At 45.7% G+C, this 71,459-nt stretch overlaps 4 protein-coding genes across 18 annotated transcripts; 2 read left to right on the top strand and 2 right to left on the bottom strand.

Moving 5' to 3' along the window:
* The first annotated feature begins 6,422 nt into the window (after positions 1-6,422).
* On the top strand, positions 6,423-11,695 carry LOC127296681 (two-component response regulator-like PRR37). 2 transcript variants are annotated; one of them, XM_051326862.2, is made up of 7 exons: positions 6,423-6,594; positions 6,698-6,892; positions 6,994-7,152; positions 7,233-7,366; positions 7,551-7,683; positions 10,967-11,174; positions 11,265-11,695. In XM_051326862.2, the coding sequence occupies exons 2-7, from the start codon at positions 6,712-6,714 to the stop codon at positions 11,458-11,460; spliced, it is 1,011 nt and encodes a 336-aa protein (XP_051182822.1). In that variant the 5' UTR covers positions 6,423-6,594; positions 6,698-6,711; the 3' UTR covers positions 11,461-11,695. The 2 variants fall into 2 exon arrangements, with proteins under 2 accessions (XP_051182822.1, XP_051182823.1); XM_051326863.2 differs by having other exon boundaries at positions 7,557-7,683.
* Positions 11,696-19,677: 7,982 nt separating this feature from the next.
* LOC127296680 (uncharacterized) lies at positions 19,678-25,081 on the top strand. 14 transcript variants are annotated; one of them, XM_071819474.1, is made up of 6 exons: positions 19,678-20,805; positions 21,061-21,114; positions 21,220-21,258; positions 21,381-21,493; positions 22,046-22,274; positions 22,441-25,081. In XM_071819474.1, exons 1-5 carry the CDS (start codon positions 20,782-20,784, stop codon positions 22,113-22,115), a joined length of 300 nt encoding a protein of 99 aa, XP_071675575.1. In that variant the 5' UTR covers positions 19,678-20,781; the 3' UTR covers positions 22,116-22,274; positions 22,441-25,081. The 14 variants fall into 14 exon arrangements, 6 of the variants coding, with proteins under 6 accessions (XP_071675575.1, XP_071675578.1, XP_071675576.1 ...); XM_071819477.1 differs by having other exon boundaries at positions 19,679-20,805; positions 21,440-21,493; XM_071819478.1 differs by having other exon boundaries at positions 19,680-20,805; positions 21,440-21,493; positions 22,077-22,274.
* A 4,153-nt stretch (positions 25,082-29,234) lies between these two features.
* On the bottom strand, positions 29,235-30,748 carry LOC127349146 (uncharacterized). The gene is made up of 2 exons (XM_051374926.1): positions 29,697-30,748; positions 29,235-29,610 (listed from the first exon to the last, which is right to left on the bottom strand). The coding sequence occupies exons 1-2, from the start codon at positions 30,498-30,500 to the stop codon at positions 29,542-29,544; spliced, it is 873 nt and encodes a 290-aa protein (XP_051230886.1). The 5' UTR covers positions 30,501-30,748; the 3' UTR covers positions 29,235-29,541.
* A 19,489-nt stretch (positions 30,749-50,237) lies between these two features.
* LOC139830304 (uncharacterized) lies at positions 50,238-50,687 on the bottom strand. Its single transcript, XM_071818314.1, has one exon. The coding sequence runs from the start codon at positions 50,685-50,687 to the stop codon at positions 50,238-50,240; it is 450 nt and encodes a 149-aa protein (XP_071674415.1).
* Positions 50,688-71,459: the final 20,772 nt, after the last annotated feature.

Here is a 71,459-nt window from a genome sequence, read left to right on the forward strand (position 1 = left end):
AGCGAATGATCCTCTAAATATGATTTGTCTCCTGCGGCGGCTCCTGTATGGCGTCTTCTTCCGGCTTCCGGCGTCGTGGACTTGGGGTCGGCTAGCCACTTTCTGCAATTCCCGAGGAAGAGTCGGTGGCTGGGCAGGTCATGGGTCGGTGCAAGAGGGTGGCTCGCGGGGTTTGGGAAGGGAAGTCATTGGAGAAGGGTCCTTTTCCAGTGACCATTCCATTGGAGGGGTGGCATCACATTGCTGGTTGTGAGTTCTTCGTTATACTTTTCCGTGTCCACGAGGGGACGATGGAATTCCTACCTGCTGTGGCGGAAGTGTTCAGGCCGGGGAAGCCCCATGGCCGCGTCGTGATGCGGGGGGGGGGGGAGGGGGTGGTTGTTGCCGCGAGAATTGTTCGTTCAAGATCTTTGTCGACGTCGTGGGCTTGCCGTTCCTATGTCACAAGTGGGAAGGATTTGCTTCCTCCCACCACTTGGACCTTAAAGATCTAGTCCTCTTTTTGTTCGATGGACATGATGAGTTCTCCGTCAAGGTTTTCGGTTGCAGCCAGGGCCACATAGAGTTTTAATTCATGAGATACCACGACCTTTGGAGGAGCGCTCCATGCCGATGCATCTTTCGGCTGCTCTGAGGCCAACCTTCGCTTCACTAGAAGCATAAAAGCAATTCATTTTCTTGCATCATCCGAATGTACACCCAGTCTTGCTATTATCGTACTTTACACTCCAAGTCTCCCGATAAAAAGACCCGAGGGATTCCCGAGTTCGCCCACCCGATGTTCAATAGGGTAGTTTCCATGAAGAAGGTTCATCTGCGGGGAATGCCCATGCTTCCCCATGGAAGGAGCCCTTTGCTTTGGTCCGACACCATTTTAGTAGGCATGCACCTCTCGCAACCCCTCCCCCGGTGTGGACCGGAAAAAGGGGTCACATGGTGGCACCTTATCCAGACCTCCCCTCACGTGAGGATAAGTCTACCAGACCATCAAGACATACCAAACCATTCCTTTATAAATAATGGCTCATCGAGATACTTATTTCTTATTTGCAGGGATAATGTTTTCCTCATTGCTTCCCGGACAAAGTCTGCGTTAGACGAGATAGGTGTCAATCCACGGGATTTGTCCCGGATGGACGAGAACGAGAAGCACAGCGAGATCGATGATCGATACTCTCCATTAACAAAGAAGCCCCGATGGATGATAAAAAAAATGAGTGTGAGAAAGATCAGCTCATTCGTATTCATCCATGGGGATTGCTTCTACATACATTGCTTGTGCTATGGGACTCAGCTGGCGCACATGGATTTTCATTGCTTGGGGACAACCCCCGAGTAGACTGCTCGCATGAGGCTTCCGACCATAATGCGAGACCAACCGCGGGCAAGCCCGGATACACTATAGTGGGGTGGCTCGAGGACGGGGTGCTAAGAATTTCTTCAGCACATGCTTGACCATCCGCCTTCACCTTGGAGCGAGCCGAGGAGAATATATATTTTTTGGAGCTCCCGGGTATTTAAGTGACTGGGACCTACCTCGAAGGACGAATAGGAGCCTTTCCCCGGAGCCGCCTGGCTGAGGTCAGGGTAGGATACACAGGACACCCCGCAAGGAGGGTCCCACCAAGAAGTCTTCTGCAGCTGTGCCTTTTTCGATCTTGCTCGAGCTAGGTTTTCCCATAACTGGTAGAGGGGGTGAGTAAGCGCTCTGGGTGTTGCTTTTTACGGACCCTCAGTTGTCCGCAAAGAGGCCCGACGTTGTGGGTGACTTTGAATCTTCTACGAACTAGGGTGGAGATCCGGTGGTCAGACCAAACATCCCCCCTCGGAATCTCTTCGTGGGGCACCATCTCCACACGGACATAGACCAAGAATCCGCGAGAATGTGCCTGATCCGTTTTTTCGCCTTCAGGTCAAGTCAATGGCTGGTGAGAGGGACGTTGTAACTCAGGTCACTGAGGGTCGTGGCCTCCTACCGTGGCTTCCCATTTTCCCTCTGTAGTCATGGTTGCGTGTTGTCGGGGTGTCGAGGACTGGGAGGAGGCACTTTTGGGCATCTAGGACCATCTTCCTGCTCACAGAGTTAGGGAGCCATTCCTGGCTCGGGTTTCAAACTGGGGCCTTATGCAATGACCCATGGGTCATCTTCCTCCGAAGGTCTCGCCTCGTCGAGGTCGGGGAGAGGTGATATGGGGCATTCGGGTGCATTCTTTGGTTGTTATGAATACCCAAATAAGCCCCCAGATCGGTCAATTACCAGGGCCATCAGCAATGTCCCGAAGGTCATCTTCTCCCTTACCCTCAAAGAGTCTTCATCTGCTTATAGAGGTGATCCTTTTGCTGATGTAACGACACGGAAAAACAAGCAGCGAAGAAAAATCTAATATTATGCTTTTCCGGGTTGTTACAAGCACTTATGCTCATGTGAGGTCCCTCCCCGTCACTGTGGTTCCTCTGCCGTTGTTGAGTGCCAGGCGAGAATGCTCTTTTCCCTAGGCTCCGCTGCCGGCGAAGAGGGTACCCATAGGCGGAGGCCTCCCCAGGCTCCGAGGAGATGGGGACAACTCCCGGGCTGCTCTCCTAGGCTGGCCCTCTCGGCCATTTGAGGGGATACTTTTTTCTTTAATCCTTCCTATTGTTCGGACCAAGTACTCGGGCCCTTCAACTCATCCTGCCAACATCCGCCAGGCATCGCCTTTGCACTAGATGCGTCATACATGGGCGACCTGGACCGGCTTCGACTCAATTGTCTTTATGGGGACCCATTCACCCTGGAGAGGACAAATGGAAGCTCAAACAGGCTGATGCTATGATCATTAGATGTTCATATGATGTGCCAAAGAAAAAAATAGAAGGTGCATTTTCACTGATCGAAGGTGTGCCAAGAAAATAAAGAAAGTGTTACCATCTATTTTCTATCTGCGATAAATTGGATGTTCTTAGTGACCCTTTCTTAGGGTGAAAATTTTGTTGGAATATAGTCACTTTTGATGTCAAACTCCCCTTTTTTCATGACATTGAAAGTTATGTAATAGAAGCATTGCATTGTTTTCCTATGCTGCACATGGGGGTGATTTGTCATATGGTCATATCCTCAATCATGGAGATAGTTTCATGTTTTCCTCCCACTTTGATGTTGGTTCTTTCCAACATCTACCAGTTCTATTGTTCTACATGTTGTAGATCTACTAGATATTTTGGACCGTAATGTGAAATCAATTCCTTTAATTGATGGGGAGCGGAAAGTAATGCGTAATGCAAATGATGAGTTGACAAAACTACGTCACAATGAGGAGTTCAAGTGAGCTCAGTGGGCTAAAGTAAAACAGGTTCATGAGGGAGGAGATAATAATAAATATTTCCACCTAATTGCAAACGGAAAGCATAGGAGGATTATTTTTTCAGATTTCTGGATGGAACAATTACCAGACAACACAATCTAAAAACATACATATCCGAATACTACAAGAACCTCTTTGGGCGGCCACCCCTAGCACTTGTGTTATGATTGAGTCTTTTAATCATGATATAAAACAGATATCTCATGATTAAAGTGCAATATTAGTAGCCAAGTTTTTCAAAAAGGAGGTGTCCAGATGGATTTCCTACTGTTTTTACAAGAAATTTAGGGAGGTTATGAAAGGGATCTTATGGCTATGTTTCAAAGCTTTCAACAAGGAGAGCTTCCATTATTTCACTTAAACTATCTAATGAGAATTTTATTCCCCAAAAATTAAAATGCTATCCAAATACAACAATACCGTCCCATTTGTTTGCTAAATGCTAGTTTTAAAGTTTTCACCAAAGAAAGTACAAATCATATAACTATGATTGCTGAAACTGGGTGCAACCAACACAAAATCTTTATGCTTGGTAGGCATATCTTAGAGGGTGTGATAATTCTTCATGAGATTAATCATGAACTTCATAGGAAGAATTAGATGGTGTTTTCTTTAAATTTGATTTTGAACAGGCATATAATAAAGTAAACCGGTCCTTTCTACAAGAAGCGTTCATAATGAAATCCGGTATGGTGTGATTGGATTCAGAGGTTTAGTGAGAAAGGGAGTGTAGGAATTCGAGTCAATGATAACATAGGTCATTATTTCCAGACCCAAAAGGGTCTTCGTCAGGAAGACCCCCTATCTCCTATACTTTTTAATAGAGTTGAAGATATGTTAACCATCTTAATTAACAAGGCTAAATAGGAAGGCCAAGTCAGTGGTTTAATTCCACACTTGCTAGATGGTGGGGTCTCGATTCTCCAATATGCTAATGACACTATTCTCTTCACGGAGCATAGTCTACACAAAGTGTTGTATATGAAACTAATTCTTTGTCTATTTAAACAACTATCGGGGATCAAAATAAATTATCATAAAAGCGAGATTTTCTGAGTGAAAGAAGACGAGAACGACTGTATAATTATTTTTCTGTGTGATGTAGGGACACTCCCTTTTAGATATCTTGGGATACCGATCTACTTCTGCAAAATAAGAAGTGGCGAGTGGAAACTCCCTGAAAGATCGTTTTTGAGAAAAAAAATGAGTAGTTGGATTGGAAAGATGCTATCGTATGGGGACCACCTTATTCTTATTAAATCAGTGTTAAGGAGTTTACCAATGTTTATTCTTTCATTACTAGAGATACCTAAAGAGGTTTGAAAGAGATTGAATTTCTTTAGATCACGATTCTTTTGGCAAAGTGATGGCCGTAAAAATAATTATAGATTGACTAAGTGAGATATAATTTGTAGACCGAGGGACTGGGGGTTCAGGAGCGGAGGTGCTAGAGTTAAAGAATAAAATTTACTGAGCAAGTGGATATTTAAGCTTACAGATGAGGAAGGTGTTTGGCAGGAGCTCCTCTATAAAAAAAATACCTTGATTAAAAAATGGCATCCCATGTTTCAGCAAATTCAACCAAGTCCTTTCTAGAAGGGCCTAATGGATGTGGAAGCTCTTCCTAGTATTGGTAATCACAAATATGTAACGGTTGCTCATGGCATGGACTTAGTTCCCCTGAACACATAGGTTTTAGGAGAACTTTGAGTGTGCTAGCATGTGGGATATATGGAGCACATTTGCTTCGTCGGCTCATATTGGTTCAGCTGACCGATAGTAATGATGTCTTACAATAGAGTCTATCTTCCTCGGGCTTGTTTACTTTCAAGTATATGTACCTAGATATGCTTAATGGTCATACAATCTATCTTAAGAAATATATTTCGAAGTTGAAGACACCGATGATAAAGATCGGTATGTTGTTCCTTCTTAGGAAGGTGATTATTACCAAGAATAATTTATTGAAATGAAATCGGCAAGGTTGTGTGAAATGTTGGTTTTGTGATCAAGAGAGAACAATACAACATCTCTTTATTGCGTGTCCCTTTGCAAAGATATTTTGGAGAATTATCTATATGAGTAATATACAGCCCTCTTCTAATATCACAAATATATTTGAAAACTGGTTGGGGTATCCAAAAAGGATAAAGACCTCATCAGAGTTGATGTGTGCGCTTTATTATGAGCTATACGAAATATTTGTAATGATTTTATCTTTAACAGGAAAAGTTTCGCATCATTCTTGCAGGTTATCCCTTTGGCTACGCACTGAATCCATATGTGGTTATTTCTCGAGCCGAAGGAGTAGTACTAGGCTATGGATATTTGGTGCAGCAGGTTTGCAACAGAAGGACAACCGGTGCCGATGACGTACTGATCAGTGGTGACATATTGATGTAAATACGCTTCATGTTATTTTTGCTTTTTAGATGGCTCATTTTCGTGAAGAATCGGTATGACCCGTAAACTGTAATACTTTGTTGTACTATATGCCAAACTACTAAATAAACTAACAAAAGGCCGTATGCATGAATTAATGCAAATGATGGGGCTTCCTGTTTTGACAAAATGATGATCCTTATCATTTTGCAACTGATTCTGGTTTCCACTATACCCTTATTACAGCGAGCACGTTATGTTTCCATTATCGGTATCGATTTTGTTTTTCTGTCTTTTGATTTGATAGTTCATGATTTAGTGGTGCGTACTGTTCGTCTTGCTGGCACGCTCATAAACAGGGTATGTGGGCAGCTGCCTAAAAAGTTGGACGATGGGCAAGCTAGCTTAAATAAAAAAAGTTAAGCGGGCAGGAATACGACCAGAGACACGACATGGAGAGTATCGATCTTTTTGATACTAGGAAAAAAGGTAAGCTGGCACGCTCTCAAACAGGCACGGTGGGCACCGCGGCTGTGGAACCCGCATCATTTGATTTGGTCGGACGGATCCAGCTCTTGGTTTACAAAATCCACGTCCCTCCGTCGAGAGGAGTAAAAGTAAAACCATGCTTTTGGTTTACTCGGATCTCTTTCTCGCCGTTCACCGACTACTCCAGTATAAATTCACCTGTCGCCGCCCCCTTGGCTTCCCACGCTACTACTGCTCCTCCTATCACATCGATTCATCGGTGTCTCCCGCCTGCTGCGTGCTAGCTCCTCCAGACCGCCCCAAGTTGCACATCCTACTTGTCTCGACTTGTTCCTCCTATTGAGTTGTTACATAGGCCGTGTGTACTTTTGATATCTTCTTGGTATTGATATATTGTCCATTATTACCAAGAAAAAAATTGATCGGTTGTGCTCAAAGCTCGATTGATGATAGTACCAACAGATTTCTTCCTCTGCCTCTTGCAGTTGCAGCCAGGCAGATGAGCTCGTACATGGACCAGCAGCAGCCGCGTCCGCCGCCACCGTCCGGAGACCATGCCGCTCATCCGCTCACCTGGGCGCGCTTCGTCGAGAAGGAGAACGTCTGGGTCCTGCTCGTCGAAGCCGACAAGACAACCAGGCTGGCCATCACTGACCTGCTTCGTGTCTGCAACTACCAAGGTCATCGCTAGTTACCATCCTCGACTTATTACTGCATCTGTATCTATCGGTGTCTACGTACTGTTTCTGTATCTACCACCAATGATTTATTTTCTATCCAGTCCTCGCTGCCGAAGATGGGCGGCAGGCATGGGCGTTCCTTCAGGTTCAGGGTATCCACAATAACATCGACCTTGTTCTCACCGAGGCCGATCTGTCTGGGATTGAACTGCTCGATAGGGTCATGGACCACGGTGTCTGCAAGCACATCCCAATCATCGGTAAGCAGCTTAATTAAACTCATTCCCTCGACTCAGCTCAACGTGCATCGACTCATTCATTGACTACCTTCCATTTCCAGTGATGTCTAATTGCGATTCGCTGGGCACGGTCTTCAGTTGCTTGTCCAAAGGTGCCGTCCACTTCTTGAAGAAGCCGATACGTCAGCAAGAGGTTAAGAGCCTTTGGCAGCATATCTGGAAACGCTTCAACAGCGTAAGTTATTCTCTTTTTCATATCCCTCTGTTTCATGCTAGTCCTAAAACATAGTTTATTTTGTTTGCAACTCAGTCAAGTAGCAGTGGTAATGGAAGTGGGCAAAAGCAAAGAGTATTTACATATGTGAAAAAGCATCCGCATTTGAACTTTTTCCTCACCATTTTATTTTATTTTTATTAAGGCGCAGAGCTCATGGACAAAGCGTGCTGTGGTGATCGACGGTCCACAGGCCATGGCTCCAGATCACTCAACCGAACACCTTGATAGCACTTGTGCGCTTGTGATCCACCCGAACAGCACAAGATGGGTACCAGGTATGCTCAACCAATTCACCCGGCAACTCAACTAAAAAGATACTTCCACTATTTGTGTATTTAGACTAGCACCGGGAGGAGCAAAAGCTATGTCACGAAAGACAAGTATTTTTGTTGAATATATTTTCTAGACCCTGGAGAATTTCATTTCTTGATATTTTTTATGGGCTCATATCTAAATTCATCTAGAATTTGTGGAACAACAAAATATAGAAATTACTTAGGTGGGAAATTGTTGAGCACCTAGAGAAAAAATAATACTCACTCCATCTAAAAATAAGTGTCTTGGCTTTTTTTCTAGAAACGGATGTATCTACTATATACTATAAGGTTTTTCTAGATATATTCGAATCTAGACAAAACTAAGACACTTGTCCAAGTGTAGGGAAAACATTTAACAACAATTGTTACGAGGAGAAGCCGCACGATGAAGAGACTCTTCTCTTTACCTATCTTCTACCCGCTGGATTAAAATTAGTTGAATGCTTCATGCCACTGTGAAGGGAGTGGAGACGGTCATGCCACTATTCAGTGAGGACGTTGCCCTCCCACACGGTGGTGGCGCGCTAGGGAGCGACTCCCGGGCATCACGTCAACCATCGAGCCCGTAGCACCCGCAAGTAGGTGGGATAGTCAGTGATGCTTGATCTCCGAGGAAGCCCGTCCATGGGCTCGCAAGGGCGTTTTCCAAGCCAATCAATCGTTTCAAGGCTGTTTTTGATGAACAGTGCTGCAGCTGCATAGGAGATGTGTTAGTGCAGTTCAGTCGTCGCGCGGTCAGTGCAGCTGGGGTGCACGAGAGCCTCCACGTTGTTCAATTCAGGTGACACCGTGCTCGACAGCCAGGGGTGTGGCCTCCAGGAGTCCAGGGTGGTTTAGGCGGTGGAAAGGTCGCCTTGAAGGGTGCTACCTCCACGTACGCGGTCTAGTTTCCGGCGAACTCAGTTCGCCATCACGTCTCCAAGGTGCATGCCATATCATCGCAGACTGCATCATGTGCGTGCATTAGATAGACCTCCCGCACACGCGGTCTCTCATGTTCCGTCCGTGAAGGGGTGGCGGCAGCGTTGCATTGCAACTATGTCGCGTTCGATTCTCTTCGGCGTTTGGCGAGGCCAAGCAAAGAAATCTGTGGCTTTTATTGACCTGGTGCGGTGGGAGACTCAGTTTCATATATAGCTATCGGACTCCTATATTCGGGCTTTTCTTAAAATGCGAGCAATCGAGGAGGCAGAATTGAACAAAATGGTAGATGGCACGCGGGTGTATTATGTATTTCGACGGGAGGGCAAAATCATCCAAACAAAAGTTGGACTGAAAGAAACACTTTTGCTTTTATTAGTAACTAGAAAAATTACTCGTGCGTTGTTACGGATTAATATTATTAAATATAGCTATTTTGAAACTTCTATCTGAAAACCAACAATTATGGCATATGACTGACTAATAGAATTTATTTATTTTTGAGGCTGAACAGTGGATTTCCCCACTGTGTATTTTTTTCTTTTTTATTTATGATGCAAAGAAGTACAAAGATATTACAGAATTGCTTGAGAGTAGCAACTCAAAAAAGAGGGCCCAAAAGCTATGAAATCAAAATCTATGTATCTATCTGAACCGTTTCATTCATTCTCCCCATGAACCGCTGCGAGAATTTCCACAACACAACATCTCTTCCACCCGCACGTTGCCTCCCCGCCATCCACCTTCCACCAACACACGTCTCCACCCTTGTTCTTGCTCGTCGACACCTAGCTCCAACCTGTCTTCCTACTCATTGACATTGTTCTTCCCTCCCATTTCTCAAATAACCCTACGCTCCACCAGCTCGGAACCAATCGGCATGCACGGCGCAATGCTCCTTGGGCGGGGTACCCGCTACATTCGTTCACACGTCACCCTGGATCAGGGCACCGGTGTCCTTTACCCTTGGCCGTCCAATTTGTTTGGGCTAGTGGACTGCACGGCATGCTACTTAGAAGCGGCGGACATTATCATGTATTAGAAAATTTTGTCCAAAAACACATAAGTCCTCAGCTCATATAAATGTGATCGTCAGCTAAATCCGATATAGCTAAAACAAATAAACAATTCTAATAGTCTGACTGATTTATCTCAGTACATTCTGCATTTTCATTTTTTTCTTGGATTTTGAGGCTCCTTGCCGCGATATTTTGATGGTACCCCAAGCAATCTGCCCCCGCGGTAAAACACAGTTTCCTTTTACCCTTTAATCCACCGCAAGCACACAACATCTGCGCCCACACTCACCTTTCCCCATCTGCGGCGACCCAACCCACCCTCCTCAGTTGCTCCATCAGCGACCTAACCTGGCCTGCCCATCAGAGGAAGCGGCGGCGCACCAACACTCTCCAAGAAAATCCTTAACGAAGGCCGAAGGGCCAGGCCGCGGATGGCTCGCCGCAGCGGACGCCGTAGGAAGAGAAGTATGTGCCTTTTTCCTTCGATCGCTCCAATTTTCGACCGCGTGACTTGGGCCGTGTCTCAGTCCCAGTGTGGCTGATCATCCGAAAAGACCAGCTAAGCATCAGCTTCTCTAGAAAAAATCCCAATTGCTTCCTCAAATTCCCAAATCTTAAAGAGAAAATGCATGAACATATCAAAATCGCTAGACTCGGAGCCCTGGGCGGCGCTACAGACAGCGGCGGTGTCCATTTGTTGCCGATGCTTCAGGCCTTCAACTCAGCGACTTACAAATCGCTCATGGGCGACCTCATCCTTCTCATCCCTGATAGTGCTGCTTATATGTAGGAAAATTTATCGATCTGAATCCTTAACGAAGTCCTCTCTTGTTTGAATGGATGCAAATCTTCCATCTGGGCGTGGTTCTAGGCCACATGAATTTGTGTCCTTGGTGGAGCGCTCTGCCAGCCAGCGTGGGTCAACTGGATAGACCGGGATGACTCCTCAATCGTGCGTTTCGTGGGTCATTGGTGCGGACCATTTTTTCACTTTCTGGTGGCAAGTGCCGTAATTTCAATTGAAATACAGGGGCAGAAAATACGGATGACAGAACCCATTTTTACTTTATTATTAAGTATTGATAAGATTAGGTATAGATATAGATATAGATTTTAATATGATTTTTAGATGATATCAAAGGGACGGGGTTGGAAAAAAAGTGACCCTATTTATGTGAACACAGACGATGAATCTTGCCGAAATGGGAGTTTCATCAAACCAAGAGATGGGTGGGGTGAGTATCCGCGGCGGAAAATTTCGAATGCTAGATTTGATAATTTTGAGGATCCAACTTTTGCAGATACTGCGGACCTAATTGGTTTGATGGCTAAAAGCATGGACGTCCAACAGGCAGCAAGAGCCAAAGATGCTCCTAATTGCTCCTCCAAATTAGTGCCATGGCTTGAGTTGAGTTTGAAGAGGCCGAGATCAACTGGATATTATGCAAATGCAATCCAGGTGGCAACGAGGAATGTCTTAGGACGAACAAATATCTCAGCAATTACGAGGTATAAAAAGCAATATCAGTGTCATTGATGAATTCCGAAATCGTCAATATATATGTTCAATACTAACCGAACAGTTATAAAATATTTCAGGATTTTCTCAACGTACAACAATTCGTCTGCTGTTTCCAATCAAGGCGGAGCTGGATTCACGGAGAGCTTTTTGCCGCATGGTAATAGCTCCGAGGTTGCGAAAACGGACAGTCCTTACAACATGAAGTCAAGCTCTGACGCTGGTCTGATGAAGCAAGGTAAAGATATGAACCACAATATGCCATCGCTTGAGTAGAGCTCCAAAACGCCAAGGTCAACTGGAGATGCAATCCAGGAGGAACAAAGGAACCTCTTAACACAATCAGTCAATCAGATCTATCGGCACTCACGAGGTGTAAAAATAATATATCAGTGTGCTTGATGAATTCCACTACTAGAAAAGTGATTTTTAACGATGGTATATGTGGTCGTTAAATGTTCAATGTGGTCATTAAAAGTCATTAACGACCTGCAGTCGTTAGTTGTTCTTATAGGCTCCATCTTTAAAAGTACTAACTCCTTCCCATATTCAGATGCATATTAATCTTAGTCAAAGTTTAACTTTGTAAACTTCAAACAAATATACAGAAAATTTTATCAACATCTACTACATTAACTCAATATTTTTAGAACCATCACGAAATATATTTTCATATTTTATACATTTGGTATTATAAAAGTTTATATATTTATATGAAGTTTGACTTTGACTAAAACTAATATACATCCTAAATTGGGAAGGGGAGAGCATAACAACCACATTCTTTTATTCGTCATTATTTTTCTAACAACAAGATGGTTTGTAGTCCTTAAAAGTGAGAAACAACGGCCAACATTTTGGTATTAACGACCACTTTTGTCATCGGTAAAATTAGTTTTGCAGAAACTGTAGGAGCTTCATCGACCATTTTACATATTATAATAGTATTTATTTATTAAGTTGATAATCTTTAATGACCAGTTCTAATAACTACATGGACCAATTTAATGATCATAAGAATTTAACAATTTGGAAACTCGAAGAGTTGGTGGGTCATATCCACATTTTATTGACCAAATACATATATTGAACATTATATTTACATACAGCTCTGAAACTAAAACAAATTTCCCAAAAAAATGAACGAAATCTACACATGACAATTAAGGTTGCTGATCTACAATATATTTCTTCTGAGGGACACCATCATCACTGTTAGTATTTGAATGCTTGGCGTCCTCCATCGATAACTTCAATGCCTCATCATGATCCAAGTATGGTTGAGCATCTACAAAACCCACAAATGAACTGACAGAGTAAAAGAGAGTACATATCTGGTGACTAGCAGTTGCTTTTTCGTTGTCACTGTGCCTATGTCCAGGAGGAAACATCCAGCAAAGCTTTCTCATTTCTTTTATCACGCTCATGTAATTTTGCTTGCGGATACTGTGTTATCGAAACTTCAACAGCGCATGTAAAAGTTTTGTTAATTATCTGATAAAATAACCGTTAGGAGTCTCGTACATTTCATTGAACATTAATATCTTCAATCATCTAGAGAGTTCTCACATTGTCATCATACCGTTCTTTGAATAAAAATCAGACTAGAAAACGTTAGAAACGACAAACCAATATGTGGTCGGGCTGCGGATGTTAAAACCTGCTCCATTAGCACTAGCTGCTCCAGTTTCTATTCACAATAGTGTGATTAAAGCTACATACAAACTTCTCAAAAATATTTGTTCCTTAGAGAATCAAACCCACGTACCTCTTGGAATGCCTGTAATAATAATAATAATAATAATAATAATAATAATAACATGAAAGAAAACCAAAGTATTTCTTTCAAGCTCTCTACATCGAGAAAAATCAAATCAAATAGAGGATATCGTGGTGGTCCATCCAAAAAATTGAGCAATATGGAGAAACATGGCATGGAATGGGCATGGATCTTGAACACCAAGTACAAAAATAACCAACAGGTTCGACATCTTCTCCTGGCCTTCGGTTCGATATCTTCTCCTAGCTGCAGGAGAGCTCGTGGGAGCTGAATAAACACCAGGAGACAGAGGCCAGCGAGGCAGCAGCAGGGTCGGGTTGTTGGAGGCGCGATGGAGGCTTCTGGTGGTGGTGAAGTTGTGTTCAGTACGCAGGGGTCAAAAAGATTGTTGAGCACCGGACCAGGCTGCCACCATGAAGAAATAGATCTGAAACATTGATTTGCAAATAAAACCGGGTCTAAAAAATGGTCAATTAACCACGATCTCCAAAATGGTCTGGAACACAATCCCAAGTTCCCGATCACATTCCAAACGATCAACACTTTGTCCAGGATACCCAAATCATCAAAACTGGACCGCGCATCCAAAGATCACAAAAAAATCAAGAATCAAAGAGGCGAATATCACCCCCTGTGACGAGGATCTGAATAGGGATCACACATGTAAACAGTGAATCATATCGATCCAGATCGGAAAATAAAGGAGATGAAGCAAATCCAGATCAAAAATCATGGATGACAGGGGAGTACAACTGCAAAAACCATAATTCCCACACACAACTTATCATGACATGGTAGAAGAAAACTTGTAGAGAGAAGGTGTATCCAACATATATCAATGTGAATAAACTAGACAATAGTAAGTAGTTGTGACTTGTGACACAAACTTGAGGCTCCCTGGAATCAAACATGCTACTAGTAGTTCCCTGACATATCTTTTGTGCAACAAAAATTAACATGGTACTAGCAGAGAAGGTTAAGTTCAGAAATCTATAATGGCTCTGGGGAAGTCAGCTGTATCTTTTCCCTCTTGCATATCAACGGACTTGATAGGGCCTGGCTGGGTGTTGGGATAACACTGCAGGAGGTTGGGAAATCCTTTAAAATCCCTATCCGTGTGGATGAGAGGCTTTATCGTCTATGAGGGATTGCCCATAGTACATCGAGGGTAAAGCCGTATGATCGGGAGATGTCTACCGGAGATGTACGGATGGACAAAAGGGTGGGTATGCAAGGTCGCGGAGAAGGCAGTGATTGGCTTGGATCTTACACCTGGCCCCACACCAAGAAAGTGTGGACGAGAAACGCGTCTCGGTTGGTATCAAGGATAAGTTCTCTTATGGGAAAAGTAATGCACCTCGTGTATCAAATCGTGGCTGTTACTCCCTGTTCCGGGAAGGGAACTACGAACGCGGCAGGAAAGGAACTCCGTGAAGTTCTGTTCAACCTGTGAAGACTGATGGCATAGTTTTCAGAATAAATTCAACCTTTTGAACAAATGTTTTCGAAGCATGCATTGACCTGATATTTTCTAATCAATGGTCGTGGTTAGTTCATCAAACACTTTTTTTTTCTCTTTTGAACTTGCTGAGTACCTCTGTACTCACTTTCTATCGACACCCTTGCTAGACTATGAAAATGAAATAGAGACCACCGACGGAGCACCGGAAGGAGATTACGAGCTGGTCTACGAGGAACCTGATCTGTCCGGAGGAGTGGAAGGCGTGGACTATGGGATAGTCTACGGACCCGACAACAATGAGTCGGAGGAGTAGTGTCTTACCTTAGTTATCGTAGAGCCGAGCAGTGTAGTAACTTACCTAAATAAGTTGCTGAGTTCAGTTTAATCTTTATGTTGGTTTGTAATAATACTTCAGTAGTATCTTAGGGTGTTCTCATCGGACCTGTGAGAATACCAACTTATTAAGACCATGACTGTAATATAATCTCGAGTGTTATGACCTGCAATGTTTCTGTTGTACCACTCTGAGGGATGTGATATTTGTGAAGAAGTCCCTTCATGAAGATCATATCAACGACTTGTATACTACAACATGAAGTGGTATGCTGGGTCACCGCACTGCAGCTCGTTCATGGTCATCGGAGAGGTTGTTGTTGGCGTTCCAGCCATTATCGCCGACCAACGAGGCAGTGGGGCGATGTTGATGTCGAGCCCCATTGCTCGTTGTAGGTATACGATCACCGAAAAACCTTTGCAAGGCTGCATCGAGTCGTGCATCAATCCGTGCATCCATCTCAGCACGAGTCACCAGAACATCGTCTTCCATATTGTTTTCACCATGCACACTTGAGTTGGATCCTGTCATATTAGAACTCACAAAGGGGTGAAGAAATATGTGTATATATGTGGAACTCTCAACTCACATCTTGCTTACCCAGATTCTAATGTTCCTCGGCGGTGTGTGGCACTGGTTTTTTGGAAGTGAACAAGCGATTGAAAAGGAAGAGACTAGCAGTTTTATGGTGGATTTTGGTGGGGGAAACAAAGAGGGATTAGTGCTGAGACCCAATAGATGCTAACAGATATATAATAAGATAATTTTGGTAAACTTTGCACCACGTTTTTCTTTCCTACAACACTTGCCTATATGACCTCTGAATTTTTCTCACCAAACTGAAATTGATTGAAAACTTTTCATCACTTTTTTTTGCTTTTATTTTTAATTTTTTTTCGTCTCCTTTTCTCCCTCTAAACAAACACAAGCTCAGAATAAGCAGAAATTTCAAAATTATTTGGAGCAAACACAAGATACGAAGAACACAAAGAAGAAAACATAAGACTAGATCTCGGCACAAGGAAGGTCTAGGAATTTTTTTTGTGGATTTTTTCTTTGGATTTGGATCTAGAACAGGAAAGAAAATAACATCAAGTGATAGATCTAAACTATTAGAGGTCAGATCTGAAAATATGATGGACTGTGACGCCCCGGAACCGGTACCATGAGGATTCCAGCGATCCCACCGAAATCCGCATGATATCGATTCAGAGACGCCCTCCGACACGACGTGCGCGACGAATCACACACGTGATGCCAGAGGAATTAACACGAGCGGTAACATTACAACAGGATTACAATAGAGCACACAAGAAACATATATTACAATAACGACTCCAAGGAGTCAAGATACAAATAGATACATACAAAGATCCAAATCATACAGAAGATCAAATACATCCGAGTACGGACAAGATACAAATTGGACTAAGAGTCCTGAAGATAACCAATGGCGTCCATAACCCTGCCCAGGCCAAGCCGGAAGGGTAACCTTGCTAACATCGTCATCTCGTACCTGTCAAAGTCGGGCCATCGGTTGCCGACAAGAGGGAGGAAGCAAAAGAGAAAGAGGAAAGGCGAGAGTAAGTACCAAGGAACGAACTCCGGCACGTACTTAGCGAGACTAGAAATGGCTATGCTCGCCGAGCGAATATATATATCGCCTGGGGCTATATGGTAGGTTTAGCGGCAGCAAAACTATAACCAATAGAGACACGCTACAACATCCGTCTAATTAGAGAAGATAAGAGAGCGCACAAGGTAACAGATAAATACTACACAAACATAACCCAACCGATTACACATATCCCCTTCAACAAAGCGAAGAGGCAATGTAAAAGGCACTCAACGGTGGACAAGTTTTATTATGTATCGGTTGTAGTAATGCTATATTACTAATCAAGTTATTATCAGATTATTAACAACAAGTATAAGGTGTAAGTTGTTCTATGATCAAGCCATACAATTCCAAGTCGTCCATAACCGCGGACACGGCTTATCGATAAGATGTACACCCTGCAGGGGTTGCCCAAATGTAACCATACACATGCTCGAACCCACTTACTACAGGTGGAGTCTCACATCAAGACCGTTCCCAATGCAAGAGAAAGTTTAATGGGAGCCACCCAACTAAGCTACCCGTGACGAAGTTCGGCCGTACTCCGATACGGACCCAGAGGTTGCGATGGCGTCCAAGGCGGGCACTAACGACCGGCCAAGGATAAGTCGGCACACAATATGAGTACAGTACAGAAATAAACACCCGAAGGCAACATGAAGTAAATCGTGCATCGTGCATATGGGCAAATAAAACCAAGGTTGTGGCTCCCAATAAACAGACTCGAGGAAAGGTAGTGGGTGATGGGGGTCCCACTCCCCCACGTACGGGTAGAGCGCTCAATCTCGGAACAGATAACAAGAACTTGGGTCCTAGGGGACATTAGCAAGTCAAAGTTCCGATGCTTTCGCAAAGGGGCTCACAGATGCCTCTGCTTACAATTTTAGTTGTTAACAATAAAGTAAAGTGTGATTATCTCCAACAAATGATATATCATGTGATAACCTCCCAACAACCCAACATATCCCGATAACAAATCGAGATAAACAACAGAGCCTAAACACGCCTACGACTCGCAAGGCTCAAACATCAAGCAACGGCTATGGTAAGGAATGATACATATAGGATTATTATGGTAAACAAGTGGAATAGGACACGTGACTCGATAAAGAATTTTAACATAAGGATAGCAGTGCGAGGGAGAGCAAAATATAGAATAGGTGAAGGAGGTGGGCTCGCCTGTGGAAAGCTGCAGAAGAACTTGTCGGAGAACTCGTCGTATCTCACATCACCACTTCGTGATCCTATCCGGGAAGAAGCAAATGCAGAGTGGGACGATGGGCCGGATCTAGCCTGGTTCTGCGTCGGGGAAGAACTGGGCCGGAACCTGGCCTGCAAGCGGCGGCGGATAGGAGCTGGACGCACGGGGAGTCGGGGAAGAACTGGGCCAGAACCTGGCCTGCAAGCGGCGGCGGATAGGAGCTGGACGCACGGGGAGACAGGCTGGGTCGGAGGATCTGGGTCAAGGCCCATCAGGCGCCGGATCTGAGCAGCCGGATCTGAGCAGCGAAGAACACAAAAAGGTTGGGATTAAATCCGCATGCCCTGAGATTTGAGCACAGGATCTCTCCATCGGAGTCAAAGGGAACGGACCAGCTGGGCTACTGTAGCGACAATGTTTGGAATAAGGCAAGCAACCCTTTAAACCAAACCGAGGCGAAGATCTGGGTCGAAAGAGGCCATCGCGGAGCTTGCAGTCAAGAATGGATCTGACGATTGCGGGCGAACCGGGAAGCGGGAGAGGGTGCGTTCGACGCGAGAGAACATGGGGAGCCTGCTGAGGGTGTTCATGGTGCCGGGGACGCACCGGAGCTTCGCCGGCGGCGGCATCAGGAACGCGATAGAGAGGTCGGAGAGGGCGGGGGAGAACGCACGGCGACGGAAAGTTCGTCGGAGTGCGGCCACCGTGGCGAAGAATCGGCGATGTTGGGGACGATACAGGGCACCCCGGCTCAATTCCTTGCACCGGGAGATGCGGGAAGGTGAGGCGCATCGATTGGTGGTGGCGGCACGGCTGGGGGCGGCCGGAACCAGCGAGGCGACGAGGAGGAGGAAGCGGTACTGTGGGGGTTCTCCTTCGGTTCATGGCTTGGAGAGGAAGAAGAAAAGGGGAGGAGAAGATAAGGAGAGGCGATGGAGTGGTTGGCGTGGTCCAGGGAAAAAGCAGCGCGAGGGGGAGGGTTCACGCGAGGGAGGTGGAGGTGGGGAGCGGCGTCGACAGCGACAGGAAGAGGCGAGCACGCTTCCTGCGTGCGTGAGGAAGAAAACGAGGAGGGGACTTGGTCTCCATCGACCGAAGGGGTACGGCCGAAAGGTGGAAGAGAGCAGGGCTAGATGCTGGTGGGTTTGGGCTGCTCGGGAAAGAAAAGAAGAGAGGGGAGATGACGGGCCAGGGAGTGAGAGGCCCAGGGACGAGGAGGTTTTAGTTTTATTTATCAAATCCTTTTCTCTTTTGTTTTATTTTAGAAAATCTGTTTTTTGCAAATTGTTTTGAACCAGCACCAATAAAAGTTGAGTTTTGAATATAGGGTAGAGATAGAGACAAAATAAGAGCCAAATGTTTTATAGCAAAATAAAATAATTTTGTGTTAGGGTTTGTTAAATGACATGAGAGGGGAGGTTTATTTTATAAACCATATGAGAAGAAAACAAAATATCTAGGCTTTATAAAATAATTTTATTTAGCGAAAACATGGATGATATGATGCATGATGCATGGTGATGCACAAAATAAAAACAACAAACAATTCTAATAGGGATGCTACCCGGGGCCGTTACATGGACAAACAAAGATTCGATGGAGAAAAACAAGGGAAAACAGATTCTACCGTGTCAACGAAAGCTCTGATACCACATGATATGCACCGACTTCGGGGAAGTTGTGCTTGATGATTTGGCCCGATCTTCACGCAGTAGGATCAAGGATACGGAGAAGATAACTAGCTGCAAGCAGCCCAAAACGAATATAAGAGATTATGACCAGGCGGGGAGGATGCCAACTGTAGCCTGCAATCCGAACAACAGCATATCCATAATCCGCGAACTAGCCCACACAGCCACACTCAAGTCGTGGAGCACGAACTAGGTGCAATCCGCAAGGGAGTCAAAAACTCTAATCCACACAACCACGCTCAAGTCGTGGAGCACAAATTAGGTGCAAATCCGCGAGGAATCACGAGAATAAGGGTAGCAAGGTCTCTCCAACTCAGGATGAGCTTTATCTTTGTTCTGAATATGAAGTGGCTAAAAGTCCCCCACAAGAGGAAGCACTAGGGTATATCTACTATCTACTATACTATTAGGGAACTAACTTCTTTTTTGTGAGATTTTTGAGCCTCTTAAAGAGTCAACTTAGGAAGCGACACGTGTGCCTCCTGGTGGTTTGATTCAGGCAGCCTATTTCTTGTGTACGTTTTGGTGCTGCATAACAGTTTCTGTAACATGCTTTGCTTCCTGGTGGGTTGTTGTGGTGCGTTTGCTGGTGTGGCCTTTGCAGAAGGGTGGGTAAAGCGGTGGTGGGTAATCAGGGCAAGTTCTAGATGGTTTTCATCTCCTCTTCCTACAGGTTCTGCGCACGGGATGTGGCAAATTCCAGGTGGTGCGGCCGGAGGGGCTTGCGGCGGCCGGCATCAAGCAGGGGATGGGGAGATGCGTGCTGCGACTTGGCGTCCAGAGGCTCTACAGGCGGCCGATGATCTATGGGGTGGGGCGGTGGAGCCGGGCAGTCGAGCCGGAGGTACGCGGCAGCAGGCGGTTCTGCTTGGGCGACGAGGTAGATGCGGCGGAGAACGGCGGCCGGAATAGGCTGCTGGCGAGGTGCAGCCGGTGTGGTCGCCGATGTCTGCGTCCAGCTGCCGCCGCCGCGGGGGCAGAGGGGAGTAGCGGCGCTGGAGGAGAGCAGCAGGGGAGGAGCGGTGCCGGTGTGGTCGCTGGCGTTTGCGTCGAGCTGCGGCCGCCGCGGGGGCAGAGGGGAGTAGCGGCGCTGGAGGAGAGCAGCAGGGGAGGAGCGGTGCTGGCGAGGTGGAGAACGGCGGTTGACATCAAGGTCGGCCGGGATACGCTGCTGCCTGCTGGTGAGGTGCAGCCGGTGTGGTCGCAGATGCCCGCGTCGAGCCGTGGCTGCCGCGGAGGCAGATGGGAGTTGTGGCGCCGGACGGGAGCAGCAGTGGAGGAGCGCCGCCGCCGACGAGGCAGCGAGCTCCGGTAGAGCATACTCTGCATCGCCGGCTGATGGAGGTGAGACGTCGCGAGGATTGAGGACTCAGAACATCGAGCGGCGGTCGTCGGGGTGGACGGCAGTGGGAACATGGAGGGTGTGGTGTGGTGGCGCTCTGCTTGGTCGCCCGCGCTGGACAAGGACTGTGTAGGTGGCGGAGATACCGGACCCAGAGGACGATGAAGCCATGTACGCCATCTTCAGCCCGCAGGTTAGGTTGCCGACTTGGTGTGATTGTGTTATTTGAAGTTGTTTCAGTGTTCGTATTGGTTTCAGTTTTAATTGAATTTGACCTGAACGTGATATATGTGTGTTAAATGAGATGAACTTAGTTATGACCACATGAACTGGACCTGTCAATTGATTGTTTTTAAGTATTTTTAGTGCAATTCTTGGTTGATACCATGTAATCTACAACATTCTCTCTTTGGTAGGATGAACCCATGTCGTGTTTTCTGTAATACAGGTTGGCCTCAACGACAGTGGGGATTGTAAGACACAACAACCAAGGATCCTGCAGGTGATTCCATATGGAGATTTTGTACTGATATGAAGTTTGTAACTAGATAAGGTTGTAGAATTTATTCTAAAAGTGAGTATTTCAATATCGTCCACCTCAATCTAGGCTGAGAAGATATCAGTTTTATGGTATTCTTCCTCCAAGGTAATTTTGTCACCATTACGAACCATCCATTGTCCCTATTGTGTTTGAAACACTTTATGATATTTGTGTGAGTTGTTGTAATGTCTACATATTTGCAAATGACTAGCCAATTTGATCAGCAGTTCAGACTTAGGGTGCTTATTGCATTCAAAGGATTTTTGAGGAAAGGCTATCTCTGCAGGGATGCATATAATAGCCCTAGGCGTCAGCAGCCAAATGCAGCAACACAACGAAGGTATTTTCTTCAATAATTAGCACCGCTATTTGACAAGCAGCATATTCTTTTCTCATTTTTATCCTACCCGCATTTGTTCTCATGGCCCATAGACCATGATATCAGTAGAGGCCCTCCAAGATCACAACTTCACCGTAATGGTGCCAAGTCTGTTATCTCTCTTGTGCAGGTTGTAACTGGTCCTGCACACAAATGCTTAGAGATATATCGAAAATAACTAAAAATTATTTGCGATTTTCCCATAGTAAATGAGTCGACACCAGTGTTTTTCCTTCGGACTATGGCACTAATAGCTTACATTTGGTAGGATACTTCTATTTTACCGTAGGAAATATTCGGAAACATTTAAATAAGTCATTTGAGATTCAATATATGTTCTTCTCTTCAGTTAGTTCTGGAAGAAGGAACGATAGAAGATTGTTTTCTGCGGGCTGTGCATTTTGTTTTACTTGCTAAATAGTTCCTGAATAACAGGAACCATCCTGAGTTAAAACATGAATACAAAAATAAACTATTTACCTAATTTCTATGCTACACCCTTACTTGCTACAGGTACCATAACATTTGTTTTTCCAATCTGCAGCCATATATTTCAGACTCTTTCATTCTGGTTAGAAAATAATAATGTATTGAGGGATTTAGAATATTGATCAAGTAGTACCATGTTGAGAAGATAAATGGATGGATGGCATTGATCCTTGGTTGGATGAGATGACTCGACTGCCTGCATGTAGCTTTGAGAATGGAAGTTCAGGTGTGTTCACAGACGAGAAGTTAACAGGTATGAATTGCTAAATCACTATAACATTTGGGTTTTACACTTCTACGTATGACCTACCTTTTGGAAGAGTTCGCATTGATAGTTAAAGCTTATTGTCTCCATCACTACTTAAATCGTACATAGTTTAAAAAAAGTCTTGAATATACTTGACTAATTGGATCTTCAGTATGACAGGAAGAAGCACCGAACATCTTTGCAATGACTAGAAAAAACATGGATGTTGAGTGTGTAGAATGGGTTTACAAAGCTGCTGTCTATTTGCTGAGATTTTGGAAGTAAATGATTCCTCGATGAACGCTGAGAATAGGATGGAAGATAAGAATCTGCACATAATTTTCGCAACCCTGTGGCTTTGATTGTTTGCCCTTCTTGGATCCAGGCGGCTCTGGAGTTCGGACTCTCAATATCACGGTCCACTTTACTACATCGTATCTGATCAAGCTTCTCAGGTAGTGCCACCTTCTTCCTTTTCCATCTTTTTTTATCGCTTTTTAATATTTCCCGTTTCCATCTTTTTTCCCCATGTGAAGAACCATCTTGCGCTGATGCTGCTGGGCAACCTGACCAGTCAGATGCACCACTGCCTCCTTCATCGTCTCCCTTTCTCAGTTTCCCATGCCATTGCTGTGGTCAACAAAGATCCCCTATGTTTAACTTTTCTCTCTTATTTGATTTGGTGATTCGTTAACTGAAGTTTCATCTTCTCTTCTTAACCTTTAACATGCTTTAAGAGACACGCTGTAACAATTTCGAGCATCTTGTGTATCAAAATTGTGGTGACAACATATAATGACTACCTACTAATTAATATTGACCTATTTGAGCACAACCTTCTGCACATTGTTTTTTCTTATCATGTCACGGATTATTTTTGAAAGAACATGGCTGAGAGATACATTTTTTGCAGGTTAAGAAAAATGCAGATTGGAGGTTGACACCACTTGCTCATAAAATTATCAAATTCAGTGACTTGAAACCTCTTTGATTTCCTTCGAATTGCAGTTTTTTTTCATTCACACCATTCCCTGTTAAACACTGTCATCAACTACTTAATCTGTAAGTAATAAAGAAATATTTCTCTCTTTTTTGGTCAAAAAGAGATACTCAGTATACGATTGTCTGTTTTGATTAGCTACATAAAGGACTACTGTTTGACAATCAGTACGGGGTAAAAATATTTTCCGTCTTTCCGGGTGAAACAAAATTGAAATCCATTTAGTAGTACTTTTTTGGTGCCATGCAACCTTGCCATAGTGTAGGGTTCTCGCAGCATCGCATTACAAAGGAAGGTAAAATTGAACTCACTAACTAAAAGTACCTTTGATATCATCGCTACCTTAGTTTGCTGCATGATCCTAAAAATATAACTTATTGTGGTTAGGTACTTTTAACATATTGTGGTTACATTCCACTGGCCAATAATGTCTCCTTGGGCAGTAACGGAGCCAGGGTCCAAGCAATGGGTGTACAGAGTTCCTAAAATCTTATTTTTACTCATTTTTCTTACTTATTTAGTGTATATTTTTAGTTATTAAAGCCTTTTGCAAAAATTATTGGGTGTACATTTGTACACCCATATCCCCACGTAGCTCTGCCCAAGTCCTTGGGGCAGGCTTACATAACAATTGAATCAGCCAACTGGTGAATTTGTATTAGCATATTTACTATCTAAGCTGTTCACCACAATATTACTATAAAGCTAATGAGTTGTAGTTTGCATTTTGAGCCTGCGAGGGGTTATAGCATGTTGGTCCTCTTGAGAAGCCTCGAGATATGCATAGAAATTCTCATATATTACATTCTATTCCAAATAAAGATTCCATAAAAAATTTAACCTCTGAAACTGGTTCATTTTATTAATATAGTTTGTAAGGAAACTTAATGTTATTTCTCATACATGATAGATTATTTATTTTAGTTCCATTCATCCCTCGAAATATGTTGATCAAGGAACAAGATGTATAAATGATCCATTTGTGTATACATGCATCGCCATTCCATATGCTATTGCAGAGTTCCTGAGGCATATGGTGTACCAGGGGCAGCACCATCTCAGTATTGTCATTGTAGAGAAGGCACAATCTCTCTTTTTTTTTGAGAAAAGGAGAAGGCACAATCTCCATGGAATAATAAGGAGGTATAGAGATGACAGTGCACTTACTATGCCAGTGTTGTTTGCCAATGATGCTATCCGAAAGTTCTACACCCTAAACCCGATTCATATACATGGCAGATCTGGAGCATGTTTTAATATATTGAATCAAACATTCATGTCCGGATTCAAGTTAACCTGCTAAATGACAAAGCATGGATTATCCTGTTTTTTCATTATATGAGATGATATCTATCTGAATGGAAGATTGGATTCATGAGTGGGAGTTATAGCTTATTTAGTGGACACCTGAATATGGTTCAGTGGGGTGTGTGTTCAGTGAAATGGTTCAGCTACAAATAAGTGGTTTCCCATGTAAGCTAAGTTCAGCGCATGTGATTCAGTACATACTTAGACCTTTTAGATCAGTTAAATCACATGAAGGTTTCCAGCTGCCCGTTCCTTCATATATCAACATAACATAGTTCAAGTTGTTGGGCACTTTGGTTAGTCATTGCATTGAAGTTCTTACCCATGTACTGGGTTGCTGAACGCTTTGTTTGCCCGTTGTACTGATAGGTTCTTATCTGCCATGTACTAGCTGGATTTTACGCTTTGTTTGAGGAAAATATTTTGCTGGACCCAGACACATTGTAAAATATTATCCACCTACTTGTATCTATGTATAATTATGACAAGTGCCTTGCTTAGTTCACTCAGCATGTCTACTTGGCGTAGTCAGACTACTGTCATTTTAAGTGCCTGTGTAATCATGACAAATGCCCCCTTCAGCTTACTCATCATACTAATAGATTTGATCAATATTGCTTCAGCACTGTCTACAACTCATGGCACACTCTTAAGTCTTAGATCCAGTATATAAAAGGGCATCACTCAACCTGACATACTGGCAAAATGTTTTTGTTTATATAAATACAGAACAATATCAATAACCCCGCCTTACAAATATGACAAAGGAAAACCGGGCATACAATGCACTCTGCCTTCGACAACACCGCGGAGCTCCAAATCCCTTGCGGAGATGACACAGAACTCAATCGAGCTCTCAGCCTTCCACGCTGCTCTCAATACCTTCAGGCGCCAAATCCAAATTTGCTGCTCTCAATACTTTCAAGCGGTGAAGCCAAATTTGCTCCAGTTACTCCTCGCACCAACAGAGGAACTCATCACCACCATCTCCTTCAACGATTAGGACAACAAGGCCAGTCACTCACATCTCTGAAAAAGGAAGACCAGCACCACCCCTAAGCATGTACGATCAATTGACCATTAGGTAATCCACCGCTTTTGTAAGACGCCTTACTTTTTGATAGCCACATATTACAATCATCAGTAAACATTTTACCATCGCCAAAAAATTACCATCAACCAGCCACCGTATGGAGCGGCGTGCCGCCGCGCCGATGATTGCTAGTTTATACTAAGGGACAACCCCCTGGTTAGGTATGGAAAGAGGTGAGGTAAATAACCAGCTTGAGGGTGAAAAATATCCTGAAAGGATAGGCAACTTGAGGGGTTATTGCGAGGCTTCTCGGGAATTCGCGAAACTTTAACAGCTAGGACACCTTCCACCAAAATAGCAATAACTTTGGCTCCAGAACTCGAAATGATGTGAGACTTTTTTTGTTGGAAAGATAATTTGATGGAGATTATTTTGGTATAGCCCACTGGCCCTGTCTCTCCAGTATATGGAGTTGCCATGCCAACAGTTTAGAGGCAAAACTGGTGGCAGCTGATTTCTTTGAGACTTGTGTTGATGTCTTGAAACTTGTTGGTGACTTTGTTCTTCATTATTGTGGACAACCTTCAACCTTGTTCCTGAATAAAGACAATGACAAAGTGGATGAAAGCATGTAGGTATTACAAGATAAACTTAGGTTAGCGTTCATCTGAACGTTTATTTGTTTTGCTTGACTTCTTGTGATAGGTTCATTGATGTTTTGTGCGTTGTTGATGGCTGGGATGTCCTCATCACTCCATATCACGAAGCGGCTGCCCAATAGCGGACAGAGTGTCGGCCAACGTCTTGATCGTGTGGAAGTAGGCGTGCGCGGAGGAGTCGAGCTTCTTGCACTCGAGGAGTTGCTGACGAAGCGCCGACGCGCGGGCCGAGGAGTGGGCCGAGAAGTTGTCCGCCATCGTCCCCCAGACGTCGAAAGACGTGGCGGCGAACACCACCAGGCCGGCGACGCCTTCCGTCAGGGAGGACTGGAGCGCCGATAGGATAGCCTGGTTCTGTGCGGCCCAGGCACGGTACGCCGGGTTCTCGGCCGAGACCCGAGCGCCGGTGGCGGTGACAGCGGAGACGACGCGGGTGGGGGGGGGCACGGGTGGCTCCCATCAATGAAGCCTTCAAGATGGCGGCTGCGAAGGAGCGGCAGAATTTGCGCCCGCCAATACAGGTAATTGTCATGTGTGAGACGCACCGTGATGAGGTGCGTAATATAAGGGCCGTTGCTCGGGCCATCAATAGCGAAGGGTCCAACAGGGACAACGACGTCAGCCGTGGTGGTGACAACGGGTGAAACCGCAACGTCGGGCGCGGCCGAATAGGTGTCGAGCGAGGCCGGGGGCGCCGATGGTAGCGGGGCCAGTGGCGGCACCGCACTGAGCGGCACGATCGGCACCGGCGCGTAGAGCAGCGGCGTAGGGAAGAACCCGAGGCGAACTGCGGCGAGCCGAGGTAGAGGGCACGACGAGGAGGACGCAGCCATCTGGCTCATGTTGCTGCTGGCGGCGAGGATGGCCGCGAGCTGAGGAGGAATGAAGGGTGGCGCCGCCGGAGAGGCTGCGGACGCGGGCAGAGCAGCGGAAGAGGCCGAGGAAGCACCAGAGGAGCTCATAGTGGCGAAGATCTTGGCGGCGGCGCGGCAACCGAGAGGGGCGGCGGCGTCTAGGGTTTTGTTACGTGACCTAGTCTGATACCATGTTAAGCAGTGTTTTGGTGGAAACTGGCTCAACGCATCTAGTGTGTGGCCTATCACTTTATATATGGGTACCAAGAGGTACAATACAGATGCAAATTTTTTTTTTTCGATAAGGAGCATAGCCCCAGCCTCTGCATCAATAGATGCACACGGCTTGTTTTATTAAAAAGGTGTATCAAGTCTCAAAAGTTCCAACAAAACTTATTACATTTAAGGGAAAGCTAAGGTCGATACATAAATCAACCAGCTAAAAGTACGACAGATAGATCGGCTATGCATTTGCTAATCTATTATGATGTCGCCACCCAGTAGCCTGGAAAAAGAAGTCCTGCGCAACCGCTAGCATCCGGTTGCATCCAATAACTATAGCCTCCCGCTGGTCCAATGGGAGAAGCAAAACCCACTGTTGAATTGAGTGAGCAGCTCGCCGGATAACCTGCAAAAAATTAGTTCCATATTGATTGTTAAAGATGAAATCATTGCTGGTTCTCCAAATAGCCCAACAAAGGGCCGAAACACCAATTCGAATTTTCTGTTTATCCTCTTTCCTCACCCCATTCAACCATCTACCAAACATATTAGTAATATTTGCTGGTGGAGGAATATTATAAGCAAGGTACATCATTCGCCAAACTATCTTCGCAAAAGGACATTCGATAAATAAATGATTAACAGTTTCGAGAGAGTCACAGAAACAACACTTTTGACAACCCTTCCACTTTCGTTTTGCTAAATTATCCTTCGTTAGAAGCACCTTATTACTAAGGAACCACATAAAAATTTTAATTTTCAAAGGAATCTTCAACTTCCATAGATATTTGCGAAGATAAACTGTATGGCCATTCATCCAATCAAGATACATAGACTTGACCGAAAAAATGCCAGAATCCGTAAGTTTCCAAATAAACTTATCCGGTTCAGATGTTAGATCAATTGTAATTAGGCGTTGGCATAGATGTAACCATTGTACCCATTTATTATCATCCAATCCTCGTCTAAAAGAAATGTTAATAGGCTCAGTAGCAAACACAGTTGATACTAACACATTCTTATGTTGAGTAATATTATACAGTGCAGGATATTGATTAGACAAAGGTGTGTCTCCCAACCACACGTCCTCCCAGAATCTAATGGATGTTCCATCCCCCACACTAAAATAACCTCTCTTGAAAAAATCCTCTTTAACATGCATAAGGCCCTTCCAAAAAGGTGAATCAGTCGGTTTCACTTCAACTTGTGATAGTGTTTTATTTTTAAGGTATTTGTTACTTAATAGCTGCTGCCACATACCCTCCTCTGAAAGAAATTTGAACAGCCATTTGCTTAATAAGCATATATTCTTTAATTCCAACACTTCAATCCCCAACCCTCCTTGATCCTTTGGTCTACACAACATATTCCATTTAGATAATCTATATTTCTTCTTGTGTTCATCAGATTGCCAGAAGAAATTCGATCTATAATAATCTAGCCTCTTTCTCACTCCAATTGGAATTTCCAGAAAAGAGAGCATAAACATAGGAAGACTTGTAAGAACCGAATTAATCAAGACTAACCTATCACCATATGACAACATTTTACTACGCCAGCAACCCAATTTGGAAGCAAACCGAGTTTCAATAGGATTCCACTCCGCATTTCGCAAAGATCTATAATGGACCGGAATCCCCAAATATCTCAAAGGTAGGGATCCAGACTCACATCCAAAAATATGCCTATACTGTTCCTCCATATCCTTTGCCTTGCCAAAAGTAAAAATTTCACAATACAGATACAAATACAGGTATACAAATATACAGTCTAATCTTCCGTTTGGATAACTCGTCAACTTAAATAAAGTAATAAAACCTGCATGCACCGATTGATTGAGAGGCTGAGGCTTTGCCTCCATTTCGAAATGAACAGGTAGAGATATTTGAGTAGCACAAATGGAGCTTAATATTGACTATAGTGAGGGAATCATATCATTGTTACAAGGCAGCTTAATGTTGCGATAATTAAGGTCCACCGGGAGCAAGATTAAACGCAAAACAATACTATGATGGAAAGGGCGGGACGCGTGAAGGTACAATCCAGACGAGATAGAAGCTCGGCACAATAATAAATTAGACACACTAATAAGGGACGACAACGCCCATCACCTATGTGGCCAAGGGCAAAGGGGGCATCGATAATGGCATCAGCAGCAACATGTTATCCAGCATGCTTGTCGACCAAGACGGCCATGCTATTCATGCTCTTCGCCTCCCAGCCCCAGGCCGGCCACAGAGGAAGAAGAAGCCTCACCAGAGGCGGCCTGAAGTGTGTGAAAAGGGAAAAATTAGATCGGGGTGTATATATACTAGTACAGTACAGTATAAAACATGTGCTAAGCAAACCTACCTGCGGTTGGGGCGTGAAAGACAGACGACGCCCGCTGATGCCAATAGGCCACTCCATCCTAGCCAGCATCCTCTCGCAATCCACATCCGACTGAGTAGGGGGAGGCCTGTCAATCCCTACAAGGACATCAGCCCTTACTCCCGGACTCACCGAGTCGGCAAAGAGCTCAGAAGAGACGGACAAACCGTCCTCCTCGACGGTGTACGTCGGAATAACACCGATAGGCATGGCCACATCGCCGGAGAATAAGCGGAGGAGGAGAGCCCAGGGCACGTCAAACGCGTTCTGCAGCTTCACCATCACGCCGACCGTAAAGTAGTCAAATCCGGAGAGGCAAGCCATGTTGATGCAGCAGACTTTGACGGCCGAGCCAAAGGTGGTGCGGATGCCGACGTCGGTCCAGTGCTCGAGGGGGAAGCCGCCACCTGATAGCTTGGCGAAGCAGCCAAAGCGCATCTCCCGGTGCTCCGGTCCCGGCCCAGCCCCCTTGAGGAAGCGCTCAAAGGAGATGATAAAGAAGAGGAGCGAGGCCGCACCCGCCCTGTCCTCCTCCGACGGGACGGTCTCCAGGAGCGTGCAAGGAGTGAGGTCCTTCGGAAGTGCGAAGAATGCAATTGTACCAGGACCGGCCTCTATCGCGTTGGCCACCACGGCCGGGATGCCGTGGTTGGTCCCCGTAAAATGGCCGATGCCGCAGCACGCCACTCTTACCGCAGCCGCAGCGCCCGGCCCCGACAGGTTCACTGTTGCAGCTAACAGCTTGGGGTTGCATTTCACCACCACCATCGTCGCAACCACGGCCATCCTCTTCGATCCGATCGACCGAGACTTCAAGTCAACCTGTAGAAGAGTAGCGATGGCTGCGAGCTGCTGGATATATAGCGCGCTCTTATGTTTCACATACGCTCACTTGCGGTGATCTGGTGGGGAAGAGTGAGTAAAGGCGACATATTTATACAGGGGAGAGTCAGGTATCCGCTGCAGCTAGAGAAATTAAGCGCGCGTTTGGTTGTCTGTGAGCCCTTGGCTCAGGCTTGCAATTTTTGGCTCGTTTGATTGCCTGGTCCGCGTCCGCCTCACATTCTTACATGGACGGATTTTAAAGCACCCACAGGACAGGCTTTCGAGGAACGTCCGAAATGGCAGTTTCTCCAGGACCAGGCCCTGGCGATGCAAACCCCTATCTCCACTGATGCAAACTTTAGCCCCACGAAGGAAAAGGTGAAACGTCCACAGAACGTGTGTTTCTAGGAGCTTCTTTAATCTCTCTTCTTAATCCTCTCCATGGCTCCCTGGGAAGAGCTCCTCGACGATGGCCACGGCCTCCGCGACGGCCATGCCACGACCACAACGAGGAGCTCCACCATGGGCGTGCGTCAACGAGAGCTAGCAGCAGTCGCCCAAGCACCCCGCCTGGCGCCTCGCCATGGCAAGCACGGCCGCTCGCGCGTCCACCCTGCCCAGCGCCACCTCTCCTCGCGCTGCGCCCGACCGCTCCCACCCAGCCCAGCCCCCGGCCGCACCGGCCACCCCCCTCGCCGGCCTGGCCTGGCCGTGCTTGTGTTGCGTCAAAACCCACCGGCGGGCAGCGACGGGTAACACAGTAGAGCCGGGAACAACTTAGGGCTGCGGCTGGCCCTGGTCCCTCCGAACGACGGCCCGCAAAGCCTCTGGTACACACGTCCGATGCTGATGCAAGGGCGTGCCACCTGACCTATACCTGGTCAGGAAGGTGATGGAGATGCCTCGCTTAGTTTCCTGCATGGCATACACGTAAACATTAAATACGAGCCTCGATCGGCTCTCAGGTTATCCTGTGAATCGGCTCAAGGAGCCGATCCACCCATGATTCGTACGAGGTGCACGAATATATGGTGGTCCTGCTTGATCAAGATAAAGCTAAAACGATCTACGACGATTTAGGGTTTTCACCGCATAATCGGATCATCCTACTCACGATTGGGCCTCGCGGCCACGCACGGTGATCGTAAGCCGATCCTAGACAAGGCCTAAAAACCAACACGAGGTTGATCCCCGGAACATCCTGTCTAGGACTAGCAAACGACACCCTACGTGCCACTGGATCCTCCAACCCTTTGTAAGGCCTAACTATTGCAGATATTAAACTAATCCTTGAAGAACAAGGAGCAACCGTAACGGATCGGATCTACTAAATAATGATCAAGCGGGGTGCCGCCCCTACACCTAAGATAGGTGTAAGGGCGGCTAGACATGCAAGGGTTGCACTACGACAGCATATGATACGAAGAACAATGCTAACCCTAACACATCTATGATAACTACGTTGCTCGCCATCAAAAAGGCTTCAGTACGAGCAACGCATGAACAACATAAAGCTTATACTGCCTAGATCGCAAGATGCGATCTAGGCAGCATGATGCTTACCGGTAGAAACCCTCGAGACGAAGGAGTTGGCGATGCGCCGAGATTGATTTGTGGTTGAACGTTGGTTGTTGTTTATTCCATAAACCCTAGATACATATTTATAGTCCAGGGGACTTTCTAACGTGGGAATAATCCCCACCGTGTACGAGACAAACTTTACCTAAACGACACGTATCCTACTATGTTACAGATACACGGGCCAACTAGCCCAAACTTTGCATGTAAGGCCGATTCACGTAATTCTTCTAGGTATATTCTTTAAATCCATCTTGATCGCGACCCATCTCTGACTCGGTCAAATCCTGGTGATAACACATGCCCCCCTGGTTTTGGAATTGATAATTCCAAAATCACTCTGCTTTCCCTTCGTCGGGTCATGTCGTGGCAGAACCGTCGCAGTATCCTTCATCATGATGCCTTGCCTTCTCAACTTCTCCGCGTGACCTGGCAGTTTTTTTTTTCTTTTAGGCACCACTTCCTCGGAAACTGCTGTGGCATTGAATTTCCACTATATCCCCTTTTATTTAACCGCTCCGCACAGTTTACCTCCGCATTCCCTCCGCATTAGCACTCCCAAAAGCCCTCCTGCGCCACCATGTCTTCTTCCTCCTCCGTCTCATCGGATCTTTCCACCCAGTCCTCTTCCTCTCGCGAGCCGACGCCGGATCCGAACCCGGCGGAAGTCCACGCGGCCAACACCCGCCGCGCCATTGAGGCCGGGGAGGAGTCTAGCCATGACTTCTCCATCTGGTCAGAGGACGACAAGTCCCTGACCGACGGGGAGAGCGACCTCCGTTTCCTCGCCGATGGGGAAACGGAGGAGGAGAGCGATGATGATCGCTTCTCCTGCGACGACTTCACCTCCCCTGAGGAGGAGGAGGAGGAGACGGAGGAGGAGGATGAGGAGGACGACACCCCCTCCGATGAGCCGCCGGCCAAGCGGTTCTGCCCCTGGCCGGGGAACCTCAGCGACTTCGACAGCGACGACGACGACGCTGACGAGGAGGATGAGGACAACGAAGGCCCGGTCGGCGGCCACTGGAGCAGCGACGACGAGCCCGCCGGGAGTAGCGCCGACAGCGGCGACGATGGCGATGACGAGGGCAGTGACGGCCCGTAGATAGGACTTCTAGCATAGGACTAGTAGTAGTAGATGGGGCAATGTACCCCCTAGTATTTCCTTTTGAGAGCAATCAGCTCTTTATGTAAGAAATCCTGCTTATCAATGAAGAACTTCTCCTAATTTGATTTTGCCGATTTCCTTTGAGCTTAAATTAGCCGATTCCCCTTTATACTGACCTTGCCGATTTGTCCTCTTAGCCAATGCTTCATGAGCCGATAGCAACGCATCGGTCCTTTTAAAATTCACCCTTCTATTCTTCAACTGATGATTTTGAGATCTGGTGGATAATGTAGAGTCTTCAGGAAAGCCTTTGAATTCTTCCAACCAAACCTAATGGTCTTCTTCAAACACTCATCATTTTGTGAAGAAGGTTGCGACGAAAGATCAGCCGATGGTACCCCAATCGGCTCCTAAACAGAGCATTTACCAGGCCTGCTGCCCCCCGAGCCTTACTCGAGGCGAGAATGTCAGTGAGGATGCACCAAAGCCGATCACCTTTCTTCCTTCGAAAGCCGATATACCTCTTGTGTCAACACTGCTGAACTAGCACCAAGGGCTGAAAATCCTCGACAAGAAAGTTCAGGAACCCGAATCGGCTCAAGGCAGCTGAAGAAGCTCTCATTGTTTGCCCCTTCGAGGAAGTAGAAGGCCCCACCTCAGTGAAGCTCTCATTGTTTGAACACGCAGCCAGTAGATCCTGCGTAGTATTATACTAGAGTCGATGACTGTGCATCGGCTTTGTGTCATAAAAAAATTTCTACTGGCCGATTTTTTCTATCGGCCCCCAATGTTTCACTACACACAGATTCATCTGCACCTGTTCATCTGATTAGATGCCCCCCGAGCCGAATCTGCCAGGTGACTGCAGATATCGGCTTTGTGGTTAGCCAAGGCACTGTATTTGCACGTCGGCTCCGCTAGGATTCGTGTTGACTCTCATCCGCCGACGTGACCGCTGCCCAATAGATCAATGTTGAACGTAAGCAGAACCTGTGGTGAAGATAATTTTGGCCGATTGCTGAAAATCGGCCTCCATATTGATCGAAACGCTCAATGAAGGTCTTGTAATTTTCCTTCATAGATTTTTTGGGGCCGATCACAAGGATCAGCCTCGCCACGTTTGCCATCAGTTTGTCCTAGTTACATGGTCAGGCCAGTGGATAAAACCAGCCTAACCCTGCCCTTTGTCACGTCGATGCGCTCGCAGTCGTCCAAATTGATACCTGAGAGGGGCTCTTGGCCTGCTGCTTCCCACGCGTTCATGCCAGCCGTTGAAATTTCGGCTGAGTCATCGGCCTGGACGACCTCTACCTCATCTCCATCCCACTGTATTATGCATTGGTGCATCGTGGAGGGAATGCAACAGTTGGCGTGGATCCAATCTCTTCCTAGCAGAACAGCATAGGTGCTCTTGCTATCGACGACGAAGAACGTCGTAGGGATAGTTTTCCTTCCTACGGTCAGATCCACGTTCAGAACACCTTGTGCGTCAGACGCTTGGCCGTTGAAATCGCTCAATGTCACGTTGGTCTTGATTAGATCCGAGCTAGAGCGTCCCAACCGACGTAGCATAGAGTAGGGCATAATGTTGACTGCCGCTCCGGTGTCCACCAGCATCTTATTGACAGGCCTCCCATCGATATAACCTCGCAAGTACAAGGCCTTCAGATGTCTGTAACTTCTTTCTCGTGGCTTCTCAAAGATAACCGGCCGTGGGCCGCAGTCAAGTTGTGCCACAGGTGCCTCGTCTAATCCTGGAGCACTGAACTCCGAAGGAAGGATGAACACCATGTTTGTGCCAGCCGATGTTTCATCATCGGCTTTCCTCTGCTTGGGGCGCCACTCCATTTTCCGTGGACGACCCTCTTCATCCAGGGTTCGCTGAACTTTCGCAGCCAGATCAGGTCGCGCCTTCCTTAGCGTATGCAGGTATAACCTCTCGGCTTCCTCCAAGCCGCGCAACCGCTGAACCCTACGCTTTTGGGAACGGCTGAGTCCGTCAGGGCACCACCTTGGACGGTGGTACTTATCTTCTTCTTCTTCTCCCTCGTCGTCTGAATCCTCGAGATCTTCCAGACGAGGGGACTCAGCGCGTTTGCTTTGTGTTGGGAGAGGCCCTAGACGTTTGAACACGGACACGTTGGCTGCCTCCTTCTTCTTCTGGTTGCATTCTGGGCAATTGCCGATTGTGGGCAATCGGCTCATTCCTGAATCCCAGCAGTGTCTGAAGAAGGGGCAGTCCCAATGCCTATCTTCGTCGCCTTGCTCCCTTGTCTTTTCCTTGGCACGGCGCTCGTGCTCCTCCTCATCGCGATCATGCCGACGATGTCTTCTGGCTTCCCTAGCCAGACGATCTCTTTCGTCCTCATTACTGGATCGTCGGCGTTGGTCATACTGACTCGCATACTTGTTGAGGAGGTGATCAGAGAGGGGTCGCTGATATCTTATGTTCTTCACTTCTCCCTCTGTGACGTAGCGCTTGCCATCATGACGGAGCCGATCGCGTGGAGCGGCCTCCTCTGTGTCCTTGCTATGAGAGCAGCTGCCCTCGTCTCCATCCTTGCCAGCGTGGTGTCCAAGTCCTACCATGTTGATGCTGAACGAGGATCCTGGCTGGCAACCTTCAGGGTAAGTGCATTCCACCATGTTAACGGCGGGGAAGGGTTGGGTGTCGACCTTCATGGCGTACTGGTTGAATATCAGACGTCCTTGTTCTATCGCCATTTGGATCTGCTGACGCCACACCCTGCAGTCGTTGGTGGCATGGGAGAGCGAGTTATGCCATTTGCAGTATGGCTTTCCGTTCAGCTCCTGAACCGTGGGGAATTTGAGACCTTCGGGTATCTTCAACTGCTTCTCCTTGAGCAGGAGGTCGAAGATTTGCTCAGTTTTGGTTACGTCAAAATCAAACCCCCTGGGCGGACCTGGTGGCTTAACCCATTTGCAGGACACGGGGGTTGCCCCCCGAGTCCATTCAGCCACTGCTACCTCTTGATCTCCCGCAGAAACTTCGTCTTCCTCTGCTTCGACCAGGACTACTGCACGCTTGAATTTGTCCTGGTACAAGTCCGGGTGGCGTTGTTCATATGCCGACAGTTTCTGAACCATGTGCGCCAGTGAGGGGTAGTCTGCTTGGGAGGCCATGTCCTTGAGCGGCGCTGTGAGGCCCGCCACTGCCAACTCGACTGCTTCCTTTTCAGTCACACGAACCGAATAACATCGGTTCCTAAGATTCCTGAAGCGCTGGATGTATTCCGTCACAGTTTCTCCACGCTTCTGACGTATTTGTGCTAGATCGGCAAGGCCAGACTCGGAAGCCTCTGAGTGGTACTGCGTATGGAACTGTTCCTCCAACTGCTTCCAAGTCCGGATTGAGTCTGGTGGCAACGAAGTGTACCACCCAAAAGCCGATCCCGTGAGGGACTGTGAGAAGAACCTCACGCGTAGTGGATCCGACACTGAGGCCGTTCCTAGCTGTGCCAAATATCGGCTCACATGCTCGATGGAGCTGGAACCATCTGATCCACTGAATTTGGAGAAATCAGGGAGCCGATATTTAGGTGGTAGCGGGATCAACTCGTACTCGTCGGGGTACGGCTTGGAATAGCCGATTGCCCTCCTTTTCGGCACCATGCCGAACTGGTCTCTCAAGATAGTATCGATCTGATCCGTTTGTGCTGGCTGCAGGAGTTGAACTCTGAAGATTCGCCGGGGTGGCGTACTTAGCCAGCCATGCTTGCTTTTCCAGCTCTGAGCCGACTGCAGGAGCTGAGCTCTGGAGGTTCGTCGGGGTGGCATATTTAGTTAGCCACGTCTGCTTCTCAAGATCTGTTGCTGACGTTCCTCCTGCTTTCCCAGAAGTCCCTGATGTCACGGCCTGGTTTGTGAGCGCCCAGTTACCGCAGTCTGGCACGTATGTGCACATGTACCCGTGAGGGATCTCCTTAGGCGCCTCATGCAAGAACTGGCAGTCACTAGGGTCACCACCGATCTTGTAGACGACGAATGCCGGTGAATTCGGCACTTCTGGTGCTGCCAACGCAAATGGCAGCGGTGGGCGGGACTGGAGTGGCATCTCTCCTTGGTGTGTCCCGAGAGCTGGTCCTGACGGAGAGTACTGGTGCCTCATGATCTCCTGGATCACCTGGAGAGCGACACGCTCCAAAGTGTTCACCAGGTTCTCAGAGTGGCGGTGTAGCGAGTGAGCCACCAAGTAGTTGATCTCCTGACGTAGGGACCTGGTGCGTTCTTCTGACGGGGCAGAGAGGTCTATCCCATCGAGTGCACCATCAGGCGTGAACCCCTTCCACCTGATGCCATGTGAACGGGTTCTGTGAAAAGAGCCGATGAGGTCGGCTTAGAGGATTGCTTTGACCTCATCATACTTCTTCTTGAGCTCGTCGGTCAGATCCTCGTACGTGACTGGAGTGCCGTCCGCCATCTCAGATGTATATGGCGAGGTGGTTGATGACGAAGCTTGTCCCACCGGGCGTGCCAGAATGTGTTGCGGTCAAAACCCACCGGCGGGCAGCGACGGGCAACACAGTAGAGCCGGGAACAACTTAGGGCTGCGGCTGGCCCTGGTCCCTCCGAGCGACGGCCCGCAAAGCCTCTGGTACACACGTTCGATGCTGATGCAAGGGCGTGCCACCTGACCTATACCTGGTCAGGAAGGTGATGGAGATGCCTCGCTTAGTTTCCTGCATGGCATACACGTAAACATTAAATACGAGCCTCGATCGGCTCTCAGGTTATCCTGTGAATCGGCTCAAGGAGCCGATCCACCCATGATTCGTACGAGGTGCACGAATATATGGTGGTCCTGCTTGATCAAGATAAAGCTAAAACGATCTACGACGATTTAGGGTTTTCACCGCATAATCGGATCATCCTACTCACGATTGGGCCTCGCGGCCACGCACGGTGATCGTAAGCCGATCCTAGACAAGGCCTAAAAACCAACACGAGGTTGATCCCCGGAACATCCTGTCTAAGACTAGCAAACGACACCCTACGTGCCGCTGGATCCTCCAACCCTTTGTAAGGTCTAACTATTGCAGATATTAAACTAATCCTTGAAGAACAAGGAGCAACCGTAACGGATCGGATCTACTAAATAATGATCAAGCGGGGTGCCGCCCCTACACCTAAGATAGGTGTAAGGGCGGCTAGACATGCAAGGGTTGCACTACGACAGCATATGATACGAAGAACAATGCTAACCCTAACACATCTATGATAACTACGTTGCTCGCCATCAAAAAGGCTTCAGTACGAGCAACGCATGAACAACATAAAGCTTATACTGCCTAGATCGCAAGATGCGATCTAGGCAGCATGATGCTTACCGGTAGAAACCCTCGAGACGAAGGAGTTGGCGATGCGCCGAGATTGATTTGTGGTTGAACGTTGGTTGTTATTTATTCCATAAACCCTAGATACATATTTATAGTCCAGGGGACTTTCTAACGTGGGAATAATCCCCACCGTGTACGAGACAAACTTTACCTAAACGACACGTATCCTACTATGTTACAGATACACGGGCCAACTAGCCCAAACTTTGCATGTAAGGCCGATTCACGTAATTGTTCTAGGTATATTCTTTAAATCCATCTTGATCGCGGCCCACCTCTGACTCGGTCAAATCCTGGTGATAACAGCTTGCCATGGCCGCGCCTGGCCCAACCCGGGTAGCGCGCCCACGCCGGCTGCCCCTCCCCCCCCCCCCCCCCCGCGCCGGCATGCCCCGCCCCTAGCCGCGCGCGCACCGCGCCGGCCGCCCCGATGGCGCGCGCCCCGCGTTGGCCTCAGCTGGTCGCGCCTCCCCGCGCTGGCCATGCCTTCGCCTGGCCGCGCCCGCGCCGCCCGCCCTCGCCCGAGCCGCCCGTCCGCTGGCCGCGGTGCCCTGCCCCGCGCTCGAGCCGGCCTGTCGCGCCATGGTGTCATGGCCGCGCCCGCGCCGGCCGCGGCGCCCTGCCCTGCGCTCGAGTCGCCCACGCCGCCCGCCGCGCTCAGCCGCACGGGCCTCGCCAGCTGCGGTGCTCCGCCGCGTGCCCACCTGCATGCGCAGCCCGGCCTCGCCGTGCCGTCACTAGCCCCGCGCTCGACCTCGCCGGCCTCGTCTCGTGCTGGCCTCATCCTTGTCGGGCTGTGAAGTTGAGTTGATGATGAGTTTGTCTAATTTCGACTTTATTAGCTGGTAAGTAGACGATTAGCACATATTAGACAATACTACACACTAATACAGAGCAACCAAACGTTTGTAAGTTGTATCCGCTCAGTTTTGCCGGTTAATACAGAGCAACTAAACGAAGTGCATTTGAGTCTCTAACGGTGTGATGCATGCTAACAAACAACGCACACTTTTTGCACCAGAGTTTATCCGGAACGAGATGTGGACAGTGGTGAATGAATGCAGGCAACCAAACGCGCCCTAACACGCCACGAGCTCTTACCTTACCTCCTAGGCTGTTTAGCTTGTCAACTATAAACGCAACCCAGTCCATGCAATTATTCTGTTTAGTTTAGTAATGTGGAAGAGTGTCAACTATAAACGCCATGCAGTTAGTGGAATTATTTGGCAATGCCGTTGGACCGTGGCGTCCAGGCGCGATAGTCTCGCATGCATCGACACGTGGCACTATTTTCCTCCATAATGATTACTGCAAGTTACACAGGCCATAGCTCCATATAATATCTTACATCGATTAGACAAAGACATGATGAATCTGCTACGGATTACGTATAAGGCTGCTCATAGTGGGGAGTAACATAAGGTGGTGTCAGACTAGTCACAATGGGGAGTATCATATAGTAGTATCATGCATATGGTACTAGTGTGTGATACTATCTTCACAATGCATAGTATCATGTAGTAGTATCATAGATTACTTATATTTAGTGATTTGTAGAATCTCAATGCAAAAGTGTGTATAAGATTGCTTTGACATTAATTTTCTAGTTCTACGTGCTATGATATAGTATCTACCTATGATACTACTACCATCTCTTTCTTCATTTATTGATGTGACACATCAGCTTTTTGCATGCATGTGATGCATGATACTAGCTATGATACTCGCATTGTGGGTAGTCTCATACATAAGTTACTAGTCCATGTTACTACCTTCATAGTGGAAAGTAACTTAGAGATGGTATCATGCAAAGTCTTATTTATTAGTTTGTAGACTCATTTTATCTTAGGCTGCTCATAGTGGGGAGTAACTTAGACTAGTAACATATGTCATGTTACTAGTCTAGGTTACTACCTTCATAGTGGGTAGTAACTTATATGTGGTGTCATGCATTGTGTCATTTATTATGTTGTAGACTCATTTTGCCTTGGGGTGTGTGATGTTATGGTAACATAGCTAGTTACCACCTCACTCTCTTTCTTCATTTATTCGCATGCCATGTCACCAAAATGTCTTGAGATGTGTGATGTTACTAGCTATGTTACTCCCACTATGAGCAGTCTTAGGGTGTGTGATGTTATGGTAACATAGCTAGTTACCACATCCCTCTCTTTCTTCATTTATTGCTATGCCATGTCACCAAAATACATTGAAATGTGGGATGTTACTACCTAAGTTACTCCCACTACGAGCAGTCTAAGAGAACTAGAGATACTAAAAGGACATTGCTACATACTTAGTGCTCTAGCACCCATTAGTCTTAAGGAGTGCCCCACCCAAAAATGGAAATAAAGTTGTCCCGACATCCTCGTGTTCTAAAAGTAGAAAGTTTAATCCCACACGTTCCTACTTTCCGCATGGCATGGCCGGGGCATGTATGGGATGTGCAAATGAGTGACAAATCATTTCGTGGCTCTGCTCATGACGAGAAAAAAAATACAGGATTGATGTAAAAATAAATACATTGTCGCACATTCAGACAAAAAATAACGCATATGTCATCTACTTCTTTTCTACCTCAAGTTCAGAACAAGTATTGGCATGAAAAAAAATTAGAATTTAACTAACAAAATTACATCCCAGAAAATACACTAGTGTTTTTGATTCCAATTGAGAATGTAAGAAAATAACAGCGGATGTAGAAAAAAAGGAAGAAAATACATCCACCAAATATGGAGGAACCTATTATTCTTACATACAGATCAGGGAACTGCTATTTCAACATCGTGGATGTAAATAAAAGCCGAAAAGTACATCCAACTCCAAACAAATGCAACCAGAACTAGAAGAAACCTAATTTTGTTACATCCTTCGATGTTTCTGGATGTAGAATAGGGGCAGCCAGGGAAAAGGAGTGGATCGATGGGAGAGAGGGCCCCGGCGCGCGTCGGGGGCAAGGTCCTCCCCGGCGGCGCGCTATGGAGGCGGGGCCTTCAACATGCACTGGAGGTGGGTGTCCGGCGCACCGCCCTTAGCCTCGAGAGCGCGGGGGATGGGGGGGGCGTGCTTCCGCCTTGCTGCACACCCCCGAGCAGACACCAACTCCATGGCCGCCGCCCCTTTGCCATGGGAGTGTGAGCGCCTCCCCAACAGCCACGCCACCCCTCGACACCAGAGCGCGGTCGTTGTTCGATCCGCACCACCAGCGCCTCCCCTTTATCCTCCACCGGCGTTGGGATCCTCTTGATGGTGGCTGGTCGTGGATGAGTGATACGTCCAAAGCGTATCTACTTTCCCGAACACTTTTGCTATTGTTTTTCCTCTAATTTGTGTATTTTGGATACAACTAACACGGACTAACGCTGTTTTCAGCAGAATTGCTCTGGTGTCTCGTTTTTGTGCAGAAATTCAACTTTCAGGAAAATCCCCGGAATTAATGCCCAAGGGCTTATTTTTCCAGAAGAATCACGGAGCCAGAAGGGCAGGCCTGGGGGAGGCCCAGGCCCCCCAGACACTAGGCCAGCGCGGCCTGTAGGGGGGCGCGCCGCCCTAGCATGTGGCCCCCTCGGCTGGCCTCCGACGCCCCTCTCTGGACTACTTAACACCTTCGACCTAAAAACGCACGGGGTTTTAGACGAAATCGCCAGAAGACATCCAGTACGCCGCCACCATCGCGAAACTCCGTCTCGGGACCAGAAACTCCGTTCTGGCACTCCGCCGGGACGGGGAATTGGAGGAGATCATCGCCATCATCACCACCGACGCCTCTCCATCGACCAACCATGTTTCCCCCATCCATGTGTGAGTAATTCCCCCGTTGTAGGCTTGAGGGGATGGTAGGGATTGGATGAGATTGGTCATGTAATAGCATAAGATTGTTAGGGCATAGTGCCTAGTGTCCGTAATTGGTACTTTTATGATATTGTTGCAACTTGTTATGCTTAATGCTTGTCACTAGGGCCCGAGTGCCATGATCTCAGATCTGAACATGTTATTGTTTCATGATGATATGCATTGTTTTATGATCTTACCTGCAAGTTGTATACACGTATTGTTGTCCGGAACCCGAGGCCCCAAAGTGACAGAAATTGGGACAACCGAAGGGGAAGGCGGTGATATGAGGATCACATGTGTTCACGGAGTGTTAATGCTTTGCTCCGGTGCTCTATTAAAAGGAGCACCTTAATTTCCAGTAGATTCCCTAGAGGTCCGGCTGCCACCGGCTGGTAGGACAAAAGATGTTGTGCAAGTTTCTCATTGCGAGCACGTACGACTAAATATGGAACACATGCCTATTGATTGATTAGTACTTGGATACCGTTTTATTATTATTTGCAAATGCCCTACCTTGATTGTTACATGAGTTTCTCTCATCCATGCAACGCCCGTTCATCCATCCCTGTGCCTACAGTATTTTAATCCTGCTGTTTACTATAATCACTACTGCTGTCTTTGTTACTCTGCTGCTGATATTTCACTACTGCTACTGCTATAAAACTGTTACTACTGATAAACTCTTGCGAGCAAGTCTGTTTCCAGGTGCAGCTGAATTGACAACCCCGCTGTTAAGGCTTACAAATATTCTTTGGCTCCCCTTGTGTCGAATCAATAAATTGGGTTTTACTTCCCTCGAAGATAGTTGTGATCCCCTATACTTGTGGGTCATCAAAACTATTTTCTGGCGCCGTTGCCGCGGAGCATAGATTTATTTGCAAGTTCACTTGGATTGATATTGTTCACTGCAAATTCTTCATCATGGGTAAACCTCGCGATACTAAAGTCGCCATATTACCATCCACTACAAGAAAAGGTACAACTTTGAGTACCTCTGCTGCTCTTGATTCACCATCTGTGATAAGTAAACTTGTTTCACCACCACAAGCTTCACATGCTGGTACTTCTGCTAGATCTGAAAGTTCCTCTTTTAATTTTGATGATTCTTCTGCTGTGCTTGATAATGATGGTTCGTTGGGATCTTTTCTAGATGCTACAATTGCTAGGTCTAGACAAACTGAAAATACTGAAACTCCTAATGAAAATGCTGCTACACCTGTTAATTCACCTGAGTCTGTTGAATACTCTAGTGATGATCTTGATGAAGATTATGTAGAACTTGATGATGATTTCATTGATAAATGCAATGCTACTACTGATGCAAGTAATATTAAAAAGCTTCTTGCACAACGTGCTGTTAGATATAAACTGTCTCCTGATCCTAAATTTGCCACATCTCCTATAAACATTAAGGATAAGGATTATGATTTTTCTCTTGATTTATCTCATATATCTATTGTGGAGAAAACACCTTTTTGTGGTACTGAAAAAGAAAGTGCTGTAGAACACATGATTGAGCTGTCTACTTTGAGTAACTTGTTTTCTGATGATGTTAAGAAGCGTACTTATTTTGTTGCTAAAAATTTTCCTTTCTCATTAAAGGATGATGCTAAAACTTGGTACAATAGTTTGCCACCTAATTCCATTGATAGTCCAAAAGATTTGCTTGATGTTTTCTTTCGGAAATAATTTTCTGCTAGTGCTCAACATATTGCTTTGCAGAGAATTTATAATTTTGACCAGGGAGATGGAGAGAAATTGCCTGAGGCTTGGGCGAGATTTTGCTCTCTTATCAGAGCTCGGCCTGGACATGATCTGGAAAAGCATGATTTACTTGATATATTTTATAGTGGACTAACCATTGAGTCTAGGGCATACCTGGACAGTTGTGCTGGTTGTGTTTTCAGGAAAAGAACTCCAGACGACGCTGAAGAATTATTGGCTAGAATAGGCCGGAATCATGATGATTGGGCTACACCTGAACCAACCCCGACACCAATATTGAAGAAGAGGGGTATGATTAAATTAAATGATGAAGATATGAGGGAAGCCAAGAAATATCTTAAAGAGAAGGGTATTAAATCCGAAGATGTGAAGAATTTACCTCCCATAGAAGATTTATGCAAGATAACTCCCCCTTCATCCATGATTGAGGTACACTCTCTTCAACGCTTTACTCGGGAAGATATTCCGTATTCAAAACCTCCTGCTCAATGCTTAGATGATTTTGATAATTATATTGTTAAGCAAAATAATTTTAATATGAGAGTAGAGAATCACTTAATGGAAAATTCTCGAGCTATTAGTGAATTGCATGGTATTGTGGAGAGAACCTCCAATGATGTTAAGATGCTTGTTAAACATTTTCATATGGTTCAAACTCAAATTGATCAACTCACTAAAGTGCAAAATGACTTGTTAAAAAATAATTCTAAAGAAAAACATGCTTATGAAGTAACAACTAGAGGTGGTGCTTCTACTCAGGATCCTCTATATCCCGAGGGGCATCCCAAAAGAGTTGAACAAGATTCTCAACGAACTGAAACTAGTGCTCCATCTAAGAAAAAGAAAAAGAAACATAAAACTGTTGTAGAATCCTCTCAGCCTGTTAATGATCCTAATAGTATTTCTATTTCTGATGCTGAAACTGAAAGTGGTAATGAACATGATAAAGATAATGATAAGAATGATACTTCTGATAAAGAAGAGGTTGAAGATGAACCTGAAAAGCATGCTAAAAATAAAAAGTATACTAAAGAAGATTTTATTGCTAAGAAACATGGTAACGAAAGGGAACCTTGGGTTCAAAAGCAAATGCCTTTTCCTGCTAAGAAACTAAAATCAAAGGAAGAAGAACACTATAATAAATTTTGTGATTGGATGAAACCTTTATTCCTGCAAATCCCTTTGACTGATGCTATTAAATTGCCTCCTTATTCAAAGTATATGAAAGATATTGTCACTAACAAAAGGAAAATTCCTAATGAGGAGATTTCCACTATGCTTTCTAATTACTCTTTCAATGGCAAAGTTCCAAAGAAGCTGGGCGACCCAGGTATACCGACTATTCCTTGTTTCATCAAGAATAATTATGTTAGAACTGCTCTATGTGATTTGGGAGCAGGTGTTAGTGTTACGCCTTTTTCTCTTTATAAGAGACTTTATTTAGATAAGTTGATACCAACTGATATAACTTTGCAAATGGCTGATAAATCTACTGCTATTCATGTTGGTATATGTGAGGATGTTCCTGTTCAAGTTACTAATAATTGCTTAATATTAACTGATTTTGCTGTGTTGGAAATGCCTGAAGATGATAATATGTCTATTATTCTTGGGAGACCTTTTCTTAACACCGCAGGGGCTGTTATTGATTGCAATAAAGGAAAAGTTACTTTTAATGTTGATGACAAGGAGCATACCGTTTATTTTCCCAAGAGGATTGATAAAGTATGTGGAGTTAATACAATTTCTAATTTGAGAACCATCAAAGTGGGAACTATTGATTGTCCTATATATGAACCTAAGCAAGGATATCAAAGTATTATGATTGGATCCATATCAATTCAATACAAGGTAACATGATTGATTTGAGGTTTATTTCTTTTTATGTCATGTAAGATTTATTTGGTGGCAAGACTTGATCAACCTTGTTAACAAGTACATTTTATATGCATAGAGGAGCTAAACAACATTTCTTTCTTTCTCCACTTGTTTTACTTGCTGTAGTACTACTTGTTTTGCAAGATGCCATGGGATTGATCTCTACTTAGGCCAAAAGCCTAAGCTTGGGGGGAGGTATAACGGCATCACTCATTCTTTACATATTATGGTTGCTGGATACTTGTACATACTTGTTTAGCTTCTTAAAGTGGTTTTCTAATAAGAGGGAGATGATATTTGGGGAAGTGCTGACTGAAAACAGATTCTGGACTGATACCAAAAAAAAATCTCAAAAACAGCCAGAACGTTATTTTGCGAAGCCAATTTTTGTGCATGTTCCCCAGGTTATTATCTAACTTTCATTAGTTGAACACTTTTCGAGCTGAGCAGCGGAAGAATTTCTTAAAAATCGATTACTGTACTGCTGTCAAGTTTGACGAATTTCTGCTGCTTTGTGTTTATGTGACTCTTTTAGTTTTCATTTTCTTGTTTTTGCTTTGTTTCTTTCCTAAAACACAAAAAGACCAAAAATATTTCTGTTGTTTCTCTTTACCATTTGTTTATTTTGGTTTCTTGATTTTACTTTGCTTTATTTACTATCGTTGGTTTGCTATAAGAAAACCCAAAAAGATTTTGCTTTGTTTGCTTGTTTCCTTTTGTTCTTGTTTCCAATTCGAAAACACCAAAAATATTTGCTGTTCTTCGTTGGTTTTGTAAAGTTCATTATGGAGTTCAGAGGTCTTCGGTGGATGGAGCTTGGTTTTCATTCCATATTATTCAAGCTACACAAGTGAAAAGGCAATAATGACGATCTATGACAATCCGACTGTGGTGAGAGGCTGGTATGAACTCTATTTGTTTTCATTTTTGTACATATACTCATCCATGTGAGCATGCTTAGTTGGTTCATGTGAGGTATATGTCATTTAAGAAAGTCTAGTAGTTCATGATCTCTCATGTTTAGCTCCAATTTATTAATGTGAGTAGCATGTCATAAATATTTGCATGCATTGTTTTATTCATAGATAGATATGACATTGTGGTATCCTCCTCTGAATAATTCTCTTGAATCAACTTGGCACATGCTCACGCATGTATATGACTGAACAAAAGTCAATTAAGCCTCGATGATTCACTTTACCTCAGAGTTCTTGTATCACTTTTATGCCTCCGTTAATTTATTTTGTCGCAAGCATGATTATGACGGTTATTGCTCTCTTGATTGTCGCTTCCCAGTCTATTGCTAGCCTTCACTTGTACTGAGCGGGAACGCTGCTCGTGCTTCCAAACCCCTGAAAACCAAGTTATTCCAAAGTGTCCACCATAAATACCTATGCATGGCATTTCAAACCATTCCAAGTAAATTCTCATGTGCTACCTTTAATCCTTCAAAATGCTTCTCAATTTGTGTTGATGTTTTATAGCTCATGAGGAAGTATGTGGTGTTTATCTTTCAATCTTGTCATTTACTCCTGACAGACTTTCATAATGGACTAGTGGCACATCCGCTTATCCAATAATTTTGCAAAAAGAGCTGGCAACGGGGTTCCCAGCCCCAATTAATCAACTTTCATTTATAATTCTCTTCACATATTTTGCCCTGATTTATCAGTAAGCAACTTAAATTGCAAATAGACACTCCTCCATGGTATGTGATTGATGGAAGGCACCCGAGGATTCGGTTAGCCATGGCTTGTGTAAGCAAAGGTTGGGGGGAGTGTCATCCATAATAAAACTAAAGTACGTGTGTAAACAAAAGAGAAGAGCGATGATTTACCTTGCTGGTAGAGATAACGTCCTTAATGGGAGCCGCTCTTGAAAGCCTGGTTGACGAGGTAGTTAGAGTACCCACTATCATTCGTTGACAACAACAAACACCTCTCAAAATAATTTTACTCCTGTTTTACAAATGAAAAGCTCTAGCACATGTTAATCCCTGCTTCCCTCTGCGAAGGGTCAATCTTTTACTTTTACATTGAGTCTCCATCCTTTCTTTGAGCACCTTCTTGAGAGCACAACTGTCATTCTTAGTATAATATGCTTGTCCCAAAATGTGATTAACTGTGGTATAACTTTGATGCTTTTATCTTTGATAATCTCTACTTCCAGTCTTCCCATGAACTTCAAAGGTGCCCAAGCATTTATGTTTTGTTGTACAAATACGGGCAAGCGAGATACCACTTTATCATATCCTTCTATGAACATTGCAATCCTGCTGATAGACATGATTCATGATGCTCATTATTAATTTGTTGGTACCTTTTCCATGATTGACATAGCTATTAGATGATTTTATTTGCATGTATCTTATTATGAATTGCTTAAGTACTTGCCATATCATGAGAATATTTACATCATATGAACAAATGTGTTCGTGAAAGTTCTTTTATCGCACTCAGTTGTTAACTGAATTGCTTGAGGACAAGCAATAAGCTAAGCTTGGGGGGAGTTGATACGTCCAAAACGTATCTACTTTCCCGAACACTTTTGCTATTGTTTTGCCTCTAATTTGTGTATTTTGGATACAACTAACACGGACTAACGCTGTTTTCAGCAGAATTGCTCTGGTGTCTCATTTTTGTGCAGAAATCCAACTTTCAGGAAAATCCCCGGAATTAATGCCCAAGGGCTTAATTTTCCAGAAGAATCACGGAGCCAGAAGGGCAGGCCTGGGGGAGGCCCAGGCCCCCCAGACACTAGGCCGGCGTGGCCTGTAGGGGGGGCGCGCCGCCCTAGCGTGTGGCCCCCTTGGCTGGCCTCCGACGCCCCTCTCTGGACTACTTAACGCCTTCGACCTAAAAACGCACGGGATTTTAGACGAAATCGCCAGAAGACATCCAGTACGCCGCCACCATCGCGAAACTCCGTCTCGGGACCAGAAACTCCGTTCTGGCACTCCACCGGGACGGGAATTGGAGGAGATCATCGCCATCATCACCACCGACGCCTCTCCATCGACCAGCCATGTTTCCCCCATCCATGTGTGAGTAATTCCCCCGCTGTAGGCTGAAGGGGATGGTAGGGATTGGATGAGATTGGTCATGTAATAGCATAAGATTGTTAGGGCATAGTGCCTAGTGTCCGTAATTGGTACTTTTATGATATTGTTGCAACTTGTTATGCTTAATGCTTGTCACTAGGGCCCGAGTGCCATGATCTCAGATCTGAACATGTTATTGTTTCATGATGATATGCATTGTTTTATGATCTTACCTGCAAGTTGTATACACGTATTGTTGTCCGGAACCCGAGGCCCCAAAGTGACAGAAATTGGGACAACCGAAGGGGAAGGCGGTGATATGAGGATCACATGTGTTCACGGAGTGTTAATGCTTTGCTCCGGTGCTCTATTAAAAGGAGCACCTTAATTTCCAGTTGATTCCCTAGAGGCCCGGCTGCCACCGGCTGGTAGGACAAAAGATGTTGTGCAAGTTTCTCATTGCGAGCACGTACGACTAAATATGGAACACATGCCTATTGATTGATTAGTACTTGGATACCGTTTTATTATTATCTGCAAATGCCCTGCCTTGATTGTTACATGAGTTTCTCTCATCCATGCAACGCCCGTTCATCCATCCTTGTGCCTACAGTATTTTAATCCTGTTGTTTACTATAATCACTACTGCTGTCTTTGTTACTCTGCTGCTGATATTTCACTACTGCTACTGCTATAAAACTGTTACTACTGATAAACTCTTGCGAGCAAGTCTGTTTCCAGGTGCAGCTGAATTGACAACCCCGCTGTTAAGGCTTACAAATATTCTTTGGCTCCCCTTGTGTCGAATCAATAAATTGGGTTTTACTTCCCTCGAAGACTGTTGCGATCCCCTATACTTGTGGGTCATCAATGAGTACTAGTTTGTGGTGGAGGAGATAAGAAACGAGTGGATAAGAGGAGCCTGCGGGGAAGAGACAGAGGGAAACGAGGATTCTGGAAAGGAGAGGATCCGGTGTGTCTTTAATATCCCAGAGCGAACCGCATGATGGCCATCTGACGGTGAGGAGAGGGGAGCACTCCGGAAGACATAGCAGTGCCCTGGCACGTAATAGAATGGGATACTAAAACTCGATGGTATAGTTTAGTGACAAGCAAAATACCCGTACGAGATTGCTACAGATGGACTAAGGGTTTAGCAGATGTATTTTATAAAAGAATTAGATTTTATTATTTTCTAAAGTTGGTCGGGGTGGGGCAGCCTTTCTAGCGGACGGGGGTGCCGGCGGGCGCTGACCACGCGTGGTCCAGTAGGATGTCGGCTGCTTGGCTATGGCTGCGGAGGAGCAGCGAGCCTCGACATGCTGCTCGGTGAAGAGGAGGCGTGAGTAGAGCTCGTGAGGAGACATCAGCGGCTTGGCGTTGTGGACAGCCTCAGCGAGATTGTCGTAGTCGGTGTCAAGGCCCTTAATGACAAAGCCAGCGAACTCCTCGTTGAGAAGCGGCTGACTGATGGAGGCCAGCGTGTCCGCCAGCACCTTCATCTTGTTGAAGTAGGTCGAGGCGGAGGAGTCGAGCTTCTTGATGTCGGCGAGCTCGCTGCGAAGAGCAATCGAGCGGGAGGTGGAGACCTGGGCAAAGACATGCTCCAGGGTCGTCCAGGCGTCCATGGAGGTGGTAGCAAAGAGGCAGAGGCCGGCAACCCCGTCGCCCAGGGAACCCTGGATGGCGGATAGGATTGTGGTGACCCGGCATACCACTTCATGGTGTAGTATGGAAGTCTGGTATAACACCAGTGAAACACCGTTCCACTAGTATTACATCGCTCAGAGTGGTACAACAGAAACATATGTGGGTCCAAGGCATGTCTATAGAATTACAACTCCGACTCTTTACATAAGATCAACATAGCCTCCTACTTTACAATGAGGTAAAACTGCAACTAAACTCCAGAAGAATGACTCGTGGTCTAATCTTATCACGGACTCTACTTATAGAGCATTTGACTAGTTATAGAGGGTATGACTAGATTCTAGCTAAATAGGAGTTAGGTTTAGGGAGCTAGTTCCCTTCTACTGCTTAATCTAGGTTTTCTCCATGGTGGATGTGGTATATGACTCTTCCGGCAGGTTCCTATCCCTTGAAGTAGTTGTTGACTCCTCGGTTTTTGAGTTGTACTGTAGATCCTTCTTCGTGGCCTCCATATCTAAGCAGGAGATTTAAGAGTGGGATGAGTACGAGCGTACTCAACAAGTTCATTATAGGAAAAAGGTGTTTAATTCACTACCTATAGCATTAGACCAGAAAGTCTAATACCAATGCAGGTTTTCATAACCATTTCTTCAAAAGGTTGCTTTTATTCAGAAGAACTATGTCCGTCAGCCTTCACCGGTTTACTAGAACTTCATGGAGTTCCTTTCCGGTAGCGTTCGCAGTTCCATAACCCGGAACAGGGAGTGACAGGTCACGATTCATTACACTCTGCAGAGGTGTGTTGCTTTACCCATAAGAGATCTTAACCTTGGTGCCAACCGGGCGATCTTTCCCGTCCACACTTCCTTTGGTGTGAGGCCCGGTATAAGGTCTTAGCCAATCATATTCCTCCGCTACCTCGCACACCCACCCTTTTGTAAGTCTGTCCTCCCCTATATCTATGGAGAGACCGGCCCAGGCATTTGTTCTCCCCTATACCAATAAGGTAGACCGTTCCGAACAATTTATATGCCCTGCCCTATACACCATAGATAGACCGATCCGGACAACCTTACAATCCATCATAGACCGCATTACCGTGGGGAATTAGAATGGGATCCCCATCCCACCGCTTGTCCTTCAGGATTCAAGTGTCTACAGTAAGCGCATTCGTTGATGTACGAGAGGTGGAAATACAATTGACTACTCCATCCCACTCCAGATCTTATGGTTAATACGAGTTTTACGGCACAAGAATCATTGGATGATATTTGTTGTTTAATCCTAGATGGATATAAACCCATTGCAATGGAACCTCCACCATATCAACACATACCATGGTTCCATTGCCAACCACATAGTCATATTCATAGTTATGAAAGTAATACTTTTGCTTTTCATGCAAGAGTGATAAGTATAGTACTTTGCAAGTAATTTGGTAAAAATACTCAAATGACATGAGCAAGCGATGAACTTGCCTTTCTTGACTGCAAGATTATGCAGCCAAGGTCTTCGATACGCAATAACTCCAAATTCTGAAATAGCATCATCGTCCGGTAAGGATGATGTTTAAACGATTGGCAATGATGCTATAATGCATAAGCATGAGATGCAGTCGCTCTAAGCGTGACAAAACCCCCGATGATTTAGGATTAGTGAGTTGGTATGATTGGTTTAAGATGTGTTACACTTTTAGAGTGATTCACAAACAAGGTTCTTATTAAGGGTTTGGTTGTCTTAGTATTATACACAAGTGGCATAATAAAGCATAGTAACAATCATACACACTACAGGATAGTAGTTGTATAGTAAGTACAAGACAGTTGTCAATTTTAAGTTCTATAGTGTATAGTTGTTGATTACTTGTTATATACTTCAAAAGAAATACTTTGGAAGAACATGTTCTTTAATGAAGAACAAGTATGATAATTATGGTTGTGGAGTTCTATGGTTTACTATGGATTCCAACTAGTTTCTAGGTTAAGGATTTGATGGATCCCAACCAGGTTGGATTCATCAATAGCTAGAACTTGTAGGGTGGAGTTAAGCCTAAGCATTTTGAGCAACTTTTGAAGAACATACTTCTTAAGTAATAAGAAGTATTTCAATTAAGGTTGAGGTTGTCTAGGTTTGCTATTGAATCCCCTAAGTAAAGAATGATTGGTTCCTAAAATAGGATGGTTCCTAATTCTTTAGCATTTGCAGGGTTTCATGGAGTATGGATAGGTATTGCATAATATTTGGCATAGTTGCTGTTTGGAGTTCATCACAATGGTGTGATGATAAATAGGAATTATTAAGGTTGATAATTTGGATGATAGGAACTAGGGTTTATACTTGGGTGACTCTATTTGATCATCTAGTTCTTATTTGGATGAGTTCATGTAATAGCAACTTATAAGTACTATGGCTTCTAATATTTTATGGAAACAAGAACAAGTACTTAGTTGCTAATTATGATCTATAGGTCAAAAGAAAGCACATGATCACATGTTATAATCTAGGTTTTAGGTTTATTAGCAATTTAAGGTTCACATAGAATAATGAAGCTAGGTTTCCTAATGGAGTTAGGGTTTTAGGGTTTCTCATGAAATGATGGGGTTCTAGTTTTCTTCCTTATGGAACTAGGGTTTTCTAATTAACATATAGTTCTTAGGTTAATAACTTCAATATAAGGTTGAAATTATTAATAACTTAAAAATAATATTGGACTTGGCACTTTGTTATATTTTTGAACAATTAATAATTAAGACAATTATTAATTAGGGTTTAAATCCTTTTAATAAGGATTTAATGAGTTATTAGTAAAGGAAAATTAGTTTTAAGGTTTTCCTTATTTACTTACTGCTTTTTATTTATTTTAGAACTTTTCTTAATTTAACTTTAGTTGAATTTGGAATTAAAAGAAAAGACTCAATTAACAAGTTTTAAATAATCAATTTTTTATTAAAAATAAAATTTTCATTTTATATTTTTATTGGATAGATTTCATTTTTGGGAACATTTTAATATCTCATTTGTATTTTTCTGAGTTAATATGAATTTTCTAAATATTTGCAAAGTTTCAGTAATTGTTGAATTTTGAATTAAAACTAAAAACTACTTGATGCACCCGGGCCTAAGCTACCCAGGGTCACTGACGAGTGGGCCTAAGCCACGTCAGCTGCCACGTGGACTTTGATCGAAGTCAAAATCAACAACGTGGCAGAGAAGCTCTCTGCCGGCGGGATGTCGGCGACGGCGCCGCCGTTCCCGGGCTCGCGATGATGGATTTCTCACACCATTCGAATCAGCACGCTACGGTGAACCTACTGGTACCAGCGCCGCTCCTAAATGGTCGCCGGAGCTTGTCCGACGGCGAGGTACCGTGGCGGCGGGGACAGGGTCGCGGTGCGGCGACGCTACGGGACGATATCGAGCTAGGCGAGCACGCTACGAGACTCAGGAGCTCACCAGGGTTACGCCGGGCTTGGCAGCGAGGTTGGAGCTGGCCTGAGTCGTCGGAATCAATGGCTCCGGCCGTCGGAGAGGATGAGCTTGGTGAGGGCGTTGCAGGGCGTTTCGGCTCAATTCCTTCTGTGGGTTGAGCGAGAAGAGCACGGCGGTGACGATGGTGGTCACGGCTTGGCCTGGGGAGGTCTCCACCGACAGCGGTTGGAGATGGCCGGGACGAGCTAGGGTTTTGGTTTGGGCAAAATTGAAGCAGAGGAGGAAGAACTCGAAGCTAGGGTTCGTCCTGAAGCTTTTATACGGCGCGGGAGCGAGCCTCGTCACGCAGTCGAGCAAGGAGGGATCGCCAGCGACGAGGATAAGACGAGCCACTAGTAGGAAAACCCTTATAGGCGGAGCTTAGTTCTGTGGCGCACCTTTAAAAATGCGCCACAGAAATTTATTTTGTGGCGCACCAGGCAAGGTGCGCCACAGAAATAGCTTAATTTTGTGGCGCACCAGCGAACCGTGCGCCACAAAAACTTGGTGGGCCCCACAACCTGTCACCCCCAATCATTGGTTTTACGATTTCTATGGCGCACGTACCCCAGTGCGCCAGAGAAATAAGCTATTCTGTGGCGCACTGTGTTCGGTGCGCCACAATAATAAGGTATTCTGTGGCGCACGGCAACTGTGCGCCACAAAAATAAGCTATTCTGTGGCGCACTGTGTTCGGTGCGCCACAGAAATAAGTTATTCTGTGGCGCACTACGTTCGGTGCGTGATACGTCTCCGACGTATCGATAATTTCTTATGTTCCATGCCACATTATTGATGTTATCTACATGTTTTATGCACACTTTATGTCATATTCGTGCATTTTCTGGAACTAACCTATTAACAAGATGCCGAAGTGCCGCTTGTCGTTTTCTGCTGTTTTTGGTTTCAGAAATCCTAGTAAGGAAATATTCTCGGAATTGGACGAAATCAAAGCCCAGGGGCCTATTTTCTCACGAAGCTTCCAGAAGTCCGAAGGAGAGACGAAGAGGGGCCACGGAGGGGCCACACCATAGGGCGGCGCGGCCCCCTTGGCCGCGCCGGCCTCAGTGTGGGGCCCCCGTGCCGCCTCTTGACCTGCCCTTCCGCCTATAAAAAGTCTCCGTGACGAAACCCCCAGTACCGAGAGCCACGATACGGAAAACCTTCCAGAGACGCCGCCAACGCCGATCCCATCTCGGGGGATCCAGGAGATCGCCTCCGGCACCCTGCCGGAGAGGGGAATCATCTCCCGGAGGACTCTACGCCGCCATGGTCGCCTCCGGTGTGATGTGTGAGTAGTCTACCCCTGGACTATGGGTCCATAGCAGTAGCTAGATGGTTGTCTTCTCCCCATTGTGCTATCATTGTCGGATCTTGTGAGCTGCCTAACATGATCAAGATCATCTATCTGTAATTCTATATGTTGCGTTTGTTGGGATCCGATGAATAGAGAATACTTGTTATGTTGATTATCAAAGTTATATCTATGTGTTGTTTATGATCTTGCATGCTCTCCGTTATTAGTAGATGCTCTGGCCAAGTTGATGCTAGTAACTCCAAGAGGGAGTATTTATGCTCGATAGTGGGTTCATGTCTCCGTGAATCTGGAGGGGTGACAAGAACCTCTAAGGTTATGGATGTGCTGTTGCCACTAGGGATAAAACATTAGTGCTATGTTCAAGGATGTAGTCACTAGTTACATTACGCGCAATACTTAATGCAATTGTCTGTTGTTAGCAACTTAATACTGGAGGGGGTTCGGATGATAACCTGAAGGTGGACTTTTTAGGCATAGATGCAGTTGGATGACGGTCTATGTACTTTGTCGTAATGCCCAATTAAATCTCACTATACTCATCATGATATGTATGTGCATGGTCATGCTCTCTTTATTTGTCAATTGCCCAACTGTAATTTGTTCACCCAACATGCTGTTTGTCTTATGGGAGAGACACCTCTAGTGAACTGTGGACCCCGGTCCAATTCTCTTTACTGAAATACAATCTACTGCAATACTTGTTCTACTGTTTTCTGCAAACAATCATCTTCCACACAATACGGTTAACTCTTTGTTACAGCAAGCCGGTGAGATTGACAACCTCACTGTTTCGTTGGGGCAAAGTACTTTGGTTGTGTTGTGCAGGTTCCACGTTGGCGCCGGAATCCCTGGTGTTGCGCCGCACTACATCCCGCCGCCATCAACCTTCAACGTGCTTCTTGGCTCCTCCTGGTTCGATAAACCTTGGTTTCTTTCTGAGGGAAAACTTGCTGCTGTGCGCATCATACCTTCCTCTTGGGGTTGCCCAACGAACGTGTGAAATACACGCCATCAAGCTCTTTTTCTGGCGCCGTTGCCGGGGAACTGAAGAAAAGCTACACCACAGAGAATTGCCTCCCACGGCAACAGCTCTTTTTCTGTCGCCGTTGCCGGGGAGATCAAGACACGCTGCAAGGGGAGTCTCCACTTCTCAATCTCTTTACTTTGTTTTTGTCTTGCTTTATTTTATTTACTACTTTGTTTGCTGCACTAAATCAAAATACAAAAAAATTAGTTGCTAGTTTTACTTTATTTGCTATCTTGTTTGCTATATCTAAAACACAAAAAAATTAGTTTACTTGCATTTACTTTATTCATCATGTTTCCTTTTAATTTTACCACAAAAAACATACCGGTAGGACGTGGGTCTATAGTTGGGAGAAATAATATAGAAGAATTTTTCAATCATGTTAGTACTATTGAAAATTTTGAAGATAGACACTTGGTAGACCTTGCGCCTACTTATGAAATTGCTGCTGCGCATTTAGTTCGCCTGTTGGAAACTAAATTTGTTAATCTTAATCCTATAATCCAACACATGTTTTTCACACTTGGTGATATGGAAGAGGGGGAAAAGAAAGATTTTGTATTAGAAACCCTTCTTAGAGAATTTGGTGGTCTAGCAAGAGAAGCTAGAAAGGTGTTTGCTAAATTTAATATGCTTGGTTCTCCTACTAATTTTGTTAGTCTCCTTGAAAGGATGGATATGGATAGAATAAGATACACTAATAATATTGATGATGGAGGGGAGATCAAAGCACCAATACCATGTAAGCTCTTAGCTATGAATGATGCATTAGAAAATAACTATGCTTGGCTAGTTCCTGAAAATTTGTTTGATGAGAGTAGCACGCCTAAGACTAATGAAAAGGGAGATGCTGAAACTTATGTATCCAATATACTATGCCTGGTTGAGAAAACTCCACACCCCGCTGAGAATGCATCACCCTTCGATAATACTTGATACACACTTTCTGCGCCTAGCTGAAAGGCGTTAAAGAAAAGCGCTTATGGGAGACAACCCATGTTTTTACCTACAGTACTTTATTTTTATTTTGTGTCTTGGAAGTTGTTTACTACTGTAGCAACCTCTCCTTATCTTAGTTTTGTGTTTTGTTGTGCCAAGTTAAGCCGTTGATAGAAAAGTAAGTACTAGATTTGGATTACTGCACAGTTCCAGATTTCTTTGCTGTCACGAATCTGAGTCCACCTCCCTGTAGGTAGCTCAGAAAATTAAGCCAATTTACGTGCATGATCCTCAGATATGTACGCAACTTTCATTCAATTTGAGCATTTTCATTTGAGCAAGTATGGTGCCATTTTAAAATTCGTCAATACGAACTGTTCTGTTTTGACAGATTCTGCCTTTTATTTCGCATTGCCTCTTTCGCTATGTTGGATGAATTTCTTTGATCCATTAATGTCCAGTAGCATTATGCAATGTCCAGAAGTGTTAAGAATGATTGTGTCACCTCTGAATATGTCAATTTATATTGTGCACTAACCCTCTAATGAGTTGTTTCGAGTTTGGTGTGGAGGAAGTTTTCAAGGATCAAGAGAGGAGTATGATGCAACATGATCAAGGAGAGTGAAAGCTCTAAGCTTGGGGATGCACCCGGTGGTTCACCCCTGCATATATCAAGAAGACTCAAGCGTCTAAGCTTGGGGATGCCCAAGGCATCCCCTTCTTCATCGACAACATTATCAGGTTCCTCCCCTGAAACTATATTTTTATTCCATCACATCTTATGTGCTTTTTCTTGGAGCGTCGGTTTGTTTTTGTTTTTTGTTTTGTTTGAATAAAATGGATCCTAGCATTCACTTTATGGGAGAGAGACACGCTCCGCTGTAGCATATGGACAAGTATGTCCTTGGTTTCTACTCATAGTATTCATGGCGAAGTTTCTCCTTCGTTAAATTGTTAAATGGTTGGAATTGGAAAATGATACATGTAGTAATTGCTATTAATGTCTTGGGTAATGTGATACTTGGCAATTGTTGTGCTCATGATTAAGCTCTTGCATCATATGCTTTGCACCCATTAATGAAGAAATACATAGAGCATGCTAAAATTTGGTTTGCATATTTGGTTTCTCTAAGGTCTAGATAATTTCTAGTTTTGAGTTTGAACAACAAGGAAGACGGTGTAGAGTCTTATAATGTTTTCAATATGTCTTTTATGTGAGTTTTGCTGCACCGGTTCATCCTTGTGTTTGTTTCAAATAAGCCTTGCTAGCCTAAACCTTGTATCGAGAGGGAATACTTCTCATGCATCCAAAATACTTGAGCCAACCACTATGCCATTTGTGTCCACCATACCTACCTATACTACATGGTATTTTTCCGCCATTCCAAAGTAAATTGCTTGAGTGCTACCTTTAAAATTCCATCATTCACCTTTGCAATATATAGCTCATGGGACAAATAGCTTAAAAACTATTGTGGTATTGAATATGTAATTATGCACTTTATCTCTTATTAAGTTGCTTGTTGTGCGATAACCATGTTCACTGGGGATGCCATCAACTATTCATTGTTGAATTTCATGTGAGTTGCTATGCATGTCCGTCTTGTCTGAAGTAAGAGAGATCTACCACCATATGGTTAAGCATGCATATGTTAGAGAAGAACATCGGGCCGCTAACTAAAGCCATGCTCCATGGTGGAAGTTTCAGTTTTGGACAACAATCCTCAAATCTCAAATGAGAAAATTATTAATTGTTGGTATATGCTTATGCATAAAAGAGGAGTCCATTATCTGTTGTATATGTTGTCCCGGTATGGATGTCTAAGTTGAAGAATAATCAATAGCGAGAAATCCAATGCGAGCTTTCTCCTTAGACCTTTGTACAGGCGGCATAGAGGTACCCCTTTGTGACACTTGGTAAAAACAATGCATTGTGATGATCCGGTAGTCCAAGCTAATTAGGACAAGGTGCGGGCACTATTAGTACACTATGCATGAGGCTTGCAACTTATAAGATATAATTTACATGATGCATATGCTTTATTACTACCGTTGACAAAATTGTTTCATGTTTTCAAAATCAAAGCTCTAGCACAAATATAGCAATCGATGCTTTTCCTCTATGGAGGACTATTCTTTTACTTTCAATGTTGAGTCAGTTCACCTATCTCTCTCCACCTCAAGAAGCAAACACTTGTGTGAACTGTGCATTGATTCCTACATATTTGCTTATTGCACTTATTATATTACTCTATGTTGACAATATCCATGAGATATACATGTTACAAGTTGAAAGCAACTGCTGAAACTTAATCTTCTTTTGTGTTGCTTCAATGCCTTTACTTTGAATTATTGCTTTATGAGTTAACTCTTATGCAAGACTTATTGATGCTTGTCTTGAAGTGCTATTCATGAAAAGTCTTTGCTATAAGATTCACTTGTTTACTCATGTCGTATACATTGTTTCGATCGCTGCATTCACTACATATGCTTTACAAATAGTATGATCAAGATTATGATGGCATGTCACTCCAGAAATTATCTGTGTTATCATTTTACCTGCTCGGGACGAGCAGAACTAAGCTTGGGGATGCTGATACGTCTCCGACGTATCGATAATTTCTTATGTTCCATGCCACATTATTGATGTTATCTACATGTTTTATGCACACTTTATGTCATATTCGTGCATTTTCTGGAATTAACCTATTAACAAGATGCCGAAGTGCCAGTTGCTGTTTTCTGCTGTTTTTGGTTTCAGAAATCCTAGTAAGGAAATATTCTCGGAATTGGACGAAATCAAAGCCCAGGGGCCTATTTTCTCACGAAGCTTCCAGAAGTCCGAAGGAGAGACGAAGAGGGGCCACGGAGGGGCCACACCATAGGGCGGCGCGGCCCCCCCCTTGGCCGCACCGGCCTGTAGTGTGGGGCCCCCGTGCCGCCTCTTGACCTGCCCTTCCGCCTATAAAAAGTCTCCGTGACGAAACCCCCAGTACCGAGAGCCACGATACGGAAAACCTTCCAGAGACGCCGCCAATGCCGATCCCATCTCGGGGGATCCAGGAGATCGCCTACGGCACCCTGCCGGAGAGGGGAATCATCTCCCGGAGGACTCTACGCCGCCATGGTCGCCTCCGGTGTGATGTGTGAGTAGTCTACCCCTGGACTATGGGTCCATAGCAGTAGCTAGATGGTTGTCTTCTCCCCATTGTGCTATCATTGTCGGATCTTGTGAGCTGCCTAACATGATCAAGATCATCTATCTGTAATTCTATATGTTGCGTTTGTTGGGATCCGATGAATAGAGAATACTTGTTATGTTGATTATCAAAGTTATATCTATGTGTTGTTTATGATCTTGCATGCTCTCCGTTATTAGTAGATGCTCTGGCCAAGTTGATGCTAGTAACTCCAAGAGGGAGTATTTATGCTCGATAGTGGGTTCATGTCTCCGTGAATCTGGAGGGGTGACAAGAACCTCTAAGGTTATGGATGTGCTGTTGCCACTAGGGATAAAACATTAGTGCTATGTTCAAGGATGTAGTCACTAGTTACATTACGCGCAATACTTAATGCAATTGTCTGTTGTTAGCAACTTAATACTGGAGGGGGTTCGGATGATAACCTGAAGGTGGACTTTTTAGGCATAGATGCAGTTGGATGACGGTCTATGTACTTTGTCGTAATGCCCAATTAAATCTCACTATACTCATCATGATATGTATGTGCATGGTCATGCTCTCTTTATTTGTCAATTGCCCAACTGTAATTTGTTCACCCAACATGTTGTTTGTCTTATGGGAGAGACACCTCTAGTGAACTGTGGACCCCGGTCCAATTCTCTTTACTGAAATACAATCTACTGCAATACTTGTTCTACTGTTTTCTGCAAACAATCATCTTCCACACAATACGGTTAACTCTTTGTTACAGCAAGCCGGTGAGATTGACAACCTCACTGTTTCGTTGGGGCAAAGTACTTTGGTTGTGTTGTGCAGGTTCCACGTTGGCGCCGGAATCCCTGGTGTTGCGCCGCACTACATCCCGCCGCCATCAACCTTCAACATGCTTCTTGGCTCCTCCTGGTTCGATAAACCTTGGTTTCTTTCTGAGGGAAAACTTGCTGCTGTGCACATCATACCTTCCTCTTGGGGTTGCCCAACGAACGTGTGAAATACACGCCATCAGTGCGCCACAGAATTAGCGAACCAGATATACAAAAGTGAGCCAACCTCCCACCTACCACACTACACAAGCCTTTCTTCTTCCTCAATCTAGCTCGTCCCCCCTTCTCTCTCATACCATTTTGGCTCTACTTTTCACTTGCTTGGGTATTTATTGCACTTACTTTGGTTGATACTTAATTGGAGTTGAGGAGAAGGCTCTCCATACTCTCTCCTCCTCTCGAACTCATCGATCGCGGTCTCGTCTCGGTATCGAATCTACAAGGTGAGTAGTTTGAGGAGACATACATATGCTTGGAGGAGACATGCATATGCTTGTAGATCTTGTGTGGCCGTCGTGTGTATGGATGCTTGTTGCAGGTGAAGCGCTTGTGTGTGTGCCGGTGTGGTGCATGGATGTTTGCCGAAATGTTGATTCATTTCCGTTTCGGCAAATTTTGCACTACCCATATGTCCTACCATGAGGAGAGGTCATGCCGAATTTTTCCGCTCCATGTAATACCTTGAGGAGAGGTACGGCCCATGCATGTGTGTGCATTTGTTGCGGTTCTAATTTCCTGTTCTATGTATACCATTTGCAGGCAAGCATGGTCCTCTCGATGAGTTCCGCTCGAATCTCTAGATACAAGATAGACGCGAAGGAGGACATGATTCGGAACAATAGGTGCCAGATAAGATGTCAGTGTCGATCATGCAAACTCGAGCGCTGGATCAACCCTGATTCCGGACAACTGGAGGAGCACCTGCTGAGGCGCGGTTTCATGCAAGACAACCAGGCGCGGCCGGCCCCATCAAATGGTGCGCATGAAGACCATGTCGAGCGATATGACTATCATCATGAAGAAGACTATCATCATGCCGACGGGGACTATCATCATGAAGAAGAAGTCGGCGGAGAAGATCATCATGAAGAAGAAGATGCCGGCGGAGAAGATCATCATGATGAAGAAGAACATTCCGGCGCGACCCCGCTAATTTCGGCCTTGCGGGACTCTCATGTTCAAGATCTTCTCCTCCAGGAGACGAGCAATGATAGAGTTGCAGCTAGAGAGAGAGCCAAGCTGTCGCAAATGGAGAAAGACGGGATGACTCCGATCTTTCCTGGGTGCCGTCCGCAGGATATGCGCTTGCATGTAACGCTTGATTACCTGCAGATGAAGGTGCAGAACAAGTGGACCGATTCCAGCTTCAGCAAGAACTTAAAATTCTGGCACGATCGTCTCCCGGAGGGGAACACATTGCCAAGTAGTATCGAGGAGGCCAAGAAAGTCGTGGGTCCCCTTGACCTACCGCACGAAAAATACCACGCCTGCATTAATGATTGTGTGATTTATAGGAGCGAGAACAAGGACAGAACCACATGTCCGGTGTGCGGCCACGGACGGTACAAGGTTGGGAACAAGAAGGTACCTCGAAAAGTGGTATGGTACTTTCCTATCACTCCCCGTCTGCAGCGGCATTTCGTGGACCCTAAGGAAGCAAAGCTCATGCAATGGCACGCGGAAAGGCAGAAGCCCGAAGAAGATCCAGAGATGGGCTATATGCTGACACACCCTTCAGACGCTGGACAGTGGCAAGCATTGGACATCGCCTTCCCTAGGTTCGGGGGCAACGCAAGGAACATCAGGCTGGGTATGAGCACCGATGGAGTCAATCCGTTCGGCAACCAGAGTAGCACGCATAGCACCTGGCCTGTGTTTGTATGGCCTTACAACCTACCCCCGTGGCTGTGCACCAAGCAAAGGTACATACACCTGAGTATTCTCATTCAGGGGCCGAAACAACCAGGTGTCGACATGCATTTGTATCTCGGGCTACTGAAAGAGGAGTTAGACATGTTGTGGAAGACGCCACCCCGTACGTGGGACGCCTACACTAGAACTTATTTCGATATGAGAGCCGCGTTGATCACGACGGTCACGGACTATCCTGGTTACGCATATTTATCTGCCCAGGTCGGCCACGGATTCAACGGCTGTGTGAAGTGCATGGACGAGACCCCGCATCTACAACTACCAAGGGATCCCGGGTCCTCGAAAACTGTGTACCCAGGTGCTCGAAGGTGGCTTCGCTTGGATCACCCGTGGAGAAAACGCGGTGATCTGTTCAATGGTAAAGATGAGCCCGATGGACCCCCACGCCCGAGGAGCGGCGCAGAAATCGATGATCTTCTTAAAAATTGGAAGGAGTGCCCAGCGCCGGGAAAGAAGCGACCGAAGCCAGAGCCGCTGCTCGGTGTATGGAAAGCGAGGTCTGTTTTCCAGGACTTGGAGTACTGGAAGGTCCTCCACACGCCCCACAGCCTCGATGTCATGCACATTACGAAGAACGTTACCGAGAGTCTGCTTGGCACTCTTTGCAACTCAGAAAAGTCCAAGGATGGACCGAAAGCAAGATACGATCTTAAACATTTTGGCATCAGGAAAGATATTCAAGCCCCCGATACTGACGACGACGATGATGATGACGATGATCAGACGGAAGGGACTCAACGTCTCCGCAAAAGGGCTAAGAAGAACGCGGTGCTGCTTCCCGCTGCCTGCTTCACAACGAGTCCGGAGGAGCTCAAGCAGTTTTTCAGGTGCCTCCTAGGAGTGAAAGTTCCTCACGGTTACTCGGGGAATATAAGCAGATATCTGGACGTAGCGAAGAAGAGGTTCACCGGGATGAAGTCTCACGATTGCCACGTGCTAATGACGTAGATACTTCCCGTTGCGATCCGAGGCATAATGGACGAGCACGTCCATGATACGCTGTTTGGCCTTTGCAACTTTTTTGACGTTATCACCAGGAAGTCGATCGGCGTGAGGCAGCTCAAGATGCTACAGGATGAGATCGTGGTGATACTATGTGAGCTCGAGATTTACTTCCCGCCTGCATTCTGTGATATATGCGTCCATCTCCTTCTCCATGTCGTTGAAGACATCAAGCAGCTCGGCCCAACGTTCCTCCACAACATGATGCCTTTCGAAAGGCAGAACGGTGTCATGAAAGGATACGTTCGCAATAGGGCCCGTCCAGACGCAAGCATGGCCAAGGGGTTTCTAACCTATGAGTGCATCTCCTTCTGCCAGAATTATCTAAGCACCGAGGACGACGAGGATCATGTTGGTCTAGCCCCCAGGACGCATCTCGGGAGGCTCGCTGGAGTCGGTCACCGCGAGGGCTACCGCTCAGTCCATGTCGGCGACTTTGACAGGGCTCACCGGGTCACGCTACAACACTTAAAACTAATCGAACCTTTCGTGCAAGAGCACAAAAGCATGGTCGAGCAGAATTACATTGATATGGGCCGGCCGAGGAAGATGGGAGACGTAACCAAAAAGCACAACTCCAGCTTCACGCGTTGGTTCAAGCAAACTCAACTGGTTGAAGCACAGAGAAAAAGGCCTTCTACCGAAGATGAAAAACTCATATACACCTTATCACAGGGACCCGCGCATAACGTAAGGACCTATCAGGGGTACGACATCAACGGTTACAGATTCTACATCGAGGAAAAGGACAGAAATAGTAAAAATCAAAACTCAGGAGTAACTATGCTGTCATACGGCGATGACGAGACTAATGTCAAGGAAAGATTTTTTGGAAGGATCGAGGAGATATGGGAGCTCAATTACTGTGGAGAGACGGTGCCAATGTTTCATGTGAGATGGGCCAAGAAGGTCGAAAAAGAAGGCCGATATTTCACAACCATGGTTATACCCGATGCAAAATCGAAGCGCATCCGCGAAAAATGAGCCATGGGTACTCGGTAGCCAAGTTGACCAATGCTTCTTCATCACCGATCCGTCGAGGCCTAGCCGTGTTGTCGTGAGGAGGGGCAAGAGGAGCATCATAGGAATGCAAGGAGACGCCAACGAGGAAGACTTGGACAAGAACGGTGACCCGAAGATTGAGGAGGAATTCAACAGGCACTTCGACATGCCTACTACTCGTAAAGTAAGAAGGAAGACCTCCCTACCCTCTAAAGGTTGTCCGTTCACGCGAAGAAATCTCAAGGTGGCCGGCATAAAGTATTCAACCGCCAACAACCGAAAGGGCAAGAAGATTGCGAAGAGACGCTAGCTAGAGCTCGAAGCCGGGACGAAGAAGATCTTTTTTTGGTCTATTACATGTGTGTGAGTGTGTGTTAGACAAGTACATGCATGTGTGTGAGAGAGAAACAAGAACGTACATGTTTGTATGAACAAGAACGTACATGTTTGTATGAGACAAGTAATTTATAATACTCTACTAATTACTAAATAATGTTGTGTTATTTATTGAAATGTAACTAAATATGAAAAAAAAGGAAGAAAAATTGTGTGGCAGCCAGGGTTCGAACCTGGCTACTAATGGGCTAACATTGACCTTAACCACTGGGCTAGTGCTAAGTAACTGTCAGTACACAGCAGTAAACCATTTTGTTTTGCTAAGTGTCTAAATTCTGTGGCGCACGCCCCTTGAGGTGCGCCACAGAATTAAGGAATTCTGTGGCGCATGGCAGTGCTGATGCGCCACAGAAAGCTTAATTCTGTGGCGCACTTAGATGGGTGCGCCACAGAATTTAGACACTTGGTGAAATAACTCGATCGACCCTTTCTTCCCCAACTCAACAGCAGTTCTTCCCCACTCACAACCCTAGCACGCCACTGCTCTCTCGCAACCACCACCACCGCCAAGCGCCGCCACCGCCGAGGAGGAGGAGGAGGAGGAGGACTGCCACGCCACCGCCGAGCAGGACGCCCAAGGCCGAGCCGCCGCCGTAGATCGAGGAGGAGGACGCACGAGCGCGAGCCCGAGCCGTCGCCGCAGAGGAGGAGGAGGAGGAGGAGGACCGCCACGCCGCCGCCGAGCAGGACGCCCAAGGCCGAGCCGCCACCGCAGATCGAGGAGGAGGACGCACAGCCCGAGTCGCTGCCACAGAGGAGGAGGACAACGCCATCACCATCGTGCCCTGCCACCGCCGCCGTTCGGTGAGAGTCCCTCTCCCCCTCCCCACTCCCTTGTCCCCCTCCCCACTGTCTTGTGCCCGAATTTCGGAGAAGAAGGGCAACATTGATCCAAGCCATCCAAGCCATCAAAGAATTGCCATGATCCTAGTAGTAGCTAATTTCTTGGTTATGCCATTATATTCTTTCTATGTGATGTAGTGTAGTATGTATATGTTCTTGGTCAGAGGCTCCATAGCTAGATGTAGAAACAAATGACCTATATGTTATTGCTAGGATTTGTTAGCAATTCTTGGTGAAAGCTAATGATGCTACTGGTTTAAATGGAAATGATGAAATGATGCTATGATGCTACGATGAAATGATGAAATGTACAAGCTAGAAATTGATTTAGGTTCTCTTGTTCATGCAAATGATGCTACTGGTTTAAATGTAAATGCAAATGATGCAGTCAAATGCTATTTAATTTATTGCTTGCTATTTTTTAAATTCATTGGTTGCTGTTTTTTTAATTCATTGCTTGCACTAGAGCTAATAAAGTTCTTGCTATTTTGTTGGCAGTAGAAAATTTAGGTTTAGAAAATGAAAATGCTTGGGTTAATAAAATGAAATGCTACTGCCTAGGATTTGTTGATTTTGAATTACTGCTTGGGGTTTCAAGATAATAATGCTACTAGTACATGAAATGCTACTGTTTGAATTTTATGAAATGATCATGCTCATGCTCCCTGGTTGCAAGATGAGAATGCATAGATGGTTTTAGTTCACCTCTGTCCACCTCTGCCCTAGCAAGAATATTCCTCTGAACCAAAAATGCCTCTGCCTAGCAAGAATGGATAGTCTCTCCTGACCCATTTTGGGGAATATTCCCAATGGCTTGTCTCTGACCCATTTTGGAGAATATTCTCCCTCTTGTGGATTGACATCACAATTCAAAAAAAGAAACTGATGGCATTGTCCTATGTAACACAACTGTTCAGCTTGTGTTCTCATACCCTCTGTGCATACCCTCCATCCTAGTGTAGTGAACCAGAAAACCACACCAAACATGGACAACCTGTCCTGGAGTGCAAAGAGGAGGAGCACTGGCTCCAGTGGTGCCTCTGGCTCTAGGGATGCCACTCTTTCCAAGACTTTTTCTATGGGTAGGGCAGACAAGGAGTTGCTAGTGTATCGTAGGAGAAGTGTGCAAGAGAGGGAAGCTTCTGCTGCCAGGTTCAGGGAAGAAGAAGCGGCAGATGGCTTGAACCAGCTAGGTGTGTTCACATACACTACACAAGTTCTCCCAGTTCCAAAATCCAGACCTAAGCCCATACCCAAACTGAAAAAGTATAAGCATCAGTTGAGGGAAGGAGGACCCACAGAGGTGTTGCCCTACTATGTAGAACCAAATCTTGAAGAAAAGGTTAAAGCTGGAGTTATCTTGTGCTGGCTGAGGAAGGGCATGAAAAAAAATCAAAGATTTGGTATCCTAGTTTGTTGTAGTTAGTTGTAGTTTCAGCCATCTAGTTTTAGTGTGTCCTAGGTTGTCCGAATAATTATGTAATGTAAGGGTTGATGTAATGCTTCCATGCAATGATGAATAAAAGGGTTTATATAATGTATGTAATGTAAGGTTAAATGATGCTCATGCTCACATGTTGGCAGTAGCTACTGGTTGGCTTGCTCTATAAGCTTGTATTCTTGGTTATGAAGAAGCATATACTGCCTTTTTAAATTTAAGTAATTATCTACTAAAATTTGATTAGCTATTGGTATAATTCTCTTTGAATTTATAAAAAATTTAAGTCACTAGCTACTGCCTTTTGTAATGCATGTATATTTATGAGTAATAGCATTTTCATTTGAAGTCACTAGCATTTCCATATGATGCTCAAGCTTCTGCTATTTAATTATCTCTAGAATTTTATATGTTGATGTCCTTTATTTCTACTAGCTATTTAATTATCTCTGGAATTCTTGGTTCAAGCTAATGATGCTACTTTGGTTAGTGCTACTGTAAGTATAAGTGGTTAGTGCTACTGTAAGTATAAGTGTAATGCTCCAGGTTTTGATGCTCCAGGTTTTGATGTAGTTGTATGCTTCAGGTTTTGATGCTTCAGATTTTGATGTAGTTGTAGCTCCAGGGTTTGATGCTTCAGGTTTTTGATGCTCCAGGTTTTGTTGTAGATGCTCTAGGTTTTGATGCTTCAGGTTTTTGATGCTCCAGGTTTTGATGTAGTTGTAGCTCCAGGTGTTGATGTAGTAGTATTTGGATACAATTTTGTATGATGATGAACATGGTTAGAATCTGTGAATATGGTGATGAATGTGGGCTCCAGGTTTTGCAGGGATTTCATTGAGTTGCCCATTTCTCCCGAAGCGTTGATTAACTTCCGTTTCGGTTGAGAAATGGGCACTCCTACGTAGAAAAAATAGCAAAGGTCATGCCGCATTTTTTGGTTGACTTTTGTACTAACTTTTTGCCTCTTTTTAATGAAGTGCAAATAAACATGTCGGGCAGCACTTCTAAGCCCAGGAGCCAGAACGAAGAAGCGAGAGAGGCCAACAAGGACTTCTGGGAGGGCTACGAGCGGCCCCGGAAGGCCGCCGCCGAGTCGCTCGGCGATGAGGAAGAGGGCCGGGACGCCGCCTCCGAGGGAGAGGGCCAGGGGGGCGCCGACGACACCGACGAGGGCCGGGACGCCGCCTCCGAGGGAGAGGGCCGGGGGGCCGCCGCCGACACCGGCGACGATGACGATACCTGGGACGACGCCACCGAGACCGGTGAAGAGACGACCGGTGAAGAGAACGCGGCCAACCGCACGGAAGGTGATAGCGGCGGCAACCCTCGGGAGGGTAAGAAGAAGAGGACGGCGAGGAGGCCAAGGAGGGATCGGAGGCCGCAAGTGCTCGCCAACGTCACCGATGCTGTCACGGTAGTCTCCAAAACTGGCCTACCGATGGAGCCTTCGTGGGTTGCCAAAGGGTACGGCATGCAACTAGGGTGCATCGTCCGTGAAACCGTGCCGATCCTAACTCAGGACCTCAGAAGCAAGGAGAACGCGGCTATCGCCCAATCCCTCCTCCAGAAGCTTCACCAACGATACACGTTCCCGGAGCCGTTCAATAAGAAAGTGGACTCTTTAGCTCTCACGAAGATGAGCACCGCCTTGAGCAGCTGGAAGAACCGGCTGAAGAACAAGATCGAGGCCGGTGAAAGCTGGGAGAGGATAAGTAGCAAAGACCCGTCGATCTCCTTAGAAGACTTTAATGCATTCAAGTCTTACTTAGAGACTGACAGTGTTAAAAAATGGACCGCCTGGGGGAAGAAAATGCGGGACTTGAACTTAGGGACCCACCATTGCGGAAGCGGCGGTTACCGAGGAAAACAGCCCACTTGGGACAAGGAGGATGCCGAGATGGTACGTCTGGGGAAAGAAAACCCCTGGCACAAAATCCAGGATGTACAGGCTAGGAACTTTGTCCGGTCCCGCTACTACTTAGACTGGAAGACGGGGGAATTTATTACGGATCACGAAGACGTGAGGGATTTCGAGAAGTACCTGGTAAGGATAGTTCTATATTATTTCGCTCATCTTATTAGGCAATGAAGCCAAATGGGCTAACCTTAAGTTCCTTTGTCTGAAGGATGAAGAGTTGATGAAGGCTGGCCCGTCGTCCCAGGGGTCGACGGAACCGTGGGACACGCCTTTCAACAGGGTGATGAACAAATACAAGGAGAGGGAGCTGGACAAGCCACCGACGTCGGGTGGCCGTGTGTCCAGCTATGGCACAAGTATGAAGCTATCCGAGTACTACGGATCGGATGCCAAGACGAGAAAGCTGGAGAGGAGGTCGTCGGCTAAGGATAAATCCGAGGTTCAGGAGCTGAAGAAGAAGGTGGAGTCACTAGAGAAGCTGGTGGACGAAAAGCCTGTGGAGAACACGGAGATGATGAACAAGTTATTGGACGAGAAGATCCGGTAGATCATCCCCCTGGGTTGATGGAGGGGTTAGCTGCTTGGAATGCGGGAGGTCAAGTGGGGCCGATACATGTGCCCAGCATCAGCGGCAGCAACTCAAGCTTCCACGTGTCGCCGACGGTGCCGCTCCACCCGACGCCGGTGTCGGGGCTCCACTAGACGCCGCCGCTCCACCCGACGCCGCAGCTCCAACCGCCGCCGCAGCTCCAACTGGTCGCATCGACGCCCCCAACCGCCGCCCTTGTATCGACAGTAGCCGAGATCGACGCCATCAAGGAGGTAAACTCATTAGTTACTCCTTCGCGTCATCTTCTTTAACTATATATGCCTTTCGTGACTGCCATCTCACGATGCCCAACATGGCGCCCCTGACTTAGGATGAACAATGCATACTTCTGCAAACGGTGGAGCCCGGTGGCAAGTTGGTGGAAGTTGCTAGCGGCCATGTCATGGCTTCCCGCGTTATGCACATCGCTACATTGGCGGAAGATGTGGCGAAGGTCAAGTTGGTAATGGTAGTGCCGGAGTACCGCTACGCCATCCCCCCCTTTCAACCTCCGGGCACAGACGAAGGCGACGTTTTGCCCCTTGGGGATTGCACCTCATGGCTTATGAAATGGCCGAAGAACCAGATTCGTCTGGCGGGGGGGTCTTCCGAGTGCTAAGAAAAGCACCGGCGCCACCTCCCCTATCATCCGGCCCAAGATCGCCAGCGCCGACGACACCCTTATGGAAACGGCGGTCGCCGCCCCCACTACCCTGAAGGAACCGGCGGTCGCCGACGCCACCCGGAATGAACCGACGATCGCCGCCACCACCACACGCCACAAACAGTTGTTGGGAGCGCTACCGCAACGACCGTCAACTAGACGCACGGTACGCCAAGCGGCGGCATCGCAACCGCCACCACCTAAG

Source organism: Lolium perenne, chromosome 4, assembly GCF_019359855.2.
Source record: "Lolium perenne isolate Kyuss_39 chromosome 4, Kyuss_2.0, whole genome shotgun sequence".
Lineage (NCBI taxonomy): Eukaryota > Viridiplantae > Streptophyta > Magnoliopsida > Poales > Poaceae > Lolium > Lolium perenne.

Excerpts from the sequence above, each read along its gene's own strand:
- LOC127296681 (XM_051326862.2), top strand. The coding sequence starts at position 6,712 with ATGAGCTCGTACATGGACCAGCAGCAGCCGCGTCCGCCGCCACCGTCC. Across the intron at positions 6,893-6,993 it reads TCGTGTCTGCAACTACCAAG|TCCTCGCTGCCGAAGATGGG; the intron begins GTCATCGCTAGT and ends TTTTCTATCCAG. Across the intron at positions 11,175-11,264 it reads AATATCTCAGCAATTACGAG|GATTTTCTCAACGTACAACA; the intron begins GTATAAAAAGCA and ends AAAATATTTCAG.
- LOC127296680 (XM_071819474.1), top strand. The coding sequence starts at position 20,782 with ATGTACGCCATCTTCAGCCCGCAG. Across the intron at positions 21,115-21,219 it reads AACAACCAAGGATCCTGCAG|GCTGAGAAGATATCAGTTTT; the intron begins GTGATTCCATAT and ends ACCTCAATCTAG. Across the intron at positions 21,259-21,380 it reads TATGGTATTCTTCCTCCAAG|TTCAGACTTAGGGTGCTTAT; the intron begins GTAATTTTGTCA and ends TTTGATCAGCAG.
- LOC139830304 (XM_071818314.1), bottom strand. The coding sequence starts at position 50,687 with ATGGACGCCTGGACGACCCTGGAGCATGTCTTTGCCCAGGTCTCCACC.
- LOC127349146 (XM_051374926.1), bottom strand. The coding sequence starts at position 30,500 with ATGGCCGTGGTTGCGACGATGGTGGTGGTGAAATGCAACCCCAAGCTG. Across the intron at positions 29,611-29,696 it reads CTTTCACGCCCCAACCGCAG|GCCGCCTCTGGTGAGGCTTC; the intron begins GTAGGTTTGCTT and ends CACACACTTCAG.